General features: G+C 37.4%; 1 long non-coding RNA gene across 1 annotated transcript; it reads left to right on the top strand.

The window, feature by feature from the left end:
• The first annotated feature begins 26,232 nt into the window (after positions 1–26,232).
• LOC130540523 (uncharacterized) lies at positions 26,233–43,656 on the top strand. The gene is made up of 2 exons (XR_008954508.2): positions 26,233–42,135; positions 43,100–43,656. It is a non-coding gene; the product is annotated as an uncharacterized LOC130540523 (long non-coding RNA).
• The last annotated feature ends 28,433 nt before the right edge of the window (positions 43,657–72,089 follow it).

Genomic DNA, 72,089 nt, shown 5'->3' on the forward strand with positions numbered 1-72,089 from the left:
CATTTTCTTTTTTTGGAGACAGCGTCTCTCTCTGTTGCCCAGGCTGCAGTGCAGCGGTGCAATCACAGTTCACTGCACCCTCAAACTCCTGGGCTCAAGAAATCCTCCCACCTCAGCCTCCTGAGTAGCTGGGACTACAGACACATGCCACCAAGCCCGACTAATTCTTAGTATGTTTTGTAGAGACAGGGTCTTGTTATGTTGCCCAGGCTGGTCTCAAACTCATGTCCTTGAGTGATCCGATCTGCCCGCCTCGGCCTCCCAAAGTGCTGGGATTACAGGTATGAGCCACCATGCCCCGCCCCCGCCCTCCAACCTTAAGATTACAAACTGCACAACCTGAACCTCTCTGGCCTTAGCTCCTCCTTTGTAAGATAAGGATAATAGCAGCTGCCTTTTCTGGTTGTTGCGAATAGAAAGAGGGAACACTTAGAAAGAGAGGTAAATGCTCAGCAAGTGTCGATCATTACTATGATTCTCACTCAGCAGAAAGCCAGGCATTGCTATTTACCTCTAAACTGTTAGGAAATCAAGCCAAATGTGGAAAATTCACTGATACCCAGGATCCCTAAGGGGCATTGTCTTTTAGTTGCAAGAGTGGATATTCAAATGGCAAACGCTAAGAGGACATTTCTCCTACAGAATAACTTTGTGATCATTTCCAAAGGAAAAAGAAATTCTAAGATTCCTCGTCTTCCAGGCCCAGAATTTAGGTCATAAGTTTATCTCACTGAAGTGCAGGAAGGCACATTTTCAACAGGGAGGAAGAAGTCCGATCCCAGAGACTTCACGAAGCTTGTCTGTGGGAGTGCAACAATAAAGGTGCTTATGTGAGACTTTTCATCATCAATTGAAGAATTTTCAGCAGCCAAACATTGAAGCCATACTCAGAGTATTAGGCTGAATTTATTGAAGATTATTTGTTTTCTTTTTTGATGTTGCCCATGCAGCATTGCAAATAATAGAATCTCATTGTTAAACACAGCTCATTATTTTCTTCAATGAGCTAGAATCCAAGTTATGAGTAATGGGTTAGTAGTGAGTTCACAGGCATGCAGAAGAATAAAAAAGAAAAAAGGATCTAAAAGAATACTATTAGCATTAATTATGTCTGTGCATTTCCCATTTGTAGAGACTTACTATAAAATATTTCTTTTTTTCATTTTTCCTAATCGGATTGCCTACTAGATTTATAATCATAGAAGAGCTGTTTAGAAACCAATTCCTTATACAAGAGAAAATTCTAATTCTGAAAAATATCTGGGATGTGTTATTTTATCTTTCTTGACTTATGAATGTGGTTATTGATCTCTAAATGGAATTTCCGAATCAGTGACTTTTATAAAAATATGATATACTGTGGAAAGAGGTAGAAATAAGAAGCAGGAGGGAGGGAAAGGAAAAGACAATTTGCAGAATAAACTTGAACAATAACTTTAATGGTCTTCATCCATCCCTATAAATCAACAAATCATTTTCCCACAGGTCAGACTGTTACAGTAGAATTTGGAATCATTCTGCTCATTTTGGAGATGGTTACAAGTGCTCGGACTGGTGCCATGTTATGCATTTGGAAGAATGATTGCATTATAAAACCCATTCCAAGCTTCCCACTGTTTCAGCAATGGAAATAGTGAAGAATGTTTGGACTGATTTAAAATGTGAAGATCTAATTCCAGTATTGTAGAAGCTTTCTGCCACTCAAACATTCCCCCAAATAAGTCTCAGTTGTGTGCCTAATTAAATTCTGATGTTAGGTAAAAAAAAAAAAGGAATCATTTTTTCTAATTTTAAGTAGCAACTTGCATATAGCTCATAGAACTAGTCAATATTTAAATTACACCATTATTAAAACACTAGGCTTAGCACCTAGCAGAAACTAACCAACTTCTATGGAATAGATTTGGGGACTCCATTTCCAGAAGTGTGGCTGATTAGATACCCTAAGTGACCCTCATGACTAAAAATAAAAAAAAAAAACAGATTAAATGTTGAAAGAACATTAATTTAAATGCATTACTGAGCTGGCACCAAATTAAGAAATGTGCAGAGCCCCAAAGGGAATGAACACATGAATCTTGGAAGGTAGGCTAGTGTAAGAGTCCACTTATGTCCCCAAAGTGTGGCTGAACCCTGGAGATGCTAAGTGTCTTCTTTGATAACTACATAGAGTTCAGAGGACAAAAGATTAACCTTAGGGTCTGCCCAAAGGGGGATCTCATAAGAGACCCCATAATTATCTGGACTGCTAAAGGCCATAGTCCTAAAGCAAGGATGAACGAGCAGTAAACCCTGATATTCAGAAGGAGGCAGAAAGAAAACTTGCTTGTCTCTACGCTGAACTGGAGGTGGGGAAAAATAAATCCCTTTCCTCCTTCTGAGAATTCGAAAGCACAAGCCAGCAGTCTAAATTCACGCTTCCTGAGTGGCACAGAAAAACTCAACCTGGAAGGCTCACACCTGTAATCCCAGCACTTTGGGAGGTGAAGGCAGGAGGATCTCTTGAGACCAGGAGTTTGAGACCAGCCTGGACAAGATAGCAAAACTCGTCTCTACAAAAATAAAAAGTAAAATAAAATAAAATGGTTCCAGGTTGGTGACTGAGAAGGAGGGGCAGATCCTCTCTAGAAGAACACCGCTTCAACTTAGGCCTCAACGAATTCCCACATAGAAAATCTTCCAGAACAATCAGGCAAAATTCACTAACATTCAAGGAAAACAGACATCACTGATGAAATTCATCAGGAAAAAAAAAAACAGGAAATAAACTCACAAATACCTTATATATTGGACATATCAGGCACAGAATAACTTGTTTAATATGTTTAAAGTTGATATAATAATTGAAATTGAAAATTCAGTGGACTTTCTTTATAACAGATAAGACATGACTGATAAGAAAAAAGGTAATGGGAGATAAATCCAAAGGAATGAATAAAATCTGGAGAATAAAGGATGGGAAACATGAAAGAGAGGCTAAGGTGCAAGAGGGATAAAGTTAGAAGGTTCAGGCCAGGCGCGGTGGCTCACACCTGTAATCCCAGCACTTTGGGAGGCCAAGGCCAGTGGATCACTTGAGGTCAGGAGTTTGAGACCAGCCTGGCCAACATGGTGAAACCCTGCCTCTACTAAAAATACAAAAAATTAGCCAGGTGTGGTGGCAGGCACCTGTAATCCCACCTACTTGGGAGGCTGAGGCAAGAGAATTGTTTGAACCTGGGAAGCAGAGGTTGCAGTGAGCAGAGATCGCACCATTGCACTCCAACCTGGGCAAAAAGAGCGAAACCCTGTCTCAAAAAAAAAAAAAAATAGTTAGAAGGTTTACTATAAACCTAATTTCAGTTCCAGAGTGAGAGAATACAGAGAATGTGAACTCTTCAAGGATAGACTTTTTTGGGTTGTTGAAAGACAATCCTTGGATGCAGTAAGCCCAGTGAATTCCAACTAGGGTACATTTTTGTAAAATCACACTAAAACCAAAGAAAAACAGAAGATCCTAATGGCAGCCAGAGAAAAAGACAGATCACTTACAAAGAAGTGCAATTACATTAGCTGATGATTTCTAAACAGTGATAGCTGGAGGAAAGGTGGAAGTCCATGACTTTCATCAGTATAAATTGTTTTTGCCTGTGATTGAACTCCATGTAAATGAGATCACACACTATGTAATTTTTTTCTGTTTATTTCTGTCAACATTGTGTCTGTGAAATTCATCCCTGTGGTTACATCTAACAGTAGTTGGTATTTTCTTTTCTTTCTATGGAGTATCCCATTTCATGAATATACTATAATTTATGTATTTTTATCATACTGCTGATGGGCATTTGAGTTATTTCCAGAATTTTGCCATTATGAATACTATTATTCTATGACTCTGTTCTTTTTCTTTTTTTTTTTTTTTAAAGTGTGTCTTACACGTCCTGCAATGTCATGAACTTTTTCCCCATAGAAAACTAATATAGAGGGCAGCCGAGGCAGGCGGATCACCTGAGGTCAGGAGTTCGAGACCAGCCGACCAACACGGAGAAACCCCGTCTCTACTAAAAATACAAAATTATCCCAGCATGGTGGCACATGCTTGTAATCCCAGCTACTCGGGAGGCTGAGGCAGGAGAATCGCTTGAACCCGGGAGGCAGAGGTTGCAGTGAGCCGAGATTGCGCTATTGTACTCCAGCCTGGGCAACAAGAGTGAAACTCTGTCAGAAAGAAAAGAGAAAAGAAAAAAGAAAAGAAAAGATTAGATTTAAATGTTAACAAAACACCATTCTTATAACATTGACTTGATTTCACATCCAGGAAGTTCAAACCCTTAATAACATACCTCACTGCATTCTTGCTGTGGTTTAATGATTACTTTTTTCAACTCTTATTCCCTTGAAATTTTTTAGCAAAAGCTAATGTAGGGTTTTGTGTGTGATTCCCACTCCAGTTTACTAGAGTGTGTGAAAAACCACACCTTGTCCACATTAAGAAAGTAAAAGGCAGTCAACTTTAGACCCTAATCGAAGCAAACTTAAAAGCATACAACAGTGCATGGAAAGCAAGTAGTGAGTACCTGCTGATTAAGAGAAGACAAAGAAGAAAAAACATGTGCACAATACCTCTAAGTTTAGGTGTTTTCTAAATAGCCACAGTTTTGTACAATCCCTATGTATGTTTTGCTACATTTGCAAATCCCTTCTGGCTGCATGACGCGTTTTCCCATCATGATCTCAAAACCAGCATTATCGTTCTTGCCTGCCCTTTCCATAGCCTTCAGTGCTGGGCTGTGCTTGACCTGCTTGCAGCTGAAGTGTTTCATACTGTCCTATCACCTTTCTTCAGTTGTTGTCTGCATGTGTACTAACTCCCTAACTAGAGTGTAAATATAATGATTATTCCTACAGACTCTTGAGTCCCTCCCAAAGTACCTATCATTTCTCACAATAACCAGATAACCTGCATGTGATAAGGTAAAAGGTAAAGGAACGTTGATCAGAGTCAAGAATTTCCAGGCTGAGACATAATCCACATCATTAAGTTCTCATGATAAGCAAAAGTCTCAAGGAACTAGTTGAGGTAGAGAGGAGAGTGATTCTACTTCATATATGTTATATATACAAGCAATCTCAAGGCAATAGTCTAACTAATCATTGAAATTTAGGAAAGGCCCCCACCTACGGCATGTTTAATGGCAAGTTTCTGCCAAGCATGTGATTTTATGGTTGCTTAATAGAGCATTAAAAATTGAGGTTTATGTATCAAGTCTGACATAGTATTGTCTACACTATAGAAAGAATAGCACCATAAGTAAAAGTAGCCTGGAAAATGGCAGTGATATACCCATGCCATTAAAGATCAGCATACTTCCTGGCTTTTATTTAGGAGGCTAAAGCTGGAGATTTTTAGCATTAATAAAGACAGTGTAGTAACCATAGAAACATAGCATTTATTAATTTCCATAGTAAAGAAAGCAATGCCTTCCATGGAATGATTTGAGGTGCTCTAGCAAGTACTTCTGCCTAAAGAGCTCTCCTATAGGTCTGAACTATTTAAAGCAAAGGGAATTCTCTAAAATAATACACAACCCATTTAATAAGAGGCATGGCAATTTTGATTGAAAGTTAAAATATACCTACTATAAATAAATGTAGAAATATGATGGCAATGGGCTAAACAATCCATAGTAAAAAGGGAAAACAGCAAAGGACAAAATCAATATTCAGATTGCAAGGAAAAGGAAAACTGACATTTATTGAAAGTCTACTCTTTGTCAGACACTTGTTATACTTCATTTCATTTAATCCTCATGACCATCCTTTAAGTATATATACATTTATTTCCATCCTTTTCTAATTGCTAAAGTAATACATGCACATGGTGGAAAAATTGGAAAATACTAAAGAAGTACCAGCAATAAACACTACACACTTTACCATGTAAAGTGACATTGGTAACAGTTTGATGTATTTCTCTTCTCTTTGCATACTCTTTCACATAATTGAGATTGTAACAGATTCCTGTTTAGCTTATTGTTAAATATTCTTAGCATGTAAGCTGAATAAAGGCATAATTTTTTGTTTTTGCTCATTGTTTAATCATCATTGCTTCACACATAGTAAAACTCAATAAATACTTGTTGAATGTGTAAATGTAATGGTTATGTCATACTAACCATCCCTCTCTTATTCTAAACATTTTGATTTTTTTTTAAAAAAATGTATAAATCTTTATCAGAATTTCTGATTTTTTCCTTAAGACTGACTTTCAGACATGAAATTCATAGGTTAAAAATTATAGATCTTCTTGAGTTCAAAACATATATTGACAATTTGCTTTCTTAAAAGTTTCTAGCTGAGCTTACCAGCATTATATGAAAGTCTCTATTTTATTCAATCCTCATAGGCACTGCATAGTTTCTATTTTAAATATTCTCTTAAATTTTACAGACAAAGTAATTTCTTTATATATTTTTATTATTAATACACATTAGTATATTATCAAGGTAGTAAACTTTTTCCTTATTATTGCAACTGCTTCCGCACAATTACTTATTTCCTTTAATCCAATTTAGGCTTATTTTTCCAATAGCAAGGCTTTCAAACTTTATGTTGTTAATTATTTCCCTTGAATTATTTTTCATTGCTTCTATGCATGGAAATTCCTTCTCCAAGAAGGAGAAAACAATCACTTTGTTTTCATCTAGCATTTCATGGTTTCATTGTCACCTTTGTTTCATTAATCACCTGAAATTGTTTGGGATCATGGTGTGAACTGAGCATATTCAGTTGATAAAAATTGTTCCAGACTCATTTATTTAAAAATTCCTTCTCTTCTTCTTTGTGATTTTTCTTCATATACTAGATTTTGACATAAACTAGGGTTATTTTAGTGTACTTATCCATTTATTCTCATGCAAGTCTAGCTGTGTTTTTTAATTAAAAACATTTTATTGTAATATAGGTGTACATTTTAAAAAATCAAATAGTAGAGACTATGTTTATAATAAAAATTGACTCCCCTCTCCCTCCAATATTTCCTTTCCTACCCATAGTCCTGTTCACCAGAAACAATTTTAACCATTTCTGTTTTTATTTTTTTCTGATATTAACTCTATGTAGTTAAATAATAAAATATGGCCTTAGTCATTATCTATTGAATTCCTGCCAATGAATTCAATAGATAAATTCAATTTATGACTAGTAAAGACTTAGCACATTTGTACTATTTTATCTCCTTTTCTTCATCCCTCAATATTTGATAGTTTTATTGCTGTTTTTGTTCCTCTTTTGGTTATCTTTGTGATTTAAAATGCTATACAGTATCTAAACTTCTTTTTCCTGTTCCATCAGTTTTTAACAGTGTATCTTGATGCCCTATTTTGCAATATGAGAATATTACTGCCACTACCCTTTGCTATGAATTTTAACCTTCTACCTTTTATAGATCTTATTTCATATTGTCAAAACATGTTATGTACATTTTGCCTCTATGCACAGGCTTGCCTATAGATTGATTCTAATATGGGAAGTCAACGAACAATGTTAGTATTATCATGGCTATATAATTCTTCTTCATTCTAGGGTTAAATTTCTTCTCTCTTGTTCCAAAAATGCAATACCATTTTCCTTAAAAGAGAATGTGCTAGGACCAAGTAAGATCAAGTGGATTCTTTCTTAATCTATTAATTGTTCAAAATAATAATAAATGCTTGATTGAATATAGTGTTGATGCCATATGGACATGGTTTTGTTTATGGGAAAAATTTAAATTACTGTTTCAATATCTTTAGAAACTACAAGACTATTCTAATTTTCTGTTTCTTCTCAGGTGAGTTTTTGAAAAGTTGTAGTTTTCTAGAAATCTTTTTTTTTTTTTGAGACAGAGCCTTGCTCTGTTGCCCAGGCTGGAGTGCAATGGTGCGATCTCAGCTCACTGCAACCTCCACCTCCTGGGTTCAAGCAATTCTCCCTTCTCAGCCTCCCGAGTAGCTGGGATTACAGGCATGTGCCACCACGCCCAGCTAATTTTTGTATTTTTAGTGCAGACGGGGTTTCACCATGCTGGCCAGGCTGGTCTCGAACCCCTGACCTCAGGTGATCCGCCTGCCTCGGCCTCCCAAAGTGCTGAGATATCTCTATTATCAAAATTTTGGGGACAAGTTTTTTCACAATGAAATACTAATTTTAATGTCTGGAATATCTGTAGCGATGTCTCCTTTTTCATATGGCAATGGCTAATGTCTATTTTTTAAATCAATCTTGCTAGATATTTATCAATTTAATTAATCTTTTCAAGAGGTAAAATGCTGGTGGATATATAATGGTATCTTATGATTTAAATTTGCATTTACCTGATAACTAATAATTTGGGGCATCTGTTCACATATTTACTTGCCATTTGGATCTCTTTTTTGAAGCCTGTGTTTACATATTTTGTCCATTTCTTTATTGGTTATGTCTCTTTTATTGTGCGAGTTCTTTACACATTTTAGTTATGTGTCCATGATAGGTTACAGTATTACAAAAATTATCTTCTGCCTTCTTGGCTTGTCTTTTCATTCTCTTCATGTTGTCATTAGACAAAATTTCTTAATTTTTTATAGTCTTATTTATTGATGATGATTTGTTTGTATGTTTGTTTGCTTGTGTTCTACTTATCACTACATTTAGAGCTTTTAAAGTCTTTACATACCCCAAAAACATGAGGACTTTTCTTCTGTTTTATTCCAGAAGTTTATTGGTTTTGCCTTTTATGTTTAGATATATAATCTGCCTGTAATTCATTTTGAGTATAATTTCTTTTTACAATATGGATATTCAATTGATCCAGTACCACTAAATGAAAAGATCTTTTCCTCATTGCACTTCAGTGTCATCTTTGTCATAAATCAAATTACTGTATGTTTGTTTGGGTCTGTTTCTGGACTTTCTATTATGCTTCATTGATCAGTATGTCTCTCCTTGTGCACATAGCACACTAACTTCATTACTGTAGTCTTATAATTAGTCTTGACATATGGTAGTGTAAATATTTCAAATTAGCTTTTCTTCAAGATCATCTTGAGCATTTGTGGAATTTTATATCCCATAAAAATTTTAGAATCAGCTTATTGATTTTCACATCCTCCCCAAAAAATGTTTGTTGAGATCTTAATTGAGATGCATTTACTCTATAGATCAACTTGTGGAGATGTCACATCTTAATAATATTAGTCTTTCAATCTAGAGTGTGGCAAACTTTATTTAGTTCTCTTTAATTTGCTTCCATAATATTTTTAAATTTTCTCCATAGAAGTCTTGCATATTTTTTGTTAGATGTATTCCTTGATATTTGATTTTTTTGATGCCATTATAAGCAGTATACTTAAATTTTTATTTTAAGATTCTTTGTCACTAGTCTATAGAAATACAAAAAAATTCATATTGATTTTTTAATCTAATGTCCTTACTATGTTCACAACAAATAACAGTGTGTAGATTATTTTGAATATTCTAAGTCTAATGGCAGTTTTATTTCTTCCATTCTAGTCATTCTATCTTTTTGCTTTATTGTGCTGGCTAAGACCCCCATTACAATGTTAAATAAAAGTAGAGATATTAAGTATCTTTGTCTCATTTTTGATCTGAAAAGGAAAACTTTTGATATGCCAAACTTAGGTATAATGCTTGCTCTAAGTTTTTTGTACATGCTTGTACATCCAACTAAGGAACTTCCCTTCTATATCTACTTTGCTAAATTATTTCCCTTTTTAACCATTATTGAGGTTTAAATTTTATCCAACGCTTTTACTGCATCTATTGAGATGACAGTAATTTTTCTCTTATATTCAATTACAATGATGAATTGCATTTTACTGATTTTTATAATGTTAAATCAACCTTGCATTCCTAGAATAAATCCAACTTTTACTATAATGTAACATGCAGGGGTGGAATGGGGTTGGGGGATGGGTGGGTAAATGTTTATCCTACTTAAAGCTTTTAGTATTTCTTAAATTTGTGGCTTGTTTTGTTGGCTTTGGAAACATGTTTATTATTATTTCAATACTGCATTTATCTCATTTCCCCGCCCCCTGTCATTCTGGAAGGACCTTCTGAACATGCCCCATATGGTTTTTACACTGCATTTCTACTCTTCTTGTTCTCTGTGCTCAAATCTGGTTATTTTCTACTAATACGACTTCCAATTTACTAATTCCTTCTTCAGTTGTATTTATGATAAAGTACATCTAGTTACAGCTTATCATATTTTTTAGTTTTTGAATTTTTATTTGATTTTCTTTTAGATTTAATAGTCCAATAAATTTTTCCATATTGATTTTAATTTGTTTTTTTTTTGAGAAGGAGTCTGGCTTTTGTCACCCAGGCTGGAGTGCCGTGGTGTGATCTCGGCTCACTGCAACCTCCGCCTCTCTTGTTCAAGTGATTCTCCTGCCTCAGCCTCCCAAGTAGCTGGGATTACAGGCACCCACCACAATGCCTGGATAATTTTTGTATTTTTAGTACAGACACGGTTTCACCATGTTGCCCAGGCTGGTCTGGAACTCCTGACCTCAGGTGATCTGCCCGCCTTGGCCTCCCAAAGTGCTGGGATTACAGGTGTGAGCCACCATGCCTGGCCAATTTCATAATACATTATTTTAAAGTACATGTCTGATAACTCTGATATCTAAGTCATGAATGTGTCCTATTTTTTTGGTATGCCTGGTATTATTATTATTATCTTTATTTTTAGCTATTCCTTTTTTACTTATTCTTATTTCATTTTACTTTAAATTCTGGCATACATGTGCAGAATATGCAGCTTTGTTACATAGGTATACATGTGCCCTGGTGGTTTGCTGCATCTATTGACCCATCCTCTAAGTTACCTCCCCTCACCCCCCTACCCCACAATGGGCCCTGGTGTGTGATGTTCCCTTCCCTGTGTCCCTATGTTCTCATTGTTCGACTACCACCTATGAGTAAGAACATGCAGTGTTTGGTTTTCTGTTTCTGTGTTAGTTTGCTGAGGATGATGGCCTCTAGCTACATCCATGTCCCTTCAAAGGACATGATCTCATTCCTTTTCATGGCTGCATAGTATTCCGTGGTGTATATTTACAACATTTTCTTTATCCAGTCTGTCATTGATGGGCATTTATGTTGGTTCCATGTCTTTGCTATTGTAAATAGTGCCACAATAAACATACGTGTTCATGTGTCTTTATAGTAGAATGATTTATATTCCTTTGGGTATATACCCAGTAATAGGATTGTTGGGAGAAATGGTGTTTCTGTTTCTAGATCCTTAAGGAATCACCATACTGTCTTCCACAACGGTTGAACTAATTTACATTCCCACCAACAGTGTAAAAGCATTCCTGTTTCTCTACAGACTTGCCAGCATCTATTGTTTCTTGACTTTTTAATAATTGCCATTCTGTATGGCGTGGTATTCTCATGGTATCTCATGGCATCTCATTCTGATGGTATCTCATGGTGGTTTTGATCTGCATTTCTCTAATGATCAGTGATGTTGAGCATTTTTTCATATATTTGTTGGCCATGTGAAGGTCTTCTTTTGAGGAATGTCTGTTCATATACTTTGCCCACTTTTTGATGAGGCTGTTTATTTTTTTCTGGTAAATTTGTTTAAGTTCCTTGTAGATTCTGGATATTAGACCTTTGTCAGATGGGTAGATTGCAAAAGTTTTCTCCCATTCTGTAGGTTACCTGATCACTCTGATGATAGTTTCTTTTGCTGTGCAGAAGCTCTTTAGTTTAATTGGATCCCATTTGTCAATTTTGGCTTTTGCTGCAATTGCTTTCAGTGCTTTTCATGAGGTCTTTGCCCATGCCTATGTCCTGAATAGTATTGCCTAGGTTTTCTTCTAGAGTTTTTACGGTTTTGGGTTTTACATTTAAGACTTTAATCCATCTTGAGTTAATTTTTGTATACGGTATAAGGAAAGGGTCCAGTTTCAGTTTTCTGCATATGGCTAACCAGTTTTCCCAGCACCACTTATTGAATAGGAGATCCTTTCCCCATTGCTTGTTTTTGTCAGGTTTGTCAAAGATCAGATGGTTGTAGATGTGTGGTGCTATTTCTGCGGTCTCTGTTCTGTTCCATTGGTCTATATGTCTGTTTTGGTATCAGTACTATGCTGTTTTGGTTACTATAGCCTTGTAGTATAGTTTGAAGTCAGGTAGCATGATGTCTCCAGCTTTGTTCTTTTTGCTTAGGATCGTCTTGGCTATACGGGGTCGTCTTTGATTCCACATGAAATTTCAAGTATTTTTTTCTAATTCTGTCGAGAATGTCAATGGTAGTTTGGTGAGAATAGCATTGAATCTATAAATTACTTTGGGCAGTATGGCCATTTTTATGATATTGAGTCCTCCTATCCATGAGGATAGAATGTTTTTTCATTTGTTTGTGTCCTCTCTTATTTCCTTTAGCAGTGGTTTGTAGTTCTCCTTGAAGAGGTCCTTCACATCTTTTGTTAGCTGAATTCCTAGGTATTTTATTCTCTTTGTAGCAATTGCGAATGGGAGTTCATGCATAATTTGGCTCTCTGCTTGTTTATTGTTTGTGTAAAGGAATGCTTGTGATTTTTGCACATTGATTTTGTATCCTGAGACTTTGCTGAAGTTGCTTCCCAGCTTAAGGAGTTTCTGGGCTGAAAGGATGGGGTTTTCTAAATATAGAATCATGTCATCTGCAAACAGAGACAATTTTACTTCCTGTCTTCCTATTTGAATACTTTTTATTTCTTTCTCTTGCCTGATTGCCCTGGCCAGAACTTCCAATACTATGTTGAATAGGAGTGGTGAGAGAGAGCATCCTTGTCTTGTACTGGTTTTCAAAGGGAATGCTTCCAGAAATCAAGAAGTTCTTTGAAGCAATGAGAACAAAGAGACAACGTACCAGAATCTCTGGGACACAGCGAAAGCAGTGTTAAGAGGGAAATTTATTGCACCAAATGCCCACATAAAGCTAGAAAGATTTCAAACTGATGCCCTAACATCACAATTAAACAAGCCAGAGAAGCAAGGGCAAACTAATCCAAAAGCTAACAGAAGACGAGAAACAACTAAGATCAGAGCAGAATTGAAGCAGATAGAGACATTAAAAACCCTCAAAAAATGAATGAATCCATGAGCTGGTTTTTTGAAAAAATTAACAAAATAGATAGACTTCTAGCTAGACTAATAAAGAAGAAAAGAGAGAAGAGTCAAATAGACACAATAAAAAATGATAAAGGGGATATTACCTCTGACCCCAAAGAAATATAAACTACCATCAGAGAACACTGTAAACACGTCTACGCAAATAAACTAGAAAATCTAGAAGAAACAGATAAATTCCTAGACACATACACACTCCCAAGACTAAACCAGGAAGAAATCAAATCCCTCAATAGACCAATAACAAGTTCTGAAATTGAGGCAGTAATTAATAGCCTACTAATAAAAAAATGCCCAGGACCAAATGGATTCACAGCCAAATTCTACCAGAGATACAAAGAAGAGCTGGTACCATTCCTTCTGAAACTATTCCAAACAATTGGAAAGAAGGGACTCCTTCCTAACTCATTTTATGAAGCCAGCATCATCCTGATACCAAAACCCAGCAGAAACACAACAAAAAAGAAAACTTCAGGCCAATATCCCTGATGAACATAGATATGAAAATCCTCAATAAATTACTGGCAAACTGAATCCAGTGACACATCAAAAAATTTATCCACCATCATCAAGTCAGATTCATCCATGGGGTGCAGGGCTGGTTCAACATATGCAAATCAATAAACATAATCCATCACTTAAACAAAACCACATGATTATCTCAATAGATGCTGAAAAGGCCTTTGACAAAATTCAATGTCCCTTCATGTTAAAACACTCAATAAACTAGGTATTGATTGAATATATCTGAAAATAATAAGAGCTATTTATGACAAACCCACAGCCAATATCATATTGAATGGACAAAAGCTGGAAGCATTCCTGTTGAAAAATGGCATTATTTTTTAATGAGGACATCTTGATGTTAAAAACTGATGGCTTTGGATGCTGTCATTATTCTCTAGTGAGAATTTATTGATCTTCTGTGAGGCATCTAGAATGGAGTCGGATTGGTTGGAGCCAATAACAAATTCAGTTAACTTAAGGTAGAGTTGTAATCTTTTTGTAAATTGACATATAGTAACTGTGCATATTTATGGGGTACAGTGTGATGTTTTGGTACACATATACACTGGTAATAATCAAGTCATGGTAATCAGCATATCCATAAAAAAGGACAAAATCTTGTTATTTGTCACAACATGGTGAGCGTGGAGGACATTATGTTAAGTGAAATAAGCCAGACAGAGAAAGACAAATATCACATGATCTCACTCATATACGGAATCTTAAAAAATTGATCTCATAGAAGTAGAGAGTAGAACAGTAGTTACCAGGGTCATAATGTTTATAAAGATTAGTTTGTCTCCATGGTGATGTAGCCTCCAGGGTGTTATAGCCTCCAGGGATCTCAACTGACAGCTTGGGTATTCACTACCTCCCCTGACTCCTTTGAGGGTTTCTGAAACCCAACTTTTGTCCCCCAAGGACCAAGAGACTGCCGAAAATTCCATTCTGCAACAAAGTTGCCTCTGCTTAGTTTCCTAAATTTGCTCTGTATTCCTTAAGATTCATTAAATGACTTACAGGAAGCAGATAACCACATGTTGAATAGAATATATAAGGATGAACACTGGAATTCAGAAGAGAAATAAGAGAGACCCTCTGAGGCACAGAAACTCAAGATGGCAGCACAGAGAGGGAAGTGAAGCTGGCTAGGATCAGCTTGGAGCATCACAGCATGGACAGATTCCCCACTGTGGGGAAACAATAAGCCAGAGATCCCCCACAGTCCACATTCCCACCACAGATACCTGCAATTCTAGCTACAGGAGAGCCTCTAGGCCCTCACAGGCCCTAAGCCTAGTATGGCGAGTTTCCTGGAGTTCACACAACTACATTTTCCCAGAGAGGGAATTGATGCCGGGTCCCACCCACCCACTAGGATTCAAGCTGCTGCTGCACAGCATCATTTTGATAATAGAGCCAACATCATACTGCATCTCATCCTGATGCAAAAATCCCTATACTTCCACATCCCTGGGATCCCACTGACATCACCCTACAATCACTCAGAGGGCTGCAGTGTCATAAAGCTAGCTAGAACCAGTGATGCGGCCATACCCCCCGTACCCAAGCACATGCAGTACTCCCTACATGGAGGAACAGGCAGTTCAGCACATAAGGCAGCCTGTCCCCAGGACATAGAGAACTGAAGCATGCACTCTCTGGAGCCTGAGAGTCACTGTCCCTGGACTGCCACCAGTGACAGTGACCCCTCCCTTTCCAGTAACAGGGCCACTATATGCCTGCATGTGCTACCCAGGGAGTCAAAACTTAATTTGCTCAGGCTATGACCACCAACGCAGGTGCCTCCAACCCCCTACTAGCTCAGCGAGCCTGCTGCCAATACCAACACATGCCACCCAGGGGCTTACGGATTGGCCACCCAGCCTGCGGAGGCTGTTGTTGCCACCAGCAGTGCTGGTGTGTACCATCCAAAGTCCCAAGGATCATCCTTCACAGACAGCCATCACCATAGATGAAGCCCATGTACCCTACACAGGGAAAAGAGGACTGGCCCATCCAGGGCACACTGCCACCACCACTGAGGTCCATGTGAGCCACTTAAGGCCCAGAGGACTGGTCCACCTAGCATCCCAGTCCCTGGTAAAGCTACACTGCAGCCTGCACAAAATACTGCAGCCTAAGCCACTGAGAAACTTGCAGACACTACTGATGTTGATTATAGCTGAAGAAATCACATGCATGGAGGTTACACTACAGTGCCACTCAAAACCAGAGACGGTACCCTACTCAGCCAACACTATAGATACATCTATGGGAAATTCTTTGTGAAAGCTGCTCCATAAAATTCAGTCAATCAATTGTTATACCAGATGCACAGATATCAACATAAGGACACAAGAAACATGAAAAAGGAGAGAAACACAACACCTCCAAATAAACACAATAATTCTCCGGTAACAGATCCCAAAGTAAAGGAAATCTATGTGGTATGTGAAAAGGAATTCAAAATGATGATTTTAATGAAATTCAGTGAGATACAAAGAATGTACGTAGACAATACAAAGAAATAAAGAAGCCAATTCCTGATCTGAATGAGAAATTCAACAAAGCAATAGATATCATAAAAAAGAACCAAACAGAAATGTGGCAACTAAAGGATTTAATGAATGAAGTAAAAACTACAATTGAGAGCTTTAGCAATAGACTTAATCAAGCACAAGAAAGAATTTCTGAAGTTGAAGACATGTCTTTTGAAATAACCCAATCAGAAAGACACAAAAAGAAAAACGAATAAAAAAGAATGGAAAAAGTCTATGTGACATATGGGACACCATAAGTGAATACATACTCAAATTTGGGGAGTTCCAGAAGAAAAAGAGATGGAAAAAGTCACAGAAACCCTATTTAACAAAATAATAGCTGAAAACTTGAAAACTTGCCAAATCTTGGAAAAAATATGGATATCCAGATGCAGGAAGCCCAAAGATCCCCAAATAGATTCAACTCCCAAAACGTCATCTCTGAGGGACGTTGCATTCCAATTATCAAGAGTCAAAAACAAAGACAGAATTTTAAAAACAGCTGAAGAACAGTGTCATGTCACACATAAGGGAATCTCCATCAGACTAACAACAGACTTCTCAGCAGAAACCTTAGAGGCCAGGAGAGATTAGAATGATACACTCAGAGTGCTGAAAGAAAAAAAACCTGCCAGCCAAGAGTGCTACAACCACAAAACTATCCTTCAGAAATAAAAGAAATATAGTCTTTACCAGACAAACAAAAACTGATGAGTTACATCATCACTAGACCAACCCTACAAGAAATGCTCAAGGGATTTCTACATCTAGAAGCAAAAGAATAATATCTACCATTGTGAAAATACCCAAAAGTATAAAACTCACAGACAGAGCAGACACACAAATGGGAAAGAGAAAAGAACCAAATTTCATCACTACAGAAAACCACCAAATTGCAAAGGTAAACAATAAAAGAGGAAGAAAAGAAACACAAAACAATCACAAACCAATTGACAAAATGACAGGAGTGAGTTCTCATCTATCAATAAAAATCTTGAATGTAAATAATTTAAATTCTTCAATTAAAATATATAGACTGGTTGAATGGCTGAAGAACAAGGCCCAACTATATTCCACCTAAAGAAACCATTTAACCAGTAAGAACACAAATAGATTGAAAGTAAAGAGATAGAAAAGGAAAATCCACACAAATAAAAACTATGAAAGAGCAGCCGTACTTATATCGGCCAAAATAAACTTTAAGTCAGTAAGCATAAAAAGAGGTAAAGAGGGGTCATTATATAATTATAAAAGGATCAATTTAGCAAGAGGATATAACAATTTTAAATATGTATGCACCCAACACCAGAGCACTTAGATATATAAAGCAAATATTTTAGAGCTAAAGAGAGAGATCGATCCCAATACAATAATAGTTGGGGCCTTTAGTACCACACTTTCAGTATTAAACAGAATCATCTAGACAGAAAATCAACAAAGAAGCATCAAATTTAAACTGCATTATAGACCTAACAGACATTTACAGAACATTTTATTAAACAGCTGCAGAATGCACATTGAAACTATAGTCTTCTTTTTTCTTGTCAGCTCATGGAACATTCTCCATGACTGCCCATATATTGGGCCACAAAAGAAATATTGGCAAATATTTAAAAATTGAAATCATATCCAGTATCTTCTCAGACCACAAGGGAATGAAACTAGATTTCAATAACAAAAGAAACATTTAGAAACTTTACAAATACAAAAAAAATTGAATAACATGCTCCTGAATGATCATTGAGTCAGTGGATAAATTAAAAAGGAAATATAAAAAGTCTTAAAACAAGTGAAAATGGAAACGCAACAAACAAAAACCTGTGAACAGTAAAAAGAGTACCAAGAGGGAAGTTTATAGCCATAAATGTCTATATCAAAAAAAGAAAATATTATTTTTAAAAACAACCTAATGATATAACTCAAGGAACTAGAAAAGCAAGAACAAAACAAATCCAAAATTAGTAGACGAAAATAAATGATAAAGATCAGAGCAGAGCTAAATGAAATAGAGACTAAAAAATATAAAACATCAATGAAAATTTGGTTTTTTGAAAAGATGAACAAAATTGACAAACCATTAGCTAGACTAAGAAAAAGAGAGAATATTTAAATAAATAAAATCAGCAATGAAAAAAGGAGATATTACAACGGACACCACAGAAATACAAAGAATCGTTAGAGACTATTATGACTACCTATGCACCAACAAATTAGAAAACCTAGAGGAAATGGATTAATTCCTGAACACATATAACCTACCAAGATTGAACCATGAAGAAACAGAAAACCCGAACAGACCAATAGTAAGGAATGAGATTAAATCAGCAATAAAAATTTCCCAACTGAAAAAAAAAGCCCAAGAGCAGATGGCTTTACTGTCAAATTCTACCAAACATTTAAAGAATAAACTCCAATTATTTTTAAACTATTCCCAAAAATTGATGAGAAAAGAATTTTTTCTAACTCATTCTATGAGGCCAGCCTTATACAAAAAAAGGACAAGGACAAAACAAAAAAAGGAAACTGTAGGTCAGTATCTCTTTTGAACATAGATGCAAATATTGTCAACAAAATAATAGCAAACTAAATCCAACAACACATCAATGAGAAATACATGATAATAAAGTGAGATGTACTTCAGAAATGTAAAGATGATTCAAAATATGCAAATCAATAAAGGAGATACATCATATCAACGAATAGACACAGAAAAAAACATTTGATAAAATTCAACATCTCTTTATGATAAAAACTCTCAACAAGTTAGGTATAGAAAGAAAATATCTGAACATAATAAAGGCCGTATATGACAAACTCACAGCTAACATCATACTGAATGGAGGAAAGCTGAAAGTCTTTCTTCTAAGAACTGGAATATGACAAGAATACCCATTTTCACCAGTCTTATTTTCAACATAGTAATGGGAGTTTTTACCAGAGCAATGAAGGACATCCAATTTGGAAAAGAATAAGTCAAGTTCTCCCTCTTTGCAAATGGCATGATCTTGTAGATAGAAAAACCTAAAGACTGCACAAAAGAAAAAAAAAAACCTCTTAGAACTAATAAGTGAATTCAGTAAATTTGCAGGATACAAAATCGATATGCAAAAATGGGTAGTGTCTCTATATAACAATAACAAACTAGCTGAAAAAGAAATCAAGAAAACAATCCCATTTACATTATCTATAAAAATGAAGCAAGGCCAGGGGCAGTGGCTCACACCTGTAATCCCAGCACTTTGGGAGGTCAAGGAGGGTGGATCACAAGGTCAAGAGATCAAGACCATCCTGGCCAACACAGTGAAACCCTGTCTCTACTAAAAATACAAAATTTAGCTGGGTGTGGTGGCATATGCCTGTAGTCCCAGCTACTCGGGAGGCTGAGGCAGGAGAATCGCTTGAACCCGGGAGGCGGAGGTTGCAGTGAGCCAAGATCGCGCCACTGTACTCCAGCCTGGCAACAGAGAGAGACTCCATCTCAAAAATAAAAATAAAATAAAATACTTAAAAATAAATTTAACCAAAAAGATGTAAGATCACTACAATGAAAACTACAAAACAACTGACGAAAAAATTGAAGAGGACAAATAAAATGGAAAGACATTCCATGTACATGAATTGGAAGAATTAATATTGTTAAAATGACCATACTACTCAAAGAAATCTACAAATTCAATACAATTTCTATCAAAATACCAATGATATTCTTCATAGAAATAGGAAAAACAATTCTAAATTCTTCATTAAACCAGAAAAGTCTCCAAATAGCCAAAGCCATACTGAGCAAAAAGAATAAAGCCAAAAGCATTACACCACCTGATTTCAAAATACACTACAAAGCTCTAGTAACCCAAACAACATGGTATTGGAATAAAACACATAGGCCAATGGAACAGAAGAGAGAACCAGAAATAAGTTCATGTATTTATAGCCAACTGACTGTTGACAAAGGTGCCAAGAATATACACTGGGGAAAGGACACCCTCATCAATAAATGGTGTTGAGAAAACTGGATATTCATATGATGTAGAATGAAACTTGACCTCTATATCTCACCATATACAAAAATCAACTCAAGATGGATTGAAGACTTAAATGTAAGACCTGAAACTACAAAACTATTAAAAGAAAACCTAGCCAAAACACTTCAGAATGTAGGTCTAGGCAAAGATGTTATGGGTAAGACTTAAAGGCACAGGCAAGAAAAACAAAAATAGAATATACCAAACTAAGAAGGTGCAGAGCAAAGTAAGAAATCAACAGAATAAAGAAACAACCTGTGGAATTGGAGAAAATATTTGCATAGTATTCATCCAATAAGGGAGTAATATCCAGAATGTAAAAGAAACTCTAAAAACTCAACAGCAAAAAAACCAAATATTTCAATTAATAAATAAGCAAAGGATCTGAATAGACATTTTTCAAAAGAATGTATATAAATGGCCAATAAATGTATGAGAAAATGATCAACATCACTAATCATAAGGGGAATGCAAATCAAAACCACAATAAGATAACACCCCATCCTAGTCAGAATGGCTATCATCAAAAAGACACACACACACAAAGAAACAAATATTGATGAAGATGTAGAGAAAAGGGAACTCTTATACACTCCTGTTTGGAATATAAATTAGTACAGCCATTATGGAAAACAGCATGGAGATTTCTCAAGAAACTAAAAACAGAACTACTGTTCCTGCAATCGCGCTACTGGGTATTTATCCAAAGAAAAGAAAATCAGTATATCAAAGTGATACCTACACCTCATATTTATTGCAGCTCTATTAACAATAGTCAAGGTATGGAATCAACTTAAATGTCCATCAACATATGAATACATAATGAAAATGTGGTCTATACACAATAGAATACTATTCAGCAATAAAAATGAAATCCTGTCATTCACAGCAACACAGATGAGCCTGGAGGACATTCTATTAAGTGAAATAAGTCAGACGCAGAAAGATAAATACTGAATATTCCCACTCACATGTTTGAATTTTTAAAAATCCTGAGCTCATAAAAGTGAGAAATAGAATTGTGGTTATTAGAGGCTGGGAAGGGTAGAGGTAGGAGAGTATAGGGAGAGGTTGGTTAATAGACACAAAATTATAGCTAGATTGGAGGAATGAGTTCTAGTGTTCTGTAACACTGAAGGGTGAATTTGATTGATAATAGTTTACTGCACATTTTTCAGAAAGCTAGAACAGAAGACTGAATATTCACAACACAAAGAAATGATAAATATTTGAGGTACAGGATGTGCTGATTACCCTGATTTGATTGCTACACGTTGTATACATGTATTGAAATATCACTCTGAATCCCATAAATACGTACCATTACTGCACATCAACTAAATGAAAATAAGAAAAGTCAATCAGAGGTTGTGACTCTCCACCTAAAGAGTTAATGGTATTTGTTAAAAATTGGTGTATATATATATAAGATTCGTATTTTTAAAAAACCAACACATTCTGAAACGTAGATCAGCAGGGAGAAAATACACATAAGAATCCGAGCTAGGATTTTTTTAAACCTTCAAGGTATGAATTTTAAAGTTTATACAAAGCCCCTTTTAAAAAGGTAAGATTTCATCAACACTGTCTTTTAGTAAATTTCAATGTATTATTTATCAATTGATAAGTCATGGGCTATTTGTTCTTCTGTGTCCTATCATATAAGATTGTTTTAGAAGGATATTTGATAAAAATAAAATGTGGCTGGGCAACAAATGAATTCATTATATTGAAGGTGAATACATGTCTATATTTTAGAATAGATGATTTAAACCAAACATGACAGTATGGAAATTAACATTTGTTTTTTTTCTCACTACAGAGAATACTGAACAGTGGTATTCTCAAGTCTTATTTCCCAGCTACAATAACATGAATAGATATTGATATAGCCTATTATCTCAGCAATAATGCATATTACAACAAGTGATTACTTATTAGCAGGAAAATGTTTCTCCAGGGCTTAATTTAGAATGCCTGAAATGAAATAACAAAATCTCAGTCTTGGAAGTATCCTCTGTATAGTTATTGTTTAGGGAAACTTTTATTGCTTCACAACAGTTTAAGATCCTTAATTGGCCAGGTCTTTGAAATGAAAGCATGTGGTGAAGTACCAAGGTCTTGGACAGCTAATGTGAATGAACATATGCAATATTGTAAACCAGGTTTCTTGGAATTATTGGCAGGTTTTGATTCAGATGTAGAAGAAGATGTAGCTATCTCTTTCATTCTCAGTGATTGCCCTAAGGCTTCTGGATAGCCTGCTGCCTTAGCAACTTTCACCCATGCCTCAGGATTCTATGTGCAGATAGAATTTGGACATGGATGGGTTAATCCACTAAACTCTACTCTTGCATGATCAGGATGCAGTCAAACATCAATTTAGGCAGACTGAGTTGAGGCTGGGTTGAGATGCAAAACCTGGCTGATTCAATGCCTGAGAGCAAGTTGTCCTAGAAAATTTCAGTACTGGGGGAGCTAAATCTACTTTACATATTTGACAAGCATCAGAGGAGTGTGATTCTACAAGTTCTTGTGATACAAAGGTAAGCTTCCCATTTTGAAAATACAGAGGCAAGGAGGAGTTCAGGTGTTCAGGAGTAAGATAAGGATGCAGGTCTGGAACTTCTGAGTCCCAAGGGAAAACCTGATCAAAAAGCATAAGGTAAGAATACATTTACCAGATACAGGCATGCTAGGTCAGAGTAGGTGCTAGCACAGGGATGACTTGATGCTAAGCCCCCAAACTGATACCTAAAGATTTTCTATATTTTCCCTGACCAGAAATGCAATTGATCATGGAGTCTGGGACAGAGCTGAATCTCCAGATAGTCACTATATGGTTCCAGCTGTGGGACAGGAGAGCTTTAGGAGCAGGGAATTTCCAGGTCATTATACCCTTCTATACTTTAGGGCCTTTTTCATGGACTTATTTATCCTTTTTCAAGCAGCTTAATTTTTAGAAATTGATCATAATCTGGAGGCAGTTTATGCCTTGATTACCAGGTATCTTTTTTGTGATCACTAATGGATGCCCAGAGCTGGAGCGGAGACCTAGGTATCCTCTTCCTGGAACGGCTGCAGCTGTGCTTAGGTCTTACAGATGGCCCAGGGCCCTGGGTTTTTCCTTCTGAGCTTCCTTTAAATCTGCTGACTGAGGACTGAGTAATGGCTGGGTATGTCCACGACTGAACTAAAATCTCCACCCTTCCAAAACACGAAAATAAATTTCCTTAATGGAACTGCTGGCTAGAGGAAAATCATCTATAGACTTTTGACTTGTACTTCTCTCCAAAGCTTTTTTCTATGATTCCAAACTCCAGGCTCTCAGTAAATTGCTTAATTATTTGGAAAGGTGCTGAGCCAGCAGCAGGTAGCCTTACTCAGCCCAGATCTAACCACATTGCAGTAGTATGTTGCCCCCATTTCCTAAGCAAGTCTACTGAAACGTAGACCACTCACTCAGATAAACACATCTCTCGTGTTCAGCCTCCTTAGTGCAGAATATCAGGATTTTGCTTAGAAAGTAAAGGTACAGGCAAGCGAGGAGAGCCTGGAACTCAATGACTAGACACATGAACCACAAAAAGCATGATCTTGTGGGCAGGTGAGGATAAGCATCTTCCACTGCAGGTGAAGAGAAGTCCAGCAAAAGAGTGGATCTGATGTTCAGTTGATAGACACAAACAGCAGGAAGTCAAGAGTAGCACAGTGTAGGGGGAAAAGAGTGATCTTTAGGTTTTTGCAAACTCTAAATAAAATTTTAATACTTCCATTGATCATTCATTCATCCATCATATATATACATATGTGTATATGTGTGTATATATATATACACATATATATACACACACATACACACATATATATGTATATACACACACCACCATGCCCAACTAATTTCATTCATCCAATATTTACTACAACCTACTATTTGTTCCAGTGCTGTCCCAGACATATACCAAGTTCAACGTCTGTGAGAGGAGCCTGGTTTTCTAGGCAGAGGTCAGAAAAGGATGAAATAAAGAAACTGCCATTTGTTAAGTATCTCTTACGTGCTAGGCACTTTCATATTGATGATTTAATTTAACCATCAAAACAATCCTGTGGATATTATTATCTCCAGTTCTGAAGAATGACAAGGAAAACATGTTTCATGGATGCAGAATAAAGAGGAATCAAACCAGAGAAAAGACAGGCATTCATGTGACCTACACAAGGAACAACTTCTCAGTCTGTTTACTTATTTGTGAAACCTGTCTGGAGGATTAGTTGTAAAGAGGAGATTGCATTAAGGAGCAAATATGCCAGTCTTTCCATGGGCTTTCACACCTGGGGAGGGTTGGTAAGTGTGTGTATTCCAAATGCCCATCAGAAATCTTACAGGAGGATGCTTAGGGAGGTTGGCAGAGGGCCCGAATGACAGCCTTGGCAGGATGACATACAGCAATCCTGGCTGGGAAGTGCTGATACCGGACACCCTAGCCATAGGTAACATGGCTTAAGAAATCTAGAGCTCAGCCCCCATTCTGGAGGGACCTGGAAAACCAAGGCCGGAGTGAATGGAAACCAGGAGATTAGTCATAAGCACAAAGCAGAAGCTGGTCACTCTATCTGAGGTTAGGGAAGAACTGGTCAGATGACAAGAGCACTGCTGCATTTCAGCAGGGCCTGTAGCATCAGCCCCCTGCATGGAGAAAGTCATTGTCAGAAGTCATTGCTCCCCCATTCCCATCTCTAGGAGTTATGACTCTCAGTTCTTCCTTCCATGACTCAGCAACTACTCAGTTCTTTCCACCTGTCTCAGACTTGCTTCTCAGATCCCAAGGGCTGACCCTCTGTGTCCCTGATGCTGTCTTCTCCTAGCTGATGTCAGCTTGGTTCATAGTAAGCTCACTGGGTGCTGAGTCATCCAATGTCAAGGGCCCTTTGATCTGCCCACCAGACCTGGGGAAGGCTGAGTCACCAGACCTGGGGAAGGCTGAGTCTGCCAGTGGACTAAGTGGTCCCAGATGGGGAAGGAAATGACTGCAGACACAGAGCACCAGGCACTTCCTTCGGGGACCTCCACCCTTCACAGAACATGGTCAATCCCTGTTGCTGTCCTCTCTCTCTCTCTCTCTCTCTCTCTCTCTCTCTCTCTCTCTCTCTCACAAACACACACACACACACACACACACACACACACACACACACACACACCATTCTCTCTCTCCAAACAAGTTATGGATATGGTATAAAGGTACCCTGACGATATTGCTCCATAGGAGAAACCATGCTTGGCTTCTGAATATTATGACTGTTTCCTTCTCATGAGTGAATGAAGGTGAGCGCAGCATAGAACTTAAAAATAGGACTTTCTCCGACTCTTGCTCACCAATTATACAATAATTGAAGAGCAGAGAAGAAAGTTTGTTTTGTTGCCACATAATTCATGTAATAGGGTCTGGATTACATGACAGAATTGTTACATTTCTCCTGGTTTGAACCCCTACCCAGAATCCATCCTGGGAAATTCTCTTCCTTGAACACCCAGCAGGTTTGCACTAATTTGTTGCTTGAACCCATGGCCACAAAACTTCAGCAGAAAAGGTTTTTATCTATGAGAACAGAAAGAAATATGCATGTAGATATGAGAATGTGTCAATAATAGAGTATTTGAGTGAGTAGATTTGGGGAGAGAAATTATTAAAATGTTATGAAGAATTCCATTTTTCATTGAGAGCATCATTTGCCATATCTCTGAATTCAAGTTCTTCCACTCAATCATAACTTAGATAAACCTCTCCCTGATCATCTCTGTAACTAATAATTTCTTCCTTCTCAGAACTCCCAAAAGCTCTCTTACATTTCTCTCGTATCACAGTCATTACTTCGTACTGGGGTAAATCCAAGTTATGTGGGGCTTGAAGCTTAAACAATTTGGGGGGACCTCTTTAGGGAAAATAATTGGAAGTGATTAATACAAAATTAGGCATGAAAATGAATATTTATTTAGAATTGGAAAAGTATCTGTAGTTCTAGCTTGTAAGGAGGCTGGGGTGGGAGGATCACTTGAGCCCAGGAGTTCGAGGCTGAAGTGAGTTGTGATTGCACCACTGCAGTTTAGCCTGGGCGACAGAGCGAGACTCTGCTTCTGAACAACAACAACAACAACAACAACAACAACAACAAAGAAATTACAACGAAGTTTTGAAAAACTTAACAGATACAACAGACATTCCACAATCTAAACAAATAACATTTGTATTAGTCAACTACCTACCAGTGTTACTTAACTAATATTTTCTGTACAGGACATGAAAAGATAGTTCAGTCTTCCATAATGGTCATAATTTTTTACTGTCGATAATTGGAATGAATAAAAGATACAACTTCACCTACAGATGCACTTATTCTTTGAAATACTGCTACAGGTTTGTGCCCTAGAAATCCACACATTCTATTATTTTGTGTAATTACCAACAAAAAGAAAACAAACGGATAGAGCATGCATAATTGGAACTGCTTATGCTGTGTTATTGAAAGTATTCCTGAAGTCAGAGAATTCTGGGGTTTTTTCAGAGAATTGTTTTGACCAGGCACTGATGGGAACGAAATCCACTGTTCAGTTTTATATGTCTGATTAGAAGCATTGTTCCACAGACTAGCTCCTGGCTCCATGCACTTCAAACCTTGTGTCTCCTCCAGCACTCACCTACTTCCTGTGCTGGGTGCAATAACTTTTTGGTTGACAGCAAAATATCTGTGAGCCCCAGACATGTATTTCAATAAACTCAACTGAATGTGTCTTCAATAACTTTGCCTTTTTTGGACCTCAAAAATGTCCTTGGCCATTCTAACGGTAGGGAAAGTCAGAGGAAAAAGAGACAACAGTTTAACTGAAGATTTTTTTTAACAATTTCACTTTTGCAAATTTTACCAGAATACATGACCACATAAGTATATGTATAGGGTCTCTCCCAGAGTGTTGGAAGGGGCCCATGTAAGTGAGGGGCACCGATGCTCGAGTTTTATTTGCTTCATGGAAAATCTGCCTCTGCATTTACTTTCTATTATAATAATTTATGTACTCATATAATTATGCCTACTATATTTGAGAGCATTTTTACATTTCCAGTTCCAGATAGAGTTCTTTTTACGTGGAAGCTGCTCAGTAAATTTTGTCGCGTTAACTAAGAAATTCATATACATTAAGGGGCAAGTGCAGTTACACGATCTCTCTCCCCACATGACTAAGTGTGCAGAGGAATTCCATGCTGTCCACCTCAAGGAAAATCACAGTTGTGTTTCTCCTAAGAAAGGGCACCAGTCAGTAGCTTTGGTCTTGAGTTTTTCTGGAATCCCAGGAGTTTTTTCCCACCAGTCTCAATAAGGTCAGAGACTTCTTGGTGAGGATTTCTGAAAGGATCATAAATTTATTAGTTGAAATAAAACTAACAGTATTTTGTCACTATGATTTAAAATAATAATTATAGGAAGAGATTGGTTAAATTGTTACATCTATAAAATGGAATACATTATTAAAATGCATGCAATGGAATATTTCTTTTGAAATGGAAAAGCATTCGTAGTATCCCATCAAGTGGATAATAATGCTCCACTTCAAAAACCTCACCAGTTCAAACCTCTACAACCAGTTTGTTGTTGTTGTTGTTCCAGCGTGCCTGCTCAAGAACCCCATGGCACTCTCTTCTGCAATTTCAGTGGTACTTCCACTCATCTCCCCACTTTCTACTTCCCTCCTATCCAGGTTGGATTCCATGGTCCATTACCCCAACTACTCTCGGATTCCGTGGTCCATTACTCCAACTACTCTCTTGCAAATACTCTAAACTTCCTTGGCCCCTCCTTGTACCTTTGCTCTTTTGAAAATATTTACTTTAGGCCGGGCGCGGTGGCTGACGCCTGTAATCCCAGCGCTTTGGGAGGCCGAGGCGGGAGGATCTCGAGGTCAGGAGATTGAGACCATCCTGGCAAACACAGTGAAACCCCGTCTTTACTAAAAATACAAAAAAATTAGCCAGGCGTGGTGGCGAGCGCATGTAGTCCCGGCTATGGAGGAGGCTGAGGCAGGAGAATGGTGTGAACCTAGGAGGCGGAGCTTGCAGTGAGCCGAAATCGCGCCACTACACTCCAGCCTGGGTAACAGAACGAGACTCCGTCTCAAAAAAAAAAAAAAAAGAAAGAAAGAAAGAAAGAAAGAAAAAATATTTACTTTATTGCTGTAAAATACACATATAAAATTTGCCATCATAACCATTTTCTAGTGCACAGTTTAGTGGTATGAAGTACATCCATGTTGTACTTGGTGGCAATCATCACTACCATCTACCTCCCGACTCTTTGCATCTTGCAAAACTGAAACTCTATACCTATTATTTATTTAAAATTTCAATTTGTATTTTAGATTCAGGGAGTACATGTGCAGGATTGTTACAAGGGTATATTTCATAATGATGAGGTTTGGGGTAGGACTAAACCCATCACCCAGGTAATGAGCACAGTACCCAATAAGTAGTTTGGCCTCCCTTGCCTCCCTCCTTCCTCCTCTCTCCTGTAGTGACCAATATCTATCGTTCCCACCTTTATGTCCATGTGCACCCAATGCAATGTTCAGCTCCCACTTATAAGTGAGAACGTGTGGTATTTGGTTTTCTGTTTGCGTTTTAATTTGCTTAGGATAATGGCCTCTGGCTACACCCACGTTGCTGGAAAGGATATGATTTCATTCTTTTTTATGGCTGTGTAGTATCCCATGATGTATATGTAACTTTATCTAAATATGTCAACTTATGTAAATTTGTAAATTTTCTTTATTGAAGTCACCATTGATGGGCACCTAGGTTGATTTCATGCCTTTGCTATTGTGAATATGCCTCAATAAACATAGGAGTGCATTTGCCTTTTTGGTAGAACAATTTATTTTCCTTTGGGTATATATCCAGTAATGGGATTGCTGGTGTGAAATGGTATCTTATTGTAGTTTTGATTTGCATATTTCTGATGATTAGTGATGTTGAGCATTTTTTTGTGTTTGTTGGCTGCTTGTGTGTCTTTTGAGAAGTGTCTGTTCATGTGCTTTGCCCACTTTTTAATGGGGTTTTATTTTTTGCTTAATTGTTTAAGTTCCTTATCATTTCTGGATATTAGACCTTTGTTGGATGTGTAGTTTGCAAATATTTTCTCCCTTTCTGTAGGTTGTCTGTTTACTCTGTTGATAGTTTATTTTGCTGTTCAGAAGCTCTTTAGTTTAATTTGGTCCCATTTGTCAAATTTTGTTTTTATTGCAATTTTTTTTGAGGACTTAATCATTAATTCTTGCAAAGGCTGATGCCCAGAGGATATTTCCTAGGTTTTCTTCTAGTATTTTTATAGTTTTAGGTCTTAAATTTAAGTCTTTAATCCATCTTGAGTTAATTTTTGCATATAGTGATAGGTAGGAGTCCAGTGAAACTCTGTACCTGTTACACAATAACTCCTCATTCCTTTCTCCTGCTAGCCCCTGACAACCACTATTCTTCTTTCTGTGTTTATAATTTTGACTACTGTAGGTACCTCATATAAGTAGAATCATGCAGTATTTGTCTTTTTTGTGACTGCCTTATTTCACATAGTATAATAACCTCAAAATGTACCTGTGTTGTAGAATGTGTCAGAGCTTTCTAACTTTTTAAGGTTCTGTGATATTCCACTGTAAGTACATATATACCACATTTTGCTTATTCATTCATTCATTGTTGGACATGTGGTTTGTTTCCATGTTTTAGCCATTGCAAATAATGCTGCAATGAAAATGGATATACAAATATCTCTTTGAGACCCTGGTTTCTTTTTTAAAAAATCTTTTAAGTTCAGGGGTACATATGCAGGTTTGTTATATAGGTAAACTTGTTTCATGGGGGTTTGTTGTACAGATTATTTCATCACCCGGATATTAAGCCTAGTACCCATTAGCTATTTATACAGATCCTCTCCTTCCTCCCTCCATTCTCAGATAGGTCCTAGTGCTGTTGTTTCTCTCTATGTGTCCATGTGTTCTCATCATTTAACTCCCACTTGTAAGTGAAAACATGCAGTATTTGGTTTTATGTTACTGTATTAGTTTGCTAAGGATAATAGCCTCCAGCTCCATCCATGTTCCTGCAAAGGACATGATCTCATTCTTTTTTATGTCTGCATAGTATTCCATGGTGTATATATACCACATTTTATTTATCCATTCTACAATTGATGGGCATTTCGGTTTATTCTATGTCTCTGCTATTGTGAATAGTGCTGCAATGAACATACATACGCATGTGTCTTTATGATAGAATGACTTATATTCCTTTGTGTATACACCCAGTAATGGGATTGCTGGGTCAAACGGTATTTCTTTTTTCAGGTCTTTGAGGAATCACCACACTGTTTTCAACAATGGCTGAACTAATTCGCACTCCCACTAACAGTGTGTAAGCATTCTTTTTTCTCCACAACCTCACCAGCATCTGTTATTTTTTTGCCTTTTTAGTAATAGCCATTCCGACAGGTGTGAGATGATATATCGTTGTGGTTTTGATTTGCATTTCTCTAATGATCAGTGATGTTGAGCTTTTTTTCTTATGGGTGTTGACCACATGTATGTCATCTTTTGAAAAGTGTCTGTTCATGCCCTTTGCCCACTTTTTAATGGAGACCTTGCCTTCAGTTCTTTGGGGTATATACTAACAGGTGGAATTTCTGAATCATATGGTAATTCTATTTTCATTTTTTTAGAAACAATCATTTTTTTACAGTGACTATAGTATTTTGCATTCTCATCAACAGTGCACAGGGTTCCAATTTCTCCAAATCCTTACCAACACTCGATATCTTTGGGGTTTTTATAATTTTAAGTTCAGGGATACAAGTGCAGGTTTATTACACAGGTAAACTTGTGTCATGGGGATTTGTTGTGCAGATTATTTAATCATCCAGGCATTAAGCCTATTTTTAATAGATGTCATCCAAATGAGTGTGAGGTGGCACCTCATTGTAGTTTTGATTTGCATTTCCCTAATGATGAGTATGTTGAGCATCTTTTCATGTGCTTATTGATCACTTGTATATCTTCATGGGAGTAATGTCTATTTAAGTCTTTTGCCCTTTTGGAATCAAGTTATTTTTTAGATTGGGTTTCAGAAGTTCTTGTATGTTCTGAATATTAATCCCTTATCAGATATATGATTTGAAAATATTTTCTCCAATTGCCTGTGTTGCCTTGTCGCTCTGTTGATAGTGTCCTTTGATGCACAAAAGTTTTTAGTTTTTATGAAGTCCAATTGGTTTTCATTTTATTGCCTTGCCTTTGATGTCATATGCAAGAAATTCTTGCCAAATCCAAGATTGTGGAGCTTTTACCCAATGTTTTCTTCTAAGAGTTTCACAGATTTCTCTCTTAGCTTTAAGTCTTTGATCCATTTTGATTTAATTTTTGTATAAGATAGATAAGGGTCTAACTTCATTCCTTTGCATATGCATATCCAGTTTTCAAAAATTTGTTGAAAAAATTCTTCTTTCTCTGCTGAATGGTCTTGACAACCTTATTGAAATCATTTGACCATATAAGCAAGAGGTTATTTCTGGGCTCTCTGTTATGTTTAATTGGTCTATGTGTCTGTTTTCAGGCCAGTATCATGCTATTTTGATTGCTATAGCTTTGTACTAAGTTTTGAAATCAGGAAGTGTGAATCCTTCAGGGTTTTTTTCCTTTTTTAAGATTGTTTTGGCTATTTTGGGTCCCTTGAGATTCCATATGAATTTTAGGATGGATTTTCTATTGCAGAAAAAATGATCATTGGAATTTTTATAAGGATTGCATGAATCTCTAGATGACTTTGGATAATATTGACATTTTAATAAAATTTTCTTCTTATCCATGAACATGGAATGTGTTCCATTTATTTATGTCTTTTTAAACTTCTTTTGGCAATATTTTGCAGTCTTCATCATACAAGTCTTTCATTCCCTTTGTTAAGTTAATCTCTAAGTATTTTATTGTTTTTCATGCTATTATAAATGGAATTGTTTCCTGACTTTTTAATGATTGCCATTCTAACTGGTGTGAGATGGTATCTCATTGTGGTTTGGATTTGCATTTCTCTGATGGCCAGTGATGATGAGCATTTTTTCACGTGTCTTTTGGCTGCATAAATGTCTTCTTTTGAGAAGTGTCTGTTCATATCCTTTGCCCACTTGTTGATGGGGTTTTTTTTTCTTGTAAATTTGTTGGAGTTCATTGTAGATTCTGGATATTAGCCCTTTGTCAGATGAGTAGATTGCAAAAATTCTCTCCCATTCTGTAGGCTGCCTGTTCACTCTGATGGTAGTTTCTTTGGCTGCGCAGAAGCTCTTTAGTTTAGTTAGATCCCATTTGTCAATTTTGGCTTTTGTTGCCATTGCTTTTGGTGTTTTAGACATAAAGTCCTTGTCAATGCCTATGTCCTGAATGGTATTGCCTAGGTTTTCTTCTAGGGTTTTTATGGTTTTAGCTCTAACAAACATTTAAGTCTTTAATCCATCTTGAATTAATTTTTGTATAAGGTGTAAGGAAGGGATCCAGTTTCAGCTTTGTACATATGGCTAGCCAGTTTTCCCAGCACCATTTATTAAATAGGGAATCCTTTCCCCATTTCTTGTTTTTGTCAGGTTTGTCAAAGATCAGATGGTTGTAGTTATGCGGCATTATTTCTGAGGGCTCTATTCTGTTCCATTGATCTATATCTCTGTTTTGGTACCAGTACCATGCTGTTTTGGTTACTGTAGCCTTGTAGTATAGTTTGAAGTCAGGTAGCGTGATGCCTCCAGCTTTGTTCTTTTGGCTTAGGACTGACTTGGCGATGCAGGCTCTTTTCTGGTTCCATATGAACTTTAAAGTAGTTTTTTCCAATTCTAGGAACACTTTTACACGGTTGATGGGACTGTAAACTAGTTCAACCATTGTGGAAGTCAATGTGGTGATTCCTCAGGGATCTAGAACTAGAAATACCATTTGACCCAGCCATCCCATTACTGGGTATATACCCAAAGGATTATAAATCATGCTGCTATAAAGATGCATGCACACGTATGTTTATTGCGGCACTATTCACAATAGCAAAGACTTGGAACCAACCCAAATGTCCAACAATGATAGACTGGATTAAGAAAATGTGGGATATATACACCATGGAATACTATGCAGCCATAAAAATAATGAGTTCATGTCCTTTGTAGGGACATGGATGAAGCTGGAAACCATCATTCTCAGCAAACTATCGTAAGGACAAAAAACCAAACACCGCATGTTCTCACTCATAGGTGGGAATTGAACAATGAGATCACATGGACACAGGAAGGGGAACATCACACACTGGGGCCTGTTATGGGGTGGGGGAGGGGGGAGGGATAGCATTTGGAGATATACCTAATGTTCAATGAGGAGTTACTAGGTGCAGCACACCAACATGGCACATGTATACATATGTAACTAACCTGCCTGTTGTGCACATGTACCCTAAAACTTAAAGTATAATAAAAAAAGATAAATAAACAAAAAATTTTATTCGGAATTAAAAAACTAAATAAATAAATGGAATTGTTTTCAAAATTTCCCTTTCAGATTGTTCATTTTTAGTGTATAAAGATGAAATTTATGTTTGTATGTTGACTTTGTATCCTACTTTCTATTATGCTACTTTGCAGAATTCCTTTATTGGTCCTAACAGAGTTTTTTTTGTGGTGTGGAATCTTTAGTTTTCCACATATAAGAGCATATTACCTGCAAACAGAGGTAATTTTACTTCTTCCTTCCCAATTTAGATGCTTTTGATATTTTTTCTTGCCTAATTGTTTTGGCTGTGGCTTCCAGTACTATATTGAATTATTGAATAAAAGTGGTGAAAGTGGGCATCCTTGTCTTGTCTTTGATCTTAGAGAAACAGCTTTCACTCTTTCACCATTGAGTATGATGTTTTCAGTGGGATTTTCATATATGGTCTTTGTTAGGTTGAGGTAGTTTTCTTCTACTTTTTGTTTCTTGGGTGTTTTCATCATATAATTGTGTATAATCTTGTCAAATGCTTATTCTGTTTTAATTAAAATATCCACGTTTCCCCCCTTCTTTTTGTTAATATGGTATATTACAATGATTGATTTTTATATGTAGAGCCATCCTAGCATTCCAGGAATAAATCCCACATACTTATGATATATAATCCTTTTAATATGCTGCCAAATTCAATTTGCTAATATCTTGTTGAGGATTTTTGCATCAATGTTCATAAGGGGTATTGTTCTGTAGTTTTGTTTTCTTGTAGTGCCTTTTTCTGTCATTGGTGTCAGGGTAATGCTGGTGCCAGAATGAGTTATGAAGTGTTTTCTCCTCTTCAATTTTCTGGAAGAGTTTGAGAAGGATTGGTATTAGTTCTTTAAATGTTTGGTAGAATTCACCAGTGAAGCCATCAAGTCAAGGACATTTCTTTGTTGAGAGATTTGGATTACTGATTCAATTTCCTTAATAACCAAAAGTGTTTTTTGATTGTCTAACTCTCTGTGATACAGTCTTCGTAAGTTTTGTGTTTCTAGGTTTTTTTATCTAGGTTTTTATCTAGGAATTTTATCTAGGTTGTCTAATTTGTTGGCATATATTGCTCATAGAATTCTCTTATAATCTTTTTTATTTTCACAGAATCAGTAATAATGTTCCTATTTTCTTTCTGATTTGAGCAAACTGAGTCTTCTCTCTCTTTTTTTCTTAGCCTAGCTAAAGGTTTGTCAATTTTGTTGATCTTCTTAAACATTTTTTGGTTTCACTGATTTTCTCTATTATATTTCTATTTACTTATTATTACTATTTTCTATTCATTTATCTCTGCTCTAATCTTTATTATTTTATTCCTTCTGATAGCTCTGAGTTTAATTTGTTCTTTTTTTTCTAGTTACTTAAGTTGCAAAGTTAGGTTGTTTATTTGGGATCATTCTTGCTTTTTAATGTAAGCATTTATAGTTATAAATTTCTCCCATAGCACTGCCTTCCCTGTATCCCATATGTTTTGGAATGTTGTGTTTTGTTTTCATTTGTCTCTAAGTATTTTCTTTTTTTTTCTTGTGATTTCTTCTTTGATCCATTGATTGTTTAATAGTGTATTAATTTTTACAAATTGGTGAACTTTCCAGTTTTCTTTCTCTAATTGATTTCTATCTTCATCCTGTTTTGGTCAGAAAAAATACTTTGTATGATATCATCTTTTAAACATCTGTTAATACTTAATTTGTGACCTAACTAACCTATGGTCTGTCCTGGAGAATGTCCCGTGTGCACTTGAGAAGAATGTGTATTCTGTGATTATTGAGTAGAGTGTTCTGTATATGTCTGTCATAACCCTTTGCTTTATTGTGTTGTTCAAATTCTCTATTTCTTTACTTTATCTTCTATCTGATTCTATCCATTATTGACGATGCTAAAGTCTCTTTATTGTGGAACTGAATTATTTCCTTGTGTCCAATTATTTGTCTTTCTTTTATTCTTTTTTCCCTTTTCAAAAAGTGTGAAGTTTTAAAAATACCCACTAGAATATAAACTCCACGTAGCTGAAGATTTTTGTCTATTGTTCAGTGCTCTATTTGTAGTTCAGTGCTCTATCTTTGGTTCTAGTAGTTTGGGATATACTAGGTACTCATTTTGAATGAATGGACATGGGAAAGTACAAAATTAATATAGAAAACACATTGTACCCCCATGCTTTATCAGAATTTGAGATATTACCATATTTGCCCCAGATTTGTCTTTTAAGAAATTAAATATTACAGATAAAGTTGAAGCCCCCTAGATACCTTTCCTGGATCTTATTCACCTCTCTCCATCCCCAGTGATAGTTGCTGTCAGTAATTTGCTGTTTATCTTTATCATGTAAATTTTTTTTACTTTGCTACATATTTAGAAATCTCCATAATAATGTATAGCATTTTGATGGATTATAAACTTTATATAAATAAATGACATATTTTACATATTATGATTTTCTATATTATGTTTTATGAAATTTTTCCTTCTATGTTATATTTACGAAATTAATCCATGTTGATACATGTGGCTCCAGTTCATTCATTTAAATGGTATTTGTTTTTTGGGGTTTTTTACTTGCTTGTATAAAAATTTGTTTATCTATTCTCCTACTGATGGACATTTAAGTGGTTTCCTGATTTTTGCCATTTCTAGCACTGCTACAATGAACATTCATATAAAAGTGTCCTTGCACAGCAATCTTCAAATGTTCCTCTGTGAAGGATCTTTGTTTAGGGCTGGAAAGCTGGTGCACAGGGTATACGGAGTTTCATCTCTAGTAGATATTGTCAAATTATTCTCCAAATACTTTGTGCAAATTAACATTCCCAACAGAAATATTTGAGAGTTCACCTTGCTTCACATCCAAGCCACCATTTGGTATCATCAGGCTTTAAGTAATTTTTTTCATCTTATGATGTGAAGTGGCAACTTACTTTTATTTTGCATTTCTCTGTTTACTAGAAAAAGTTTAACAACGTTTTATAAGTTCACTGGTCATTAGGTAATCCTCTTCTATAGACTGCTATCTGATGTAACTGTCTATTTTTTATTGAGCGATTTCTCTCTCTCTCTTTTTAATTTGCAGGCAATCATTATATATGCTGGCAACTAATCCTTTGTCAGCCATATGCATTGTAAATACCTCCTTTTGGTCTATGTTTTATCTTAACATTATTTATAGTATCTTTTTTTATAAAGAAGTTTTATATTTTAATGGAGCTAAATTTATCAGTTTTTTTCTTAATTGCTTAGTATATTGTTCAAGAACTCTCTTTCCACCCTCACATCTTAAAGATATTCTCGTATGCTATTATCTAAATTTTTAAAATGCTGCTCTACACATTTAGTTTTTAATTCGGTCTGGGGAATGAGGTAAGAATTAAATTTTATCTTTTTCCATATGGACAATTAATTGCTCCACCACCATCTTATTACCCCACTGATCTGTAATGCAGCTCTTGACATATTACATTTCCCTGTATGCATGGGGCTGAGCTCTGTATTCTATTCCACTTGTCATCTTGTCTGTCTCTGTGCCAGAATCACATTGTAGTAATCACTATAATTTTACAAAAATTATTCATCTCTTTCTCACCTTGTTCGTCTTCAATTTTTTTTTTTTTTTTTTTTTTTTGGCTATTGTTGTCCTTTTCTCTACCATTTAAATATTAGGGACACTTGTCAAGTTAAATATAAAACTCTGATGGAATTGCATTGGATTTATAAATAAATTTGGAGAGAACTGCCATCTTTATTATAGTGAATCTTCCTTTCCGAAAACATGGTTTTTACTCTGGACTTCTCCATTTATTTAGGACTTCCTTTACTTCAATAATGCTATATATTTTTTCATTATCTTGTATATCTTTATTAGATTGCTTCTTAGGTAAATTATAGTCTTTGTTGTCATTGTGAAAAGTATGTTTTTTGTATTGCTTTTCTGGTTACTAGAGTGTTATTGATTATGCTATGCTTTGTATCCAAAAATCTAGATCAACTCTCTACTTTTAGAATCGTATATTGGTTAATCATTAGAAATAATACCTCTTAGATTGTATGTGTATGTAAATATGCTTCATATTTCTTTCCAATTCTATACCCTTATGTTTTTATTTGTCTTACTGGATCGACTATAACCTTTAGTACATTACTGAATAGAAGTGGTGACATAAAATATCTTTATCTTGTCTCTGACTTTAATGGTAATGCTTCTGAAGTCTCATCAATACGCAGGATTATGTAGATTTTGAATATTAGGTAAATAAAATTCACTTCTATTCCTAGTTTAATTTTTTAATTATGATGAATATTAATTTTTCACCAAATGCTTTTTCTGGAGTTACTGAGATAATCATAAGGCTTTTCTTAACGTCTAAATATGGTATACCATATCAAAAGATTTTGGAATCTCTTCTTGAAACCACCCTTCCTTTCCTGATATGAACCCAACTGGAACACAAACACTGCTGATTTTGGTTTGCTACCATTTGAATTAGAATGTTTTATCTCTCTGCTGATAAATGAAATGAATCTACAGTTTTCTTCTCTTATTTTTTTTCTGATCTCAAGATTACACTAGGTTTGAAAATAAGCTCTGTGGCTTTTCCTCTTTTCCAGCTCCCTGAAATAATGTACATAAGTTAGAGACTATCCATACCTTGAAGATATAACACCTAGCTGTAAAATCATCAGTACCTGGTGGCTTTTTGGTGGGGAAGAGTTTTGGTTGCTGACTTCACTTCTTTAACAGCGATTAGACTATTCATATTGTCAAATTTTTCATTCAATTAATTTTTGTAATTTATTTTTAAAGAAATTATTTCATCTAAAATTTTAAATTTGTTACTAGTAGTATTTTGTGGTTTAAAAAAAATCTCTATCAGGAAAAACAGTGGTTCCCATGGTGGGGTGGGGAGAGGAAGTGAGAGATGTAGGTCAAAGGATATAAAATAGCAAATATGTAGGATGGACAAGTCTAGAGATTTAATGTGCAACATGAGCACTACAGTTAATAAAATTGTACTGTATTAGGAATTTTTGTTAAGTAGATTTTAGTAGCTATGTAAGATGACAAGTATGTTAATCTGCTTCACTATAGTAACCACTTGACTATATGTTTCCTATAATATCCTGTCGCAAATCTCAAATATACACAATAAAATGTATTTTTAAAAAACACATATATCTATAGGAACGTCCCCTATTTAGATGCTAGTATTATACATTTGTGCCTTTTGTATTTTTTCTTGATTGTTCTCTTGTTGTTTTTTTCAAATAAAAAGCTTTTGGTTTTATTTATCCTCTCTATTGCTCCTTTATTTAATTAATTTCTATTCTTTATTATTTCTTTTCCTCTACATTTCTCGTGTTTATTTTGCTTTTCTTTTTCTAACTTTTTAATCCAATCGCTAATTTATTTTAACATGTCTTCTTTCCTTCCCTCCCACCGAGACGGAGTCTTGCTCTGTCGCCCAGGCTGGAATGCAGTGGTGCGATCTGGGCTCACCGCAATCTCCACACTCCCGGGTTCAGGCGAGTCTCCTGCCTCAGCCTCCGGAGTAGCTGGGATTACAAGCGCGTGCCACCGTGCCTGGCTAATTGTATTTTTAGTAGAGATGAGGTTTCACCATGTTGGCCAGGATGGTCTGGAACTCCTTGACCTCGTGATGTGCCCGCCTCAGCCTCCCAAAGTGCTGAGACTACAGGCGTGATCCACTGCGCCCGGCCAATATATCTTATTTCTTAAAGATGTCATTTTGTGTTATAAATTCACCTCTGACTACCATAACTTTAGCCACTTGCTATGTAGTACATTCATTACTGTTTAATGCTAAATGTAATTTCTATTGTGATTTCCCTCTTTAACCTGTGTTATTCAAGTTTCCAGGCATATTTTTTCCTGCTGGATCAAATGGCGGTTCTACTTTTAGTTCTTAGGGAATCTCCACACTGTTTTCCATAATGTTTGTACTAGTTACATTCCCACCAGCAATGCAGAAGTGTTACCTTTTTACTGCGTCCTCACCAACATCTTTTTTTTTATTATTATTATAGCCTCTCTTGCCGGAGTAAGGTGTTATTGCATTGTGGTTTTGATTTGCATTTCCCTGATCATCAATGATGTTGAACATTTCTTCGTATGTTTGTTGGCCATTTGTACATCTTCTTTTGAGAATTGTCTATTAATGTCCTTAGCCCACTTTTTGATGGGATTGTTATTCTCTTACTAATTTGTTTGAGTTCCTTGTAGATTCTGGGTGTTAGTTCTTTGTTGGATGTATAGATTGTGAAGATTTTCCCCCACTCTGTGGGTTGTATGTTTACTCTGCTGACTGTTCCTTTTGCCATGCAAAAGCTCTTTACATTCATTTTTAAAAGAATATCCTGTAATGATAGTTTATGATTGGTTACTTGTCTAAGTCTTTGTGATTATAAAAATGTCCTAATTTTATGCATTTTAATAGTTTTGCTTGGTATAAAATTCTCAATTGAAAGTTAATTTCTCTCAGCCCAGAAAGATAATCACTGTCTTCTTACATCTTAAGTCCACTGTCCATCTATTGAGTGTTCCTTTGCATGGAATCTGTTCTTTATTTCTGATAGCTTTTAATATTTGCCTCTTCTTTGTTGATGTTCTTCAATTTTACTATGTTGTACATTTATTTTTATTTATCCTGCTTGCTACTAGTGTGCTTTTAATCAGAGTACTCCTGCCATCTTACAATTCTGGAAATTCTCAGCTCTTATTTTATCATATATTGCTCCTCCATCCCCCTTTGCTGTCACTCCTATTAGGCACATATTATAGAACTTACATCACTCTATCAAAATCCCTACTCTTGCCCACAAGGTTGTACCAATAATGTTTTGCCATCATTCTAAATGGAAAATTAAAAGAAAATGTAAAGAAATGTTTATATTTTCCTAATGAAAAATGCGAATTCAGAAATACAATGTGTCATGTTTGTATTTCAAACCAAGAAAAGACTATAAGATTACTGCAAAATCCTGTGTACTATATTACACTACAAAGCTAAAAATATAATTACACATTGAATTTGATAAATAAAAAATCAGAAAGATTCTTGAGACCTGAAATTTATAAGTGACAATAACATCACTTATCTCTAACTTCAAACTAGTTATATGACATTTTTAATTGTTGAAACCTGAAGTCATTAAAAATTTGTTGGTACATATTTATAGAAGCATGTATTAATTCTATTTGTGTTTGTCTATGGGTATACGTATATATATTTGTGTGTACATATATATATATTTATATAAATCTTATATAAAATAACACACTCCAGCAGTCCTAACTTAAGTTTTCTTTATAACCATAATTATTTCATACCAATTTTTAAATAGCAATGATTATTTAAAAACAATATATTGCCACCTGATATATTGTTTGTCTATTTTCTTCCTCTAAAATGTCAACTCCATGAGGGTAGAAACTTAATCTTTTTTGGTCATTACTGTATTGCCTGGAACACTTCCTAACATGTAGTACTAATTCCTTAAATATTTGTTGAGTGAATGGTAACATTTTTATATGTTCCAGACCTGAATTTGAGTTAAAATTGAGCAAGAGAGAGACTTCCATGAAATATGTGAACTAGAAGGTTTACAGGTAAACTGTGGGTCCAGATGGATCGTAAAGTTGAGGAGTGTGGAGTGTGTGGCTGAGAGAGGTGGAACAAATTAGGCAACGCCACAAGTCAGAAGACTCAAAGAGTGTGTAGTTCTGGCCATGACCGAGGTCAACTGAGGAAAGTTAGGAGAGGAAAGCTGGCCAAATTTTGGGGGTGTACAAACTTGTTCAAGATTAAGCCTGCAAGCTTAGATGCAAGCATATAAAGCATCTGATGGATGGCTGCTCCAATAGAAACACCCTACATGGGGTCTGCAGCCATACCACCCTGAACACAGCGAGTCTCATCTGATCTGGGAGGCTTAGCAGGGTCAGGCCTCAGTAGTACCTGGAAGGAAAATGAAGCACATAGGATGTGTCCTTCAATAGGTCCCATTGACATTCAAACTCCTTAGTGTGGCACACAAGGTCCTTCACATTCTGGTCTCCCTGTCCAGCCTCCTCTATCATCACTCTATTATTGATCTAAAGTCGGCTCCACCCATTTTGGACTAATCACATGTCCCTGAACTGCACGTTCACGTTTTTCACAGGCTTTGGCTTCTTCCTTCGTCCTGCACAGAATATTATACCTGGTCTCTTTACCTTCGTTTTCCCCTTTAGTCCCCTGCCTATCCTCTCTTTTCTTTCAGGTCTTCACTGAAACATGGGCACTCGTGGGAAGTGCTTTCTGTTCCCCAGGCTCAGGTATGGTGCCTTTCTGATGTGTCTCCCTAAAACCACTCACTCCTACATAACATTCGTCATGCAGTTCGGAAATGCCACTCTTGAGGTCTGTCTTTCCAGCCGGTCAATATGCTCCTCAAAGACAGGGATTGGGTTATGTTCCGGGACCTGACACAACAATTTTTTTTTTTTTTTTGAGATGGAGTTTCACTCTTGTTGCCTAGGCAGTGCAATGGCGCGATCTCAGCTCACTGCAACCTCCGCCTCCCAGGTTCAAGCGATTCTCCTGCCTCAGCCTCCCGAGTAGCTGCGATTAAAGGAACCCACCACCATACCCAGCTAATTTTTTTTTTTTTTTTTTTTTTTTTTTAGTATTTTTAGTAGAGATGGGATTTTGCCATGTTGGCCAGGCTAGTCTTGAACTCTTGGCCTCAGGTGATCCGCCTTGGCCTCCCAAAGTGTTGGGATTACAGGCGTGAACCACCATGCCTGGCCTGGCACAACAATTGACACATAGAAGGCACTCGATCAATAGCATTGAATAAATTATGAGTGAAACAGTACAAATGAATGAACGTGGACAGGTCCAATAAGGCTGTTGGATCATAGGCAGTGTAAAGAGGCATGGTTATTTAGTTGGTTAAGTCTCAAGCCCACCGAAGAAGAGTATGTGTTTGTTGCAGGAGTCAAGGGAGCTTTAGGGAAGACTGGGTGGCCTTGGTATCCCAGTGGAGTTGCTCTGAGCAAGGTTTAGTCAAAGGTAGGTTAAGGATATGGCAGGGCAAAAACATCAGGCAGCCAGAGTTTGTCTTTAGAAATTCCAGCCTTTCTTTTCGGGTGACTTCCCCAACCCCTGCTGCAGCAGTCTCTTATTTACTTTGACTCAAACACCAAATTCCCTCCTACTACTCCTTCTCCTTTCTACAACACCAGCTCTCTAGATATCTCTGTTCCTAATTTTTTTTTTTTTTTTTTTTTTTTGTAGAGACAGGTCTCCCTATGGTGTTGCCCAGGCTGGTCTTGAACTCCTAGCCTCAAGTGATCCTCCTGCTTCAGCCTGCCAAAGTGCTGGATTACAGGTGTAAGCCACCTCTGGACATCTTATCTGTGAAATTTTAGGCATTGATCAGTGCAGAAAGAGCCATGAACTGCAGGATGTTCTCAGAGACTCTGACATTATGGCCCACAAGAAGCTGCCCACTCAGCTTCTAGTCAGTTAGGTGTGGACTTCATCAATCACAGAATGAAGACTCAGACAGCCTCCCAGGAGGACACAAAGTCAGCCTCAGAGAGGCATGGAGGTGTTAAAGAGGGAAGTGCCTGCTAGAATTTCAGTGGGTTGGATATGCTCTTTAACGATGCACAAATCATAGGTATACATTTTCTGACAATTGGAATCTATTATTACTCTTGAACCAGCTGTTCTCCAGGCTGTTTCCTGTAATGGAAGGGATACTTTGAGTTTATATCTTTTCAATCCTACATCCTCAGAAATCTACACTGATACTAATAAAGGGACTCATTTCTCCTATGAGAACCCCTGTGCGAGAAAAGTATGTTTGGGTATTGCCTAATGCACTCATAATAAATATACACAGCCATAAAACAGAGCAAAAGTCCTGGTAAGCCTGTTATTTGCAGTAATTGTAGATTGTGAGTGGACATTTTAAAGAGAAGCTTACAAGTTAGTTGTACTTTCTGGTAGTAATTACCTCCCACAACATGACTCACTTCGGCAGTTTAAATGCAAGAGTTGGGTGTCCCAAAATCAACAGTTTTATAAATAAATCTCTGAATCATGAACTGAATGCATAAATGTTTAAATATTTCTCCTCCTTAATCTGAAAGATAGCTTTAGATTTAAGATATTGCACATATTTTAAATACCTTAGGGAAAAAATAAAAACGAAAAAAGCAGAAAAGGCAATGGATGTCTCTGTACACTGTAGAAAGGCTTTAACTTGGAAGTTGATATCCTCTTTGCAGGAATGAACCTCCAGCAACCAGAGTGTTAAGTGGATGTTTTCTTCAATCCAAGAGGGGAGGCTGCTCTCAATCTGTTCTAATGCGGCCCATTTGTTTGTTTTTTAAGTAATACTCGCAGGGCAGACTTTTATGGTAATGTAGCAACATTAATGCTTTTAGGTGGGACTCTCCTGCAGTCTCATGGGTAATAGAACATATAACGGAAGAAATGTGGCTGTGTCAGCTTGGAATGCTGCAGAAAGAACAATTCATGCCAGAAGGAGACATTCGGTTTTTTGGAATGCTCACTGAAAGACATTGTGTATCTCAATGAACTTCAGCCTTACAATCAGTGAAGCTTTCTTTTTTTTTAAATCTGAAAAAAAGCACACTCTAAAATTATTAACAGAAACATCATCCACCCCACTAGACTCATTTTTTTTGTGAAGTTCTAAAGTTTTATTTATGTCTGGTTAAAAAGGGAACTGTATTAGAAGTCTGTTCTATTCTTGTAACCATGTTTTTCAGAATTTACGATTAATCACCCACATGGATCTAAGAGTAAAATCTGGAGTCAGAATTCTATATCTGTGTTTAAAATATAAAATCACATGTCGATCTACCTATGTTTTTCCCTCTGTTTAAAATAGTAATGTGACAGCCAACTTAGCACGGAATCCTATAGAATGTTCAGTGTCGAAAAAGAACTGCTTCTGCTGGTTTTTTTTTTTCAGTCCTTTTCTGAATTTGATGTCTATTTTGTTCCCAGTTATTTTCATATCTTCAGCTGCTGCTATTACATTCCCATCTCTTGGAAGGAGCCAGAGCCAGAGAAATACAGGGTTCCTCTGTGGCCAAGGGAAAAATGCCTGCCAAGAATGCTGAACTTCTGGTGAAGGTCACTAAATACTACAAAACGGACTAAGTACAGTAAATAATAATGTTGGTGCACACAAATGAATAGCCAATTGCATTGGCATTTTGTGGGGAAATCTGATATTGTATAATAACACTAGTACATCTAGACATGGAGAAGCTAGTAAAATACCTCCAAAGGGCATGCAGCAATTCTGTGGTTGGACAAGGACCAACCCAAAGCTCAGCGTGTCCCAGAATAATCATCCTGACAAATAACTGGTATCTTTGGTTGCACATATTAGACCCCTTAGTATCGTAGGCCAGAAACTTTTCACCTGGATCTCATTAAAAGTTTTTTGTACAGGACGGAAAAACCAGGCTCATAGAGACCATTCTCTTGAGTGCAAAACGATCACCTGTAACTGACTTTCAGACTCCTAGCATGTCAAAAGATGGGGCAAGTTCCTTCCATATAGCTCACTGGAGGTATTTACAGTGCCCAGGATCTTATTTATGGTCTAGGAAGAGTTTGAGTTCTTGGTGGCAGGCAGGGGAGTATAGTTTGAGGGAGATCCATCACATGTCTTTTTCGACACTGAACATTCTATAGGATTCAGTGCTAAGTTGGCTATCACGTGGTTCTCAAGCCACGTTTTGAACAAGAGTAATTTACTGCTAAGTACAAAGCTGTAGGGTACCTTAATAAGCATCTGGGGAGAATATAAGTTGCCTTGATGATGATCAGAAGTGGCTCAGGAGAGGCAGGAGAATGCTAACTGATTCTCTAATCCCCAGGCTCCTATGCCAGGGAATGAGTGAAGTCTTTCCCCCAAAGGCAATAGCAAATCCCTCTGACTTTCAAAACAGTATCATACTGTCTGCATTTTCTCTTTAACTAAGGTTACCTCACAGGGACTGGTGGTTACATCAGGACATGGCGTTTCTTCATTAAGTTAAGGGGTCCCACCCTCTCCCTTTTATAATACAGCTTTTTGTTGATTTGATCCTAATGGAAGCAAATCCAAGAGAACATAAGGAACATGCCTTTAGGAGTAAATGGAAGAACTTCCTTTTCAAATGGTATTGCTAAGTTCTAGAATGGGAAAACTGGATAACAGAAAGAAGGGTACTTATTCCATATTTACGTTCTCTCGGCATCCCTTCCATTGCTCTGCCAATTGTCCTGCACTGGCTCTGCCGGGGATCTGACGAGGACCCCGTCTGACACCTGGGCATGACACACCATGGAACACTAGGCTCTGAGTCATGTTCAACCCTGAGGTATGTGGAGTGAACTCCCTATGGGGTGAAACTTAAATATAATGAGATATAAGGGCCAGTGAGTGAAACTTAAACCAATGAGTTATGAGGGCCCCCTCTTCCTTGTGGCTTGACTGGCTTGAGACGCTGTTCAAATTATCAGAGGATAGCCCTGTAGAAAGAAACAATCAGGTGCACAGAGAAGCAGCCAGTGAGCTAGCACCTTCTTGTATAGGCTCTACTTTCCCTGCTTCATTCTCTGGGACCCTCTTGGGTGTCTCCTGGGGTTGCACTTCCTAATAACATTAAGCCTTTCGTGTTGGCCTCTACTTTCTGGAGAAGCCAGGCTGACACACTTTCAGAAGGGGAAAAAAATTGCATAGTAGTTCACCTGGAAGAAAAAGCCATCTCAAAAAGTGTTTATTTTATTAAAAGAAGACTGGATAATGTTGTGTCAATGTAGGTTCAGAGAGGTAACAGATGCATCATTCTGGTGGGAGATGTTGTGGGAGATGTTGGCAGTAGGGGAGGCTGGGTATATATGGGGATGGGGGATATGGGAAATCTCTGTGCCTACCACTCAAATTTTCTTTCAACCTAAAACTGCTCTGAAAAAATAAGGTACATTAAAACAAACAAATGAACAAACAAAAAAGAAAACTGGTAAAAGACTAGCCCGATCAAATATTGAAGTATATTATAAAACCACAGTGATTAAATCAGTCTGCTCCTCATGCAAGGAGAATCAGGCAGGAAATTCGATGTGCCTGCTGTGTGTTAGGCCCTCTATTATGCACTCTACATGAATAATCTCATTTCGTTCGCATAACAGCCCTACTTGGTAGGTATCATTTATGCCATCATTTTAGAAATAAAAACAAACAAACCAACCTGAGGCCTAGACACTTTCCCAAATTCAATCAACTATTATGTTGCAAAGACAGGATTTGAACTTTTTAATGATACACATAGCCACAAGGCAATATATTCACTAACCATTTCCCTCTCACCCTGGGCACATAAGAAGACTACATTTCCAGGTGGACCTCTAGGTGTGGTCATGCGACCCACTCAGGCCATTCAAATATGGTAGAGGTGTGTGTGCTGCTTCTAGGCCTGACCCCTAAATCTCATGAGACCCTCTGTTCCCCGCCACCCGTCACTGGCTGCAGAAGATCTAGCAGATGATTCCAAGATCCCAGACAACTCTAAAGTCCCAGAAGGCAGTGGATCCCCTAGATGGAAGAAGCTAGAACCCTAACTGCTATGGAAGGACAGCAACCCAACCCACCACCCAGAGAGGCTGTGACAGATGTGAGAAATATATCTTTTATTCTGTTTATTTCTCAGTTAATCTACTGAGCTTTGGAGTTGTTTGTATAACAGTCATTGTAAATTATCTTAATTGAAACATATACTTGCCAAGTTTTAAAAAAATAAAAAGGACTCTAAATAAAATAAAGCTATGTTAGATTTTTCGGGGGGGGGGCTTCAAGAATTCCAAATTTAATCAGTGATTTTTTAACCCCCTTGAAATTCTGTGAACCCCACTCAAGACAATAATAACAACAGCAGCCACAATGATAATAACTAACTCACTGTAAGTGTTAAGTTCAATGAGTTTTGATAATTGTATGGTCACGTAACCACAATCAAGATCTCGAACATTTCCATCACCCCAAAAAGAGTTTCCTCATGCTCCTCAAGACCGAGGTCTCAGGCAATCATGTTCCTGCTACACTGGAGTTTTGCCTTGCCTTGAGTTTCATACATATGGAATCACACAGGATTAAGGTTTTTTAAGGTTTTTAAAAACTTCAAAAACCAATACTTATTATATATGTACCATTTTTACAAATCATTCCATTTTCTGCACTTTTTACATTACCAAGGACTTTAATTTTAAGCATATTATGGTATGTCAACACCAAACCAAGTAGGAACTCTTATGTTCGATGCTATTTAAAAAATAAAAGTTCTATAGGATTCTAAGTTTTAAAATATTTCTCTCACAGCTAACATTACACATATATGGAATTTGTTCATTAATTTATTTGCTATTCATCCCAATAAACAGCCACTGAAAGTGGCTGACTTTCAACCTCTTGTGACTGACTTCTGCTTAGCATAACGTTTTTGAGATTCTTCCATGTTGCTACATCTGTTAATAATTCAATCTCTTTAATTGCTGTGTTCTTCTTCTTTTCGGTAATGAAATCCCTAAATTCTAGTTGGGTACCTGGCTACCCAGTTAGAGATTACATTCCCAGGATAGCTGTGGTACAAAACTCATTCCAATGAGATGTGGGCAGAAATGATATACCCAATTTCCAGGTCACTTTCTTATTGGCAAGTTGCTGGCCCTAGGGATTGCTATAATGAGAAGAGACATGTATCTATTAGGTCGGTGCAAAAGTAATTGCCATTTAAAAGTAAGGGCAAAAACCGCAATTACTTTTGCACCAACCTATTATCTTATTTAAGCCATTGTATTTTGAATCTCTGCAAAGTAGTTAGCTCAATGAGTGCACTCCCCATGGAGCAGGGCTATATTTTATTCATCTTTGTAACCTCATCACGACTTAGCTCAGTGTTTTATAACGAATAAGCTTTCAGTGGCTGTTTATTGGGATGAATATCAAATAAATTAATGAACAAATCCTATATATGTGTAATGTTAGCCCTGAGAGGAATATTTTAAAACTCAGAATCCCATAGAACTTTTATTTTTTAAATAGCATCGAACAAAACAGGTCCTACTTGGTTTGGTGTTGACATACCATAATATGCCTAAAATTAAAGTTGGTAATGTAAAAAGTGCAGAAAATGGAATGATCTGTAAAAATGGTACCTACATAATAAGTAATGCTTTTTTAAGTTTTTAAGCTGTATAGAATCATTAAATAATCAAGGATGAATTATAGATTAACTAAACTAATTTGACATTCAAATTTATACTTTTATTCTTTCAAAAAGAAAACTTATCAACTTCCAAATTAGCTAAAACATACCTATAACAATTAACTGGAAATATGTGTTTCATAAAAAGTAAGCAATATGAAACAAAGAGTACAGCTTGATCCTCTGTAGAAAGAAGCTCAATTTATCACTGACAAACCTGGTCAAAACAATTTGTAAATCTATCCTGCATCCCTTGGAAAAATTAGCTGTGTGAAAAAATATAATTACTTTAAAAATGTTATTTAACTCATCATCTGGTTGCTGCAATTAACTTAAAGACCTAGGTCAATCTTTTTACAGCAGAAAAATCAACAGAATTTCATGCCGTCTCACAAATATGATTTTTAAGAAGTTGTGTGGCTGCTCATGGCTAGCCTACTTCTACTTTGATGTCATTCTTTCTGCTATCAAAGCTTCAGTGAAAAGTCTTCTGTTTTGAAAGTCCAAAGAAATACAGAGTCTAGATGTCAGTAGATAAACTTTGAGTTTCAGGGCTTACACTGTGATACAGCATCATTGTCTTTGCTTGTTTGTTTGTTTAACAGAGGCAGGGACTTGCTTTGTTACACAGGCTAGAGTGCAGTGGTGCAATCACAGGTTACTGCAGCTTCAATCTCCTGGGCTCAAGCAATCCTCCTGCCTCAGCCTCCGAAGTAGCTGGGACTGCAGGCCCATGCAACTACATTGGAATAATTTTTTAAAGTTTATTTTGCAGAGACAGGCGTCTCGTTATGTTGTCCAGCCTGGTTTTGAACTCCTGGCCTCAAGCGATCCTCCCTCCTTGGCCTCCCAAAGTGCTGAAACTACAGGTGTGAGCCACCGTGCCTGGCCCATTGTCTTGTGTATACCAATGGAGTTAAACAATTGCCAGCCCATTTATAGGGAACTCCTACAAAGAGTTCTCAGCAGGTCCCACTCCACTCAGCAATAAGGGTACAATTATTTCCTGAAGTCAAATTCGATCAACTATAATTGTGTATTCTTACCACTAACTTACTTACATTCTAACTCTAAAAAATAATTTTTTATCTCAGCAAATCAGTTTTCTTCCCCAGTGGGTATTGTTTTCAATATAATAACTAATTAGCAACCTTTTAGTTTAATAAAGTATGAATGGGATGCCCGCAATGCACTTACATTGATATTTCAAACTACTTACCACTTAGGATAATGAAAAATCACTCCGGCCATTTACATAGCTGGCATGTAAATTTAAAGTAGCTATCCATCACAAAAATATTATATGAAATTATGAAAATGGCATTTCATTGTACTTAAAATAGTCGGTCTTGTGTAAATTTTAGGTACAGTGAGTTAAATACATTCCCCAATTTCTCCTAAAAAGCCTTTACATACTGTTATTTGCAGAAGAATTTCAACAAATAACAATTATTTGCCCTACAATAAAAACTAGAATGGCCATTTGACATTTAGAATTGAAAATGGAAAGTTTTTTTTATTCCCCCTTGCCTACCTTTGGGATTGCATTTTTCTTAGTATTTTATTTTCCTGTGAGGGACTCAGCCAGTTTTCCTGACTTTGGGTCACAGGGACTTGGAAAACAATTGTGTAATTTAATAAATCACAGTACGAAAGGATTTGCCAGAGAATCTGTCTTGATTTGCCTTTGATTCTACTGCCCCTTGGATGGGGAAGAGGAAGAGGAGTAAAGGTTGGAAAGAATGGGAATAAAGAAGATATGCCGGGAAGGGAGGTGTGAGGTCAAGGTGAAAACATCCATCTTCCCTGTCCTCCAAGCCAGGGCTGCTCTGGAGCGGGCTGAGAGGGACAGATCGTCTCAGGGGGAGGACACACCACCTGGAACTGACAAAAGGGATTCAGAGCAATGATAGGTGGCTCTTGGCTCTCAGACTCTTGCCTGTATATCTTTGTAGAACCAGATGATTTCTTGGATTGGCCAGATTAATTCCAGGCCCAAGGAGCAAAAGAATCCTAAAACAGAGACAGAGGCTGTGAGAAGCGAAAGGCACTGTGGATGTTGCTGCCCTAGCGTTTGGAAGCCCGAACATTCACATGACTTGCTTCAATCTCATAGAGAGCCAGCAGCTGAGCTGCAGGTCCAAGTGTCAGGACACCTCGCCCATATCTCTGTGTGCGAAAGGATGTGCATGATGTGGTCCCAATCCTCAGGCCCAGTGCTACTTCTCTATTCATGCCGAGAGCAGCAGGCCAGGGAGGTGAGAAGAACACATAATCACGGCATTTTTTACTCCCTGGCTCTGGCCTTCTTAGGAAGGTTGTTGTGGACTTTGTTTTGTTTTGCTTTTATTGAGACGGACTCTCACTCTGTCGCCCAGGCTGGAGTGTAATGGCGCAATCTCAGCTCACTGCAACCTCTGCCTCCCGGGTTCAGGCAATTCTCCTGCCTCAGCCTCCCAAGTAGCTGGGATTACAGGCAGGCGCCACCACGCCTGGCTAATTTTTGTATTTTTGGTAGAGATGGGGTTTCACCATGTTGGCCAGGCTGGTCTCAAACTCCTGACCTCAAGTGATCCACCTGCCTCGGCCTCCCAAAGTGCCGGGTTTACAAGAGTGAGCCACCGTGCCCGGCCATTCTGGACCTTTGAGCATTCATCTCCCCTTCCCCAAGTCTCCTACCTCCTTCCCTCTTTATAGTCCCTCCCCTAGGCCAGAAAGCAGGTGGGACAGAGAAATCTTCAGGCCCATGAAAAGATGATGTGTAGAGATTACAGCCACCAAATGGCTTCAGAATTATTCACTGAGGTGTGTTATAATCAATATTATAATGAAATAAATCAATCAAGCCAGGGGGATTTTGTTCAAAATGTTCTTGCAGTTGGGAGGGTAAAACCTCAGCACCACTACAGCAGGTCCTCATAAATGGGGCACTCCAGGGGCCCTTTATTTATTTCTTGTTTTCACAGCTCCCACTGTGGTAGTGCTGCCTTGCTGAGACCTGCCCACATTTATCAGCTTGCAAATTCTTTGAAATGGGTATCTTTTCTTATGAACAAACATACATAGTAACAAGTCGTATTAAAAATGAGATTATTGGCCGGGTACAGTGGCTCCCACCTCTAATCTCAGTGTTTTGGGAGGCCAAGGTGAGAGTATCACTGGAGACTGGGAGTTCAAGATCAGGCTGGGCAACAAAGCATGACCTCCTGTCTCTACAAAAAGTTAGAAAAAAATTAGCCAGGCTTGGTGGCACACACCTATAATACCAGTTACTTGGGAGGCTGAGGCAAGGAGGATTGTTTGAGCCCAGGAGTTTGAAACTGCAGTGAGCTATGATTACGCCACTGCACTCCAGCCTGGGCTACAGAATGAGACCCATCTCAATATCTATCTATCTAATCTATATTTATACTTCCATATATATATATATATGGAAGTGTATATATATAATATATATAAAATACATATAGAAGTATATTTAAATATATGTGGAAGTATATATATTTATATATATTATATATGGAAGTAATATATATGGAAATATAAATATAGATATATATGGAAGCATAAATATAGATATATATAACACACACGTGTGCACACACACACACATATATATATGGAACCTAGTTCCTTATGACTGCTTATATATCCTTATTCTAGGTTTTCAATGAGAAAGGGATGACGTAGAATAAGGAAACAAATTGACCAGCATGTAAAATTTCATTGTATATTTTCGTTTTGTCTATTTCCATAGCCTCAAAAATCTTACAATGTTTGTTCTGGGTGGTTTCCTTTCTATGACATATGCTCGGGGCCACAAGAATAACACAGCCCACCACCTCCTCCAGTGCTTGTTCTTATTTTCAATTTATCAAAAATTGTAGTTGATGTTGGATGATGAGAAAGGCAATGGTCTTTTTCTACTCAAGCCAATTTCTGTCATTATTCCTAGTTCAATGTTGTCTAGTGCAATAGACCTGTCAAAAAGGGTGTCCACATTTGTCAAAAAGGAACACTTTCCAGTTCCAAAATTAGAGGTGAAACCTGTTGTACCCAGCTCTGCCGAACATTCCACACTCCTCAGTGGAGGAAGGAGTTGGCTCCATCTAGGCGAGGTCTGAGGATCTGGAAGGTGTTCAGCTCCCATAGCTATTGGCACGGTGTGGGGATATTTCAAGAGTGCCGCAAAGGACTGAACTTTGTGTGACTGACTGGGAAAATGTTCTGCCTGCACAATCACACATGAAACCTTTCCTTTTGGGAAAGTGTCATAAATAACACAGACAGCAAATCTGTTAACCTCTTCTGGACAGGACAACATGTCTTGCTTATTTTAACATATGCTGCATGTATCAGTTAGCAAAGCTCTTATTTCACCACTAACTGAACATCACCGCAGCCTTAATTTGAACCAACCCTAGACTTTCCATGATGTCATGGAATATCACATGTGGAAAATGTATTGTTCCAGTTCCTGCCTTCACACAGGAGGATTTAACTTACTCAGGGCAGAGTAATTTTTATGCATGACTTGAGTATCTTCAAGGAAGTCCATGATCTCCAGTGTTTGTGATCTGACTTCGACCTTGCACACTATTGTGATTTATATTGTGCTAGAGTGAGTTGTGTCCATGGGTGGAAAAAAAGACATGGAAAGAAAGACAGCAATGCCTTTTGTATTAGTCTGTTTTCATGCTGCTGATAAAGACATACCTGAGACAGGGTAATTTACAAAGAAAAATAGGTTTAGTGGACTCACAGTTCCACCTAGCTGGGAAGGCCTCACTATCATGGTGGAAGGTGAAAGGCACATCTTACATGGTGGCAGGCAAGAGACAATGAAAGCCAAGTGAAAGGGAAACCTCTTATAAAACCATCAAATCTCGTTAGACTTACTCACTACCATGAGAACAGTATCAGGGAAACCCATGATTTTATTAACTCCCATTGGGTCCCTCCCACAACACATGGGAATAATGGGAGCTACTATTCAAGATGAGACTTGAGTGAGGACACAGCCAAACCATATCACCTTCTCTGGCAGTGTGGCAGAACAGAAAGACCATGGACTGAAAGCCAGGCAAAGCAGGTTCCAGCCCTGCCCCTTACTTGCTGGCTGTGTCACCTTGTCTAAGTAATGTAACCTCTTTGACCTCTGTTTCCTCATCTGTAAAATGAGGATAATACTAGCCTGTTTAATTGGATCATGAATAGTGATACAACTAGCTATTATTTATTGAGCACTTACTATGTAGAGTATTTGGCCCCAGCGCTTTATGTGTTATAACTCACTTAATATTCTCAAACACACTAAGAGATAGGTTCTATTGTGATCCTGAAGAACCTGCAGCACAGTAATAGCCATAAAGGGAGCCATTATGATCAATTATCATGATGGTGCTAATATTGTTGTGACAGCACTGACAGCTAACAATGAAAGGAAGTAAAACAGGAATTTCTTCACTTAAAAATATTATAAAAGCAAGATTTATATGAAAAAATACTGAGTAGGGGAAAGACACATCATTCTTTAGATTTACACTTGAATTTTAACCCCATGTGTCTTTCTCCAGATTGAAAGGGACTAGATCACCAAACAAGAAAAGACCAAGTCACAGCATCAAGGAAATTTAGGTACACCAAAAAGCAGACAAGATCCCAGGGTCTTCCCAAAATGGATAAACAAACCAAGAAAAGCTGCTTACATACAAAGAGATGTCAAATAGCATTAAACTCCCCAAAAGGAAATTAAAAGAAAATGGAGAAATGTCTTTGAATTTTTGAGGCAAAATTATTTCCAACTTACAATATTAAAACTGGATAAACTATCAGTTAATCTTGATTGTTATAGGATATTCAAAGGCTCAAAATTTTACCTCCTATACTCTCTCTTAGAAAAATACTGGAGAATGTGCTCCAGAAAAAAAGAGGAAGTAAATGAAGAAACAGGAATACTTGAGATACAGGAAACAGAATATGTAGCAAACTAAGAAAATTCCCAGGAGATCGTGAAGGAATGTTCCAGAATGACAGCTGTGCAGCTGCCCTAAATAGCACATTCATATTTGACCAAGTGGGGCAAAAGCTGTAGGAAAGAAATCTCCAGAGAGGGGGAAAATGGAACTGATTGATCTGCTGTCTTTAGATTTGGGGAAAGTTATTTTTAGTTGTTTGACAGTTGTTTAATGTTACAGCATTAGAAAAAAATATATACTGATAGATACAAAGAAACTAAGCAAATAAAAATATAAAGAAAGCAATTATTAATTCTAGGAAGAATAAAAATTGTACAAAAAGTAAACAACCGAAGTATACTAACTGAAGGAGAATAAAAAATATTTACCTAGCCTTACTAACATAAACAATGACTGCTGTTTTTGCCAAAAACTAAAATCTAACTCTATTGGGCAGATGGGATGTGGAAGTGGAAGGTAGGGCATAAGACAATGGCAGCCTCACCTACCATAATATGAAGCTTACATTGTCTAAAATTCATAAACCAAGAGACTATACCGTTAAGTATTACCTAAAATGTGGAGAAACTGCTGAAATAACTGAACATGGCTGCTGCTGGGTAGTCTGTTTGGGAAGTAAAGAGGGATGGGAGGAGGACTGTTGGTTTTCAACAATAAGGCTTTTAGATTTTTTAATTTTAAAATATATACAGGCCAGAAGCAGTAGCTCACGCATGTAATCCCAGCGCTTTGGGAAGCCAAGGTTGGAGGATCACTTGAGATAAGGAGTTCAAGACTAGCCTGGCCAATATGGTGAAATCCCATTTCTACTAAAAATACGAAAATTAGCCTGGCATGGTGGCATGCACTTATAATCCCAGCTACTGGGGAGGCTGAGGACTACAGAGTCAGAATTGCTTGAACCCAGAGGCAGAGGTTGCAGTGAGCTGAGATCGCGCCACTGTACTCTATCCTGGGTGACAGAGTGAGACTCTGTCTCATAAATAAATAAATAAATAAATAAATAAATAAATAAAGCAATGGGAAGGGAAATATTTAAGGCAGCAAATAAATCATTTTTTAAAAAATTATGGGTTACTGATTTGAAATGAGTTTCTAAAAAGATTTATTCTTTCTCTTTGAGCCTTAGAAAGGAAACCCATGAAAACATGTGCCTAAAAGAGAGGAAAGAACTAATATGTTTTGAGGAGGAAACAGAACATTTCCAAACAGGCTGAAAGCTCTTCCTGGTGTGCATAACAGGGACTCACAGGCTGGGGGTCTGTCGTCTTCTTTGGGACTGGAGAGGATTTAGGGCAAATGAAGAACATGGAGAAAGAAAAATGTAGGGTTCCTTCTTTCTTAATTGGAGACAGGTTTGTCTCTGAATTAACACTCCTTTCCTTCTTCTATACTTTAATAACGATTTGTGCTACATATGTTTCCGAGTGTTCTGAGTTTCTGGGTAAAATGATATTTAAAGCCTTATTTCCATTTGTCCCGTGCATTGTGAAATTTGAAGGCTTGTGCACCACTATGGAAACCATGAGTCACGGGTAGATTGTTCTGAAGCAATGGTTGCCATTTTAATATCACCATTATTTATGATACCAGAAGTTTGAAGTCCCTTCAACTATGAGAAAAGAAGAACAATACACTAGCTTTTCTGTAAGACAAATACAGACACTGACTGTTTATTCCACAATTTATACAGCCATTTATTGTTTAATCATTTCTAATTATATTAACAAGAATTCTAGGAATAAAAGAGCCCTACTCTAGAGTATTATTTTCTCTTAAGTTCTAAGTCTGGGTTTCAGCTTCTGTCCTCTGAAGTGGAAGAGCAAGGCATGAGTCTTTCCTAAAGTTCTCCTCACCCAGCTTGTTTTACCATTGCTTTTTACCAGCCAGCTGGCTCTGTTGGCTCATCTCTTCCAATGTCCTGCTGGGGCTAACCACTGCAAAGGGTACCACATAAATTAACTATTTTTTGTAAGAGACAGGGTCTTGCTCTGTGACCCATGCTGGAGCGCAGTGGTGCGATCATAGCTTACTGCAGCCTCAACCTCCTGGGCTCAAGGGATCCTCTTGTCTTAGCCTCCTGAGTAGCTGGGACTACAGGCATTCACCACTATGCCCAGTTAAAAAAAATTTTTTTAGATTTAGGGTCTTGCTATGTTGTCCAGGCTGATCTTGAACTTCCAGCCTCAAGTAATCCTCCCCTCCTTGGCCTCCCAGTGTGCTGGGAATACAGGGATGAGCCACCACATCTGACCACTAATTTTAGTTTAATGTGGTTGAAAATAAACATGAACACAGAAAGTGTATAAAATGTATTTCCTTTATATACACACCCATACATGCACATACTCTGTGGTATACACTTCTGCATTAGAAAACCTCTGGTTCCAAGTAAAGAAGCTTGGATTAAATTTTGTAAATTCAGTTTAGCATGTAATCTACATGGTTGAGTCATGAATAAGACCCAGGCCATGTTCTAACAGAGAACTGGTTTTTACGAAAACAGGCAGTGGTCCTCACTTGTCGTAGAGGATGCTCAGGCAATTTGGTCCATTTTATCATTTATACATAGGAAGACTTCACTAATAAAATGATAGAAAAAGCATATTCATTCCACAAATATTTGTGAGCACCATCTTCGAGGTGCTGAGGATTCAGTAAGAAGCCAAAATGTACAGAAAGCCCTACCCTCCTGAAAGCTACCTTGGGGTGGAAGATGACATGAGAAGGAGAGTCGTTGGAAAAGCAGATTTCCTTTTATAGAAATGTCCCGGCGAGCCAATTTGTAAGATGCTTCTCATAAAATGTCAAAAATGTATACAGATATTTGCTAAGTAAAATATTTCTTGATTTAGAAAACTTCTGGTTAGAGATTGGTTAACTTTTACGGTTAAAATTTTATTGAAGTATAATAAAATCCTGTTATTCAGCAACTCAACTATACTATAGATTTGATTCTGGTGCAAACACATGCAGTGTTTACATTTAACTTCTTACACCATGGAGAACCTACAAATACAGTGCTGTACCCCAATTCTTATATTGTAACATGGTTCTACTTAGATGTAGCAAGATGTCTGTTTCTGTAACATGGGTTTTATATAATTTCAGTGCTAATGTCTGAGATTAATCAACTACTATCAGTCTAAGGAGGTGTTATACTTACTACATGAAAATCCTCTACTTTCCCCATACAGCAGCAGTGATAATAGCAAGAAATAGAACAATAAACCCAGAGTCAGAATAATCATTCCAATTTTTTAAATGGAGCAAAGATGTGGGAAAAGATGGGTGAAAAACTACCCAATTAATTCAGTTGACATGTTATACACAGCATTACTACTGTGCCTCTTCTTGTAAGGCAAATGGCAACCAGGATAAGAAAGTGGAAGCAGGGGCTGCCAGGGAGTCACAGTCAATATGGAAGAGCCCCCAGCATGACAAGTTTCGGAATCTATGTTCCTCCTGAGTTGCTCATCAACTAAGGATTAAAACAGCTAGTGGAATATGGTTAGGCTATTTTTTTGTGTGTTTTGTTTTAATCAAGGCAGAGAATAGAGAAAGTTACTTATAGTATGGTACTAAAATAAAAGACCCATGGGTGAGGCAGTGGCTTTTAAATTTTGGTGTGCATCAGAATCACCCAGAGGCTTGTTAAAACACAGATGGTTGGGCCCCCAGAGTTTCTGATGCAGTAGATCGGGTGTGGGGCCTGATAATGTTTTTCTAACAATTTCCAGGTGATGCTGGTACTGATAGTCGAGGGATCATATTTTGACAACCACTTGGGTGAGTAGATATACAAAAAAAGATGCAAAAAAAGGGAGGAGGAGGTGATAGGCAGAATTCTGTGATGATCCCTGTTATCTGCGTGTCCTTCCCCTTGAGCACAGGGGAACCTGTAAACATGATGGCATATCACTATCACAATTAGGTTAATAATAAGTTGACTTTGTAAAATCAAAAGAGAGATTATCCTGGTTGGGTCCTACCTAATTACGTGAGCCTTTAAAGAAGGGTGACAAGTCAGACGCCAATCCAGCTGGCTTGGAAGAAAATAAATATCCATGTTGTGAACTGCCTTGGGGAGCCATATGTCACCTATATTTAACTGACCAAGTATTTATTAACCGACTAGTGTTTGCAAGATTCTGTTGGGCCCAGCTGTGGAGTTAAAAAAAGTTCACAGTTCTTTTCCTCAAAAAGCTGACTATCTACTAAGAAGGATAACATAAGAACACAAACAATTTTTCTTCAAGGCAAATTACACTAAAAGTCCTAGGAGAGACATACGCAAGTGTTATAACATTTTAAGGAAGAACAGGTCACATCTGGCTGGGAATGGAAATATTTAATAAGGAGGCATGGGAAAAAGTACTAAAAAATAAGATTACCATAGGCAGAGAGATAGGAAAGAGAAGAGCAGAGGGGTTGGATAAAACGGAATCATATATTCCAGAGAGAGAGATCAAATAGACTAAGGCTTGCAGGTATGAAAAATACAGAGCATATTTGTGGAATTGCAAGTAGTCTAGTATGGCTACAGTACCAAAACCAGTGGTGGAGCAGGAGGAGGATAGGACCAGAAAAGTCACTAGTAAGGGTTTCTAAATGTTAAGGGAGGATCAGTGTTCGGGAGAAGCAAGCAGGAGTGGGTGATGGGGCCTGTCCATAGAAGTTAGCGGGACTAGAATTCACTGACTGGACATTAAGTTGATGATTTACCAAACTCAAATCCTTCTTTTCTGCTAACAGGTCCAGGATTGCTCCTAGAGCCTTATAGTGCCTTGACTTTATTTATTTATTTATTCTTATTTTTTGAAACAGAGTCTCGCTCTGTGGCCCAGGTTGGAGTGCAGCAGCACAGTCTCAGCTCACTGTAAGCTTTGCCTCCCAGGTTCAGATGATTCTCCTGCCTCAGCCTCCCAAGTAGCTGGAATTACAGTCATGTGTCACCACACCCAGCTAATTTTTGTGTTTTTAGTAGAGACGATGTTTTACCATGTTGGCCAGGCTGGTCTCGAACTCCTGACCTCAGGTGATCCACGCGCCTTGGACTCACAAAGTGCTGGGATTACAGGCGTGAGCCACAGTGCCCAGCCAGTACCTTCACTTTATACATGTGTGTTTGGGAATATTAAGAATAGCAGCGATGGACCGGGCGCAGTGGCTCACACCTGTAATCCCAGCACTTTGGGAGGCTGAGGCCGGTGGATCACCTGAGGTCGGGAGTTTGAGACCAGCATGACCAACATGGAGAAACCCCGTCTCGACTAAAAATACAAAATTAGTCAGATGTGGTGGTGCATGTCTGTAATCCCAGCTACTTGGGAGGCTGTGGCAGGAGAATTGTTTGAACCCGGGAGGTGGAGGTTGCAGTGAGCTGAGATGGAGCCATTGCACTCCAGCATGGGCCACAATAGCGAAACTCCACCTCAAAAAAAAAAAAAAATAGCAGTGATATGAGGCACAGGACTCCATTGTACTTAGAAAGATAACCTTCATGGCAAATTGGAAATCTCCTCTGTATTTCTCTTGCTGTTTATGTGTACTAAAAACAGCTTATCATAACTTTATCACTTACACATAAATTTAATGTGGTATCTATATCCCCGTAGCTTATCTTCACTGCCAATTTGGTGTTCATTGAGAGGGGATTTTTATTTCCTTGGCTTTCCTTTTCTAAGGACAGCAAATTCTCATACTGCTTTTCCTATGCTGGTCATTAGAAATATGGCTATCTCTATGAGTCAGCAGAATTCCTTATCTTTCTGGAACTGGTCAGATGTTTCCCTGTCCCTAATCCTAGGAAGTATCACATGGAGGAAAAGAGATAATGTGTTTTCTGTATGTTGAGTAGCACCTCCTTCCTGTAACATAGATTTTCTTACCTTGTTTATAATTTCACAGACTTTTCTCGAAAGGCCTTGTTACAATTGCAAACATTAAAAATATTATAATCTCTCTTTAAGCATCACTTCTAGAATTCTTCTAAATTACATATAACGTATCTGACAGTAACTCAGTATTTACTAGTGTTACTGACCTTACTCAGCAATACGTGGAAAACTGGGCTGTCATAAAACATGGCTTAATTGCAAAGTTTAATGTGAAAAATCAACTTCCATTTTAGGATATGATAGAGGAGCTTAGCATACACCAATGCACCCATGGAGAAAACACAGAAAAAGCTAATGAGATACACAAAATATCTGTTCCAGTGCATCAGTGGTTTGCTTCCTGAAGCAACCAGGAAGAAGAGAGCCCAAGATTGTGAAGATTCTGGAGAAGAGACAACAGTGGGGAGACTAGCTTGGAATCTGCAGCTGCCTTTAACCATGGGTAAATTTGCCAGTTTTGGACTCTAAAATCTGAGAATTGCCTGGACAGAGGGCTACTGGGAAAGAAGGACACCAGCAGAGTTTTTGGTGGTCTTGCAGTACTGGGGCTAGAAAACTAAAGATATGAAGGGCTAGTGTTTGATTGAAAGGAATGAGTGAAGCACTAGAGTTGGCACAAGAAAGTTTCCCCCACAATATGTGCTGAATTCTGAAGCTGCATGAGACGGAAAAATAAGAAACTAAGAACAAAGCCCCAGAAAAGGTCTGCGTTTCTGATTCAGGACAACAATAATAATAAAGTTAAGAACTAGCCAAGAGAAGCTCCAGTGTACAGTACAGGTTTCCATGCGGAAGCCTTAGAGAGCCACACTCTAGCGAGGTAAATAGAGTTTTCACCTGTGTGAATAAAGCTTAGTCCCTGGTTGTATTTGTTATCAGTCTTCATTCTATCTACCCAGAAAGGAAAGATGAAACTTCTCTGGAGAAGATTATGTGATCTGGAACCTCTATGATTTTTTAATGTATAGTGTCCAGAATTCACTTTTTAAAATTACTTAACATGCCAAGAAAAAGATCATAAAATCAAGAATCAGTAGATAAAAAAGATCACTATATGATTTGGTGATGGGATTAAGCAGACAAGGACTTTGAAATAATTATGATTAATATGTTCAATGAAATAGAAGAAAAGGACAAAAATATACTAAGATACTAAAAAGGGCAAGAATGGAAATTAGAAACTCAGCATATGGATTTAACAACATATTATATATGTGAGATTAAAAGCATAAGGAAACCCAAAGTGAGGCCAATTCAACACTCAAGAACAGAGCTAAAAAAAAAAAGTGTAAGATACAGAAAAGAGTATGAAATAATACATGTGAAACATAGTGAAAATGTCCAAGAAACATGTAATTAAAGTCTCAGAAGGAACTGGAAGAGAGAATGTAACTAAAGCAATATTTGAAGAGATAAAAATGACTATTCCAGAAGATGAAAGACATCAAACACAAATCATTAAGCTCTGAAAGCCTTAAAAGGAAAAATACAGAAAAGGATAAATATTCCTGGCACACTAGAATAAAACTGCTTTAAAAAACACATAGACAAAAAGAAAATTTTAAAAGCAGCCAGAGAGAAACTTTACTTTCAAAGCATCAGAACTGATTAATTGATGACTTCTCAACAGTAATAATGGAAAACAAAAATCAATAGTATGACAGAGCTAAGAGTGCTTAAAGATCATAACTGCTGATCAAAAACTGTAATCCCCAAAGTCCTTCAAAAATTTAGTGATGTAAAGACGTTCCAGGAATACAAAAACTGACACTTAGATAATTTGTTGCCAATAGACAAGCAGTTCAAGAAATACATGAGTTCTTCAGAGAGAAAGAAAATGATCATAGACAAAAATATCAATAAGTTACAAAAAGCAAGAAAAAAGATAAAAATTTTTGATAAATATATTAATAATTGAATATTGTCTGTATAAGGTGATGATAATGATAATGCTGAGTCTTTACAGAGTTTAAACTACATAAAGAATTAAAAGGCAAAAAAGAATAAGTTTAAAAGTGGGCAGGGATAAACTGAATCTAAAAGTTATTAGGTCTTAGCATTATCTGGGAAGAATTAAAAGTAATAATCTATATTAGCTTATAATAAGTCAAAAATGTGAATTGTAATCTCTAGGGTAGTTACTAAAGAAGAGTTAAAGATGAACAACAAGATAACAATTGAAACAAAATAATCAAATGATTAATACAAAAGTGGACAATAAAGGAGAAGAAAAAACAAAACAAGTGGGTTAAATAGGAAAAAAAAGAAAGAGGGAACATTTAAACCCAACAATGTCAATAATTACAATAAATGTAACTGAATAAAATATTCCAAGTAAAAGACTAAGATTTTCAGACTAGAGGAAAACAAAGAAAAACAAAACAAACCAACAAAAAATTCTAACTATATTCCTTTTACAAGAGAAATATTTAAATATAAGGACACAGGTTAAATGTATAAGTATGAAAAAATAGTTGTTTTAGTTATACTAAGATAAGAGGCATTATAAGAGATAATGAAGAACTTTTCATAATGATAAAAGATTCAATCCACCAGGCAATATAAAAATTTTAAATATGTATGCACTCAAAGATTCAAAATGTATACATCAGAAATTAATAGTACCAAAAGAATAAATCAACCAAATTATAATTACAGAGGAATTTTTTTTTTTTTGAGACAGAGTTTCGCTCTGTCATCCGGGCTAGAGTGCAGTGGCACGATCTTGGCTCACTGCAAGCTCCCCCTCCCGGGTTCACGCCATTCTCCTGCCTCAGCCTCCCAAGTAACTGGGACTACAGGTGCCCACCACCATGCCCAGCTAATTTTTTGTATTTTTAGTAGAGATGGGGTTTCATGGTGTTAGCCAGGATGGTCTCGATCTCCTGACCTCGTGATCCACCCGCCTCTGCCTCCCAAAGTGCTGGGATTACAGGCGTGAGCCACCACACCTGGCCAATTACAGAGGAATTTTAACACACTTGTCTAAATAGTGACAGAGCAAGTAAATCAAACTTTGTTAAGATTATAAAAATCTAAACAACACAATTAACAACTTGGTTTAAATAACATATCTAAAAAGGAGAATTCATATTATTTTCAAATGTACATGAAGTATTTACCAAATTCAACAATATTATGGGTCATTAAAAATGTCTTAACAGGCTAGGCGTTGAGAGAAAAGAAGAACAAAGAGATACTGAGATTGTTATAGCATTTCAAGCAAGTAACCTGAGTTTTACTCTAATCTGGCTGACTTGGATCACATGTTCACTTCTTAATTAGTTCACTTCTTAACAAAGCCAGGAGGTAGATTAATTTAGTTTGATCCTATGCTCCATCTCCTGAATCTGGGGGCAAAAAAGCTCCCATAACTATATGGAACCCCTAAAGAGACATGAGTTGTTGGGAAGAGGGTAATGCGGAGGTTCCCAAACTTACTTTCTTCCCAGTGCCCTTAGTGCCTCAATGATTTTTTCATAGTGCCCATGAATCAAAAGAAACATCAAACAGTTCTTTTCTTCTTCCTTTTATTAAGTAGTAACATGCAAACAACTCATTAATAGTAGTTCATGCAGTGTCGAATGAATGTCACAATATTTTTCTTAAAATTTAAAAATATTCCACAGTCCTTCTCTGAATTCTCTGTGGTGCCCCAGAACACTTCAGTGCATAATTTGGGAAGTGTAAGGGTAATGGCTGAATGGGAGGCAGGCACACATATCCACAGACTTCCCAAGTCAACAACCATAAAAAAAATCAAACCAATTATTCAGGAAGAAAGTATATAAACTTTCATAAAGGAGAAGCTAAGAAAGTATAGTTGCAGACACCATTTGTCAATATTTCATCTTGAACATCCATAATCTCTAACAAGACCATAGAATGTGGAAGAAGAATGGGGCTCAGGGAAGGGGCAGAAAAGAGATGATAAGCACTCAATCTTGCTTGCTACCCTCTGAGCCAAGAGCTTTGAAAGATGCTGAAAGTTCCTGTGCTTGCATTTGAAACTCCAGGTCCTTGGTTCTCTTCTACACTGGCTCATATGCAGATCAGAGCTCTGAATCAAGATAACTAAACCACTTTGTAGATTTGTGTATTAGTCAAAGAACTAGATTAATGGCAAATAAGGATATTAAAATGGCAAAACTAGAGAGACAAAAATAAGAACATTTAATAGCTCCTATTTTAAAGGCTATGGTTTTCAATACTAAAATTTAAAACATATGTATAGCTAACTAGGGTAATCCTGATTTCAGGGGTCCTTCTGTCACTTGCTAATACTGTTTCCTAGTTTTCTACGAACCTGCCCCAAGTGTTTCTAGGAGTTCCCAAAGGCCGTCTTACATGAGCTCACTAACAAATCTGGTTACTTTTCACCAAGAAAGTCATAGTAGAAGAAGAGAATTCACCATCATAAATGGTTTTAATCCCTTTTTGTTCTGTGTGTCCCTCCGCTGCTTACTACCACATCCAGGAGGCACTGCTGTGTCCCCTGGGCATATCCAGGCCAGGCCCGCCAGGCACATAAGGCAGCACCACATTGTATGTGCAAGCTGGACACTACTGTCTCTTCACTCAGGTACCATTTCATCTACAGAATACAGTTGCATGGTTTTCCATGAGATGAGATACAGAATGCCTTTGTCCTGTTGTGTATTACAGCATCATTGAAGGGAACCAAATAAGTACTTTTTGTGTCCCAATATTTTACAGTAATGTTAGTGAAATGGTTTGAGTCAGTTGGGGTCCAATCAGGAGACAACACCTGTTCCAGTTATTTGAACAAAGAGAATTTAACATAAAGGGCTGCTGCTATGGTTGGAATGTCTGCTTCCCCTCAAGAGTTATATATTAAAGCTAATCACCAATGTGATGGTATTAGGAGGTGGGCCACTGGGAGATGATTTGGTCATCAGGGCAAAGCCCTTATGTATGGGATTAAGGCCCTTTTATGAAAGAAGACCCAGAGAGCTGCTGCGTCCCTTCTGCCATGTGAAACACAGTGAGAACTTGCCATCTGTGAACCAGAAGGCAGGTCCTCCCCAGACAATGAATCCGCTGGTCCCTTGATCGTGGACTTCTCAGCCTCCAGAACTGTGAAAAATAGATGTCTGTTGTTGTAAGGTATCTAGTTTATGGTATTTTATTATACCAGCCTTCCACCCTTCCAGGTTCCCTATAGCAGCTCCCCTCCCTGTACTGGCAGAGCCTAGAAGGATGCCAGCTGGCAAAGCAGAACTGAGGTCTGCAGGGTCCCGGCCACAGCATCACAAAGCAGAGGCTAGAAGAGGCTTTGGTGCTTAACAACTGGCATATGGTTCATTTAGTTTATTTACATGCAGATCTAACACCTACAGAGGACTTAAGTTCACAGAGGCATGAGGTGGAGAGTAACAAAGCATCTGCTATTCAACAAGAAGAGCTAACTATCCTAAATATATATGCACCCAATACAGGAGGATCCAGATTCATAAAGCAAGTCCTGAGTGACCTACAAGGAGACGTAGACTCCCACACAATAATAATGGGAGACTTTAACACCCCACTGTCAACATTAGACAGATCAACGAGACAGAAAGTTAACAAGGATACCCAGGAATTGAACTCAGCTCTGCACTAAGTGGACCTAATAGACATCTACAGAACTCTCCACCCCAAATCAAAAGAATATACATTTTTTTCAGCACCACACCACACCTATTCCAAAATTGACCACATACTTGGAAGTAAAGCTCTCCTCAGCAAATGTAAAAGAACAGAAATTATAACAAACTGTCTCTCAGACCACAGTGCAATCAAACTAGAACTCAGGATTAAGAAACTCACTCAAAACTGCTCAACTACATGGAAACTGAACAACCTGCTCCTGAATGACTACTGGGTACATAACGAAATGAAGGCAGAAATAAAGATGTTCTTTGAAACCAACGAGAACAAAGACACAACATACCAGAATCTCTGGGACACATTCAAAGCAGTGTGTAGAGGGAAATTTATAGCACTAAATGCCCACAAGAGAAAGCAGGAAAGATCCAAAATTGACACCCTAACATCACAATTAAAAGAACTAGAAAAGCAAGAGCAAACACATTCAAAAGCTAGCAGAAGGCAAGAAATAACTAAAATCAGAGCAGAACTGAAGGAAATAAAGACAAAAAAAAACCCTTCAAAAAATTAATGAATCCAGGAGCTGGTTTTTTGAAAGGATCAACAAAATTGATAGACTGCTAGCAAGACTAATAAACAAGAAAAGAGAGAAGAATCAAATAGACGCAATAAAAAATGATAAAGGGGATATCACCACCGATCCCACAGAAATACAAACTACCATCAGAGAATACTACAAACACCTCTACGCAAATAAACTAGAAAATCTAGGAGAAATGGATAAATTCGTCGACACATACACCCTCCCAAGACTAAACCAGGAAGAAGTTGAATCTCTGAATAGACCAATAACAGGCTCTGAAATTGTGGCAATAATCAATAGCTTACCAACCAAAAAGAGTCCAGGACCAGATGGATTCACAGCCGAATTCTACCAGAGGTACAAGGAGGAACTGGTACCATTCCTTCTGAAACTATTCCAATCAATAGAAAAAGAGGGAATCCTCCCTAACTCATTTTATGAGGCCAGCATCATCCTGATACCAAAGCTGGGCAGAGACACAACCAAAAAAGATAATTTTAGACCAATATCCTTGATGAACATTGATGCAAAAATCCTCAATAAAATACTGGTAAACTGAATCCAGCAGCACATCAAAAAAGCTTATCCACCATGATCAAGTAGGCTTCATCCCTGGGATGCAAGGCTGGTTCAATATACGCAAATCAATAAATGTAATCCAGCATATAAACAGAACCAAAGACAAAAACCACATGATTATCTCAATAGATGCAGAAAAGGCCTTTGACAAAATTCAACAACACTTCATGCTAAAAACTCTCAATAAATTAGGTATTGATGGGACGTATCTCAAAATAATAAGAGCTATCTATGACAAACCCACAGCCAGTATCATACTGAATGGGCAAAAACTGGAAGCATTCCCTTTGAAAACTGGCACAGGACAGGGATGCCCTCTCTCACCACTCCTATTCAACATAGTGTTGGAAGTTCTGGCCAGGGCAATTAGGCAGGAGAAGGAAATAAAGGGTATTCAATTAGGAAAAGAGGAAGTCAAATTGTCTCTGTTTGCAGATGACATGATTGTATATCTAGAAAACCCCATCGTCTCAGCCCAAAATCTCCTTAAGCTGATAAGCAACTTCAGCAAAGTCTCAGGATACCAAATCAAAGTACAAAAATCACAAGCATTCTTATACACCAATAACAGACAGAGAGCCAAATCATGAGTGAACTCCCATTCACAATTGCTTCAAAGAGAATAAAATACCTAGGAATCCAACTTACAAGGGACGTGAAGGACCTCTTCAAGGAGAACTACAAACCACTGGTCAAGGAAATAAAAGAGGATGCAAACAAATGGAAGAACATTCCATGCTCATGGGTAGGAAGAATCAATATCATGAAAATGGCCATACTGCCCAAGGTAATTTACAGATTCAATGCCATCCCCATCAAGCTACCAGTGACTTTCTTCACAGAATTGGAAAAAACTACTTTAAAGTTCATATGGAGCCAAAAAAGAGCCTGCATCGCCAAGTCAATCCTAAGCCAAAAGAACAAAGCTGGAGGCATCATGCTACCTGACTTCAAACTATACTACAAGGCTACAGTAACCAAAACAGCATGGTACTGGTACCAAAAAAGAGATATAGATCAATGGAACTGAACAGAGCCCTCAGAAATAACGCTGCATATCTACAACTATCTGATCTTTGACAAATCTGAGAAAAACAAGCAATGGGGAAAGGATTCCCTATTTAATAAATGGTGCTGGGAAAACCGGCTAGCCATATGTAGAAAGCTGAAACTGGATCCCTTCCTTACACCTTACACAAAAATTAATTCAAGATGGATTAAAGACTTACATGTTAGACCTAAAACCATAAAAACCCCAGAAGAAAACCTAGGCATTACCATTCAGGACATAGGCATGGGCAAGGACTTCATGTCTAAAACACCAAAAGCAATGGCAACAAAAGACAAAATTGACAAATGGGATCTAATTAAACTAAAGAGCTTCTGCACAGCAAAAGAAACTACCATCAGAGTGAACAGGCAACCTACAAAATGGGAGAAAATTTTTGCAACCTACTCATCTGACAAACGGCTAATATCCAGAATCTACAATGAACTCAAACAAATTTACAAGAGAAAAACAAACAACCCCATCAAAAAGTGGGCGAAGGACATGAACAGACCCTTATCAAAAGAAGACATTTATGCAGCCAACAAACACATGAAAAAATGCTCACCATCACTGGCCATCAGAGAAATGCAAATCAAAACCACAATGAGATACCATCTCACACCAGTTAGAATGGCAATCATTAAAAAGTCAGGAAACAACAGGTGCTGGAGAGGATGTGGAGAAATAGGAACACTTTTACACTGTTGGTGGGACTGTAAACTAGTTCAACCATTGTGGAAGTCAGTGCGGCGATTCCTCAGGGATCTAGAACTGGAAATACCATTTGACCCAGCCATCCCATTACTGGGTATATATCCAAAGGACTATAAATCATGCTGCTATAAAGACACATGCACATGTATGTTTATTGCAGCACTATTCTCAATAGCAAAGATTTGGAACCAACCCAAATGTCCAACAATGATAGACTGGATTAAGAAAATGTGGCACATGTACACCATGGAATACTATGCAGCCATAAAGAATGATGAGTTCATGTCCTTTGCAGGGACATGGATGAAACTGGAAATCATCATTCTCAGTAAACTATCGCAAGGACAAAAAACCAAACACCACATGTTCTCACTCATAGGTGGGAATTGAACAATGAGAACACATGGTCACAGGAAGGGGAACATCACACTCTGGGGACTGTTGTAGGGTGGGGGGAGGGGGGAGGGATAGCATTAGGAGATATACCTAATGCTAAATGACGAGTTAATGGGTGCAGCACACCAGCATGGCACATGTATACATATGTAACTAACCTGCACATTGTGCACATGTACCCTAAAACTTAAAGGATAATAATAATAAAATAAAATAAGTCATCTGCTATATTTAATAGTTTCCTTTTCTCAATAACTGAGTTTTGGTTGCTCAGGCAACTTCCCTACATGACTGTCTCTTTCAGATTCTCTTCTCTTCCAATGAATTCTTTCCCAGAAGCTTCCTTGGCCATTCATGCAAACAGACCTCTGTTGGACCTACTCCAGCCTTTCCCCAAAGAGCCAGCATTCCAGTGCAGGACACACTAGCTCAAATTAAGAATCTCTCTCACACTAGCATGCTGGAGAGTGCTGGTTCATGGGTGGTATAAGAGGTATCCATAATAAATTAGTTTGTATTCCTTCTCACCAATGATACAGTTCCAGCTTTAGATTTTATAAAATGAGATCATCTCATTGGAGCATTCAGTCAGAGGTTTAGGTTGGTGCAAAAGTAATTGCGGGTTTGCCATTGAAAGTAGTGGCAAAACCCGCAATTACTTTTGTACCAATCAAATAATATAACATACACAGTGGCATAAATGGAGTGAAATGGACTTGAGAGATATTAAGGAGATAGTATTTGTAGGCTTTGGGGACCATTTTGAAAGAGGGATAAGTAAGAGAAAGCAAAGTCGACATGCAGGTTTCTGGCTTGAAAAAATAGGATACATCTTGGTATTATTCACAAAGAAAGGGGACCTTGAGGCTGAAATACATCTCAGATGTAGACACGTTGACTGTAGCTTTTTGGGGAACATCTTCATGGATATGTCAAGTAACCAGTTGAATATACAGATGTGAAGCTCGGGAGAGAAATCCAACTGGACAGATAGATTTTTGAATAATCAGCATTTAGATGAAATAAACTATGTAAATCTATAAGATCACCCAGAAGGAAAGTTAGGTGACATGTAAAGAGAAGCTGGCCATAGACAAAACCCTGAAAGATAGAAAAATTTAATATACCAAAAGTAAAAAAAAAAAAAGAACCCATATTGAGCATTTTTACCTAATCAACCAGAGAATTCACAGGAAAAATGCGAAGTTATGGTGTCTCATTTTGCAAGAGGAATAAGCAGATCATGGATGTCAAATGTTGTGATTTATTTTTAGGATCTGCTGTGGTAGTGGTTTGCTAAATGTGGTCCAGTGCCAGTGACACCAGCATCATCTGTAACTTGTTAGACATGCAAATTCTTGGGCTCCACCCCAGACCCACTGAGTCAGAAATTCTGGGGGGTGGAGCCCTGCAATCTGAATTTCAAATCTTCGAGGTGATTCTGAGATGCACACTTTAAGTTTGAGAACCATTGCTCTAAAAGGCTGGGTGGGGGCAGGGGGTGGATATTCAAGCCTAACCCTAAAAATTCTGACTCAGTTGGCCTGGAGAAGGGCCCAAGCACTGGTATTAAAAGTAAAACAAAACAAAACCTCCAAATGTGCTGGCAAAATTAAGAACTACCATTTAATGGTGACATTTCCTGTGTACTGTCATTGAAATGGGAAGACTTACATTTTACATTTTAAAAAAATTAGGAGAAGTTTAGAGATACTATGTGTTATGGTCTAAATGTGTCCCTCCAAAATTGATGCTGAAACCTATCCCCATTGTGATGGTATTAATAGGTGGAGCCTTTTGGGATGTGATTAAGTCATGAGGGCTCTGTCTTCATGAATGGAATTAATGCCCTGATAGAAGAAGTTGAAGGGAGCTTCCCGGCCCATCTGCCATGTGAGGACACAGCAAGAGATACCATCTACAAAGCAGAGAGTGAGCCCTCACCAGACACCAGATATGCTGGTGCCTTGATCTTGGACTTCTCAGCCTCTAGAACTGTGGGAAATAAATTTCTATTATTCTTAAATTATGCAGTATTTTGTTACAGTGGGCCAAATGAATTAAGACGCTAAGTTTTGTGAGATTATTTGTTCTCCCTCACCACACTCCAACATGTGAAGAGCTTGGAAGTTGTCACTTAGCTTCCTTATAAGAAAAAAGCTAAATAAACTGAAAATCAA

Source organism: Pan paniscus, chromosome 8, assembly GCF_029289425.2.
Source record: "Pan paniscus chromosome 8, NHGRI_mPanPan1-v2.0_pri, whole genome shotgun sequence".
Classification (NCBI taxonomy): Eukaryota; Metazoa; Chordata; class Mammalia; order Primates; family Hominidae; genus Pan; species Pan paniscus.